Consider the following 70,957-nt stretch of genomic DNA (forward strand, 5'->3'; position numbering starts at 1 on the left):
ATAATATAAATATACTTAAATTATAAAATAGAAATTTATAAACTTAGAAAAAACTTAAGTTATAAATAATTTAAGTTATAATACATATAACTTAAACATATATAAGTATATATACTATACATATAACTTAAACACATATATTTATTTAAGTTATAATACATATAAGTTAAGTTTTTTTGGTTAGTTAAGTTATTTATAAGTTAAGTTTTTTCTAAATTTGTAAATTTCTATTTTATAACTTAAGCATATTTATATTATAAGTATATTCTTAGTATATTTTAGGTACATGTAGTAGAACTTAAGCATATAACTTAATATATATACACATATATGCTGTTAGTTAGTAAATATATAAACTTTAGTTATAAACTTATATAACATTTATAAAGATACCTACAATATACTAAGGAATACTATAATATACGTATACTATACAAAAAACAAAAACAAAAAAAGAGTTTTTTTGCAGTTTGAACCGGCCGGTTCCGGTTTCCAAGATTGGAACTGGTTAACCGGCAACCGGTTGCCAGTTTCGATTTTTTGACCAGAAATCTGCCGGTTTTATAACCGGTTACCGGTTTGGGCCGGTCCCAACCGGTTAACGGGCTTAAGTGATGGATCAAATCATTCTAAAAATCGGCTGTTATATCCCGTACTTTTGCATATTCGGGAAATTTGGAAATAATTGTGACTTGTAAGAATAAGGCAATATTTTGATTTTGGTCAATATGTATGTTGTTGTTCTTGAAAAATATGAATGTGAAATATTGAGGAAGGACAAGGGCAAAATTGAAATTTTAAAAATTAGTTCCGGGAATTGCAAACAAGATTCATAACCAATTGGGCTAAAAAAAAAAAAAAAAAAAAAGGAAAAAAATCAAGGCCCAATAGAGAGGGGTGGCCGGCCATGGTATAATGGCCCAAGCCCATGGGAATTTTCCATGTGCTAAATTAATATAAGGGATCATTACTTGTTATGAAACATTTAGAAGTTTCAAGAATTAAGACAAGGAGAGAAACAAGAACAACAAGAGCTAAAGGAACAAGGCAATCGGCCATGCCCTTCAAATTTTAGCCCTTTGAAATCTTCCTCCAAAAAAATTATTTTCTTGTGGTATTTCCACTAATTCAAGGGTCCTTTACAACTTGGTGTAGTTATTTGGAAGATAGGGAGCTTGTTCCATCAAATTGACAACTTGGTCAAGTGAAGAAGATGGGAGAAAAAGGTAAAAATTAATTCCTTTTTATTATGTTATGAAGGTTTGTTTATGTTGTAGTATGTAGAAATGAGTAGAACTTATGGAAATATGAAAGTTTGCAAAAGTGGGTGTGCATGTAAGTAGGTGGCCGTGTATGTATATTGTTGTATAAATAATATGAGTTGAATTTTATGTTGTATTCCAGTTGTGGTTATGATAGACTTTATATTGGGAATGAAAGTTGAATGAATTTGGTTGAAGTTGGAAATATAAGGTGTTGGTGTGGTATATGGAAGTGGAATGGAAATGGATTTAATTTTGTTTAATGTGTTAGTTGTATTGTTGTGATCCTTATAATGTAAATGAAGGGTAAATGGGTTCATTTGGTATTGAAATTGATTGTAGGAGATTATGTCATTTTAGTACGATTTTATGATATAATGGAAATGAAGTGGTTAAAGTGTGGATTGTTGTTGTTGATCGTGAATTTGAAAGTAGAAGATGTGTTGTGATGGTTTTGTTGCATATGTAGGAACTTTGGGTAGAATATGGAATTGATGGAATTGTTGAATATTGGATATATGGCTTGGAATATTCTTGGCCTATGTTTGAATGATCTTAAATTAGTATAGAAACATGAAAATATTAATATTGATTTGAAAATGCAAGGTCGATTGGGAGTTGTTGCATTATTTGAAAAAGACTATTTATGCTAGAATGCGTTTCTAGCCGATTGTTGATGTTGTTGATATTGTTGTTGGTTTGGTTGCTGCTATTTCGGCCGAGTTTAAATCTCGGAGATGCTATATTTATAGGGGAGATGCTGCCCGAATTTTTGTAGACAAGTAGGGGCTAAGAATGAATTCTTAAAGGCATATAACTTATATTTGGCAATCGTGACAATTTGTAGATTTTGGAGCAAACGGGAATTGAGTTTAAGCGAGCGTAAGACGCACGTAAGGTATGTAAAGCTATCTCTTTCTTCTCTTGGCATGTCCTAGGTGTACTAGGTTTGGATTTGAGCCTCGGGGGTTATTCTACTCATAAAAATCCGAGTCTGATTTTAGGTACTATTCATTCAATGTAATTAAATTATAATTCTTATGTTTTGTTGGAAAACTATCCGAACATCCATAATTTACATAAATGTGATAGAATCGTTTTGAAATTTACATGGATGACTCCATAGAGTCTAATGTTCGTAATTTATATCCGCCACCTCGACTTGACCCGAGGTGAGCCCACTAGTCCCGAGACTTCCTTCGTTTGTCTTACTTGATCCACCTTTGTATGGTATAAAGAGGGGACTTTTGCCTACGCATTTAAGGCTCCGTTTGATTTGCTCCATAGGTTATTTGAGAGCTCAAAAATGTAAACGATACCAAATTTCCAGAAAATGGCTTATGAAGTATTTTTCGAAAGTTTTGTAAATTTAAAGACTCATACCTTTTGTATACTAATTCTGACAGACTCGATACTTATTTTGAATCTTCTGATCTCAATATATATATATATATATGTGTATTTATTTGTCGAGTCTTGGAATTTAATGGTGTATATGCATATGGTTTCCGCACTACTCTGCAAGTGCCTAGTACTATGGTATCGTTCGCGGTTCCCGGCCGGTTTGTGATCGTGCGTACCATGATAAATTCGGTTTTTATGCTGTGTTACGGTTCCCGAGACCTCGCCATAAAAACGGGTTCCGTTTATGGAGTTATGCTGTGATATGGCCTGTGATATGTGTGATGATATGATATGTTGTGTTCGGGGTGTACGGAGATTTGAAACCTTCTGGAGTATGCTGTGTGTGGCACCAGCGTCGGAGTGGTGACCACGTTCCTGAGCCTTATGCATGATTTCTGTTTGCATTATATACATATGTCTTCAGTACAGATTTTGGTATGTTGATCCGGTATTCTCTTTCTATACCTTTCACTTCGTCTTATGGTTTGGATTTCGCACCTTATGCTTTACATACTCGGTATCTTTCACCGACCCCTTTTCTTCGGGCCGCGTTTCGTGCCGCAGGTTTAATAGGTTCGTGGTGAACCAGTGTAGGCTGCACATTCTGCTATTACAGAGTGCTCCTTTTGGTCCGGAGCCCATATGTTGGTACCTATCTTCTGCGATGTTTATGCTTTTGTATATTTGATAATTTGGGGTACGGCGGGGCCCTGTCCCGCCATATGATTCCGTTTTTGTTTTGTAGAGGCCTGTAGTCATACACGTGGGTAATGGTTCATGTGTGTGTTCGTTTGTTTATGATCTGTGTCTTACAGCGGTCCCGTTTGCTACTATGGCCAAAACGGCCCATTTGTCTGTGTGTATGTATCTCATGCGTGTATATTCCGCCAATCTACCCCGTTTGGATACGGCCTAAACGGCTCGTATGTATATGCGTATTTATATCCGAGATGTATTCCGCCGCCTTTTTGGTTTTGATATGATACTTTTGTACGCGCGACCGCTTAAAATGGTATTTATTCCCACTTCTGCTTAAAATGGTGTATGTAATATCTGAACTGGCTAAAATATGATGACTTGATATGAAAGTCTGTTTGGGCGTCCAAGTAGGGCGCGCGCGCCCCTAATTATAACCTGTCGTACATATATATGCTTAACAAATTTTCTTTGAGGAAAGAACATATATGGCACTCGGCCATAAATAATCCCACCCTCTAGCCCAATTTTTTCTAAATCCAAATGTAGCAATTAAACAAATTTCATCCATTAACCAAAACTTAATAAGACAATTTTTAAATAAAAATCCAAACATGAAAATGTTTGAGGCGATTTTTATATATAATATGTGTCATTCGCGTATAAAATATGTATCAGTACCTATTTGTAATGTATAAAAACTGTATAAAATATGAATCACTAAGGTATGTATCATTTTTGTATATAATATGTATCATTTGTGTATATAATGTGTATCAGCCCAGTGCAACTGCGCTGTATAGAATAGAAAATTTATCATTTTTGTATATAATATGTATCATTTTTGTATAGAAAGTGTATATATAATTCCAAAGATGTGTATATAAACTGTATCAGTCTTGTATAGAAAGTGTACCATACGTATAAAAAATGCATTATAGAAACCGTATCATTGTGGTAAAAAATATGTATCACTATTGTATATATATATAAAAAAAAAATATCATATCATTATTGCATAATATGTGTATAATAAATATATAATTAACGTATAATTTATGTATAATAAATGTATGATTAATTCCAGCATATGTATATAAACTGTATCATTCTTGTATATGTAATTTCAACATATGTATATATGTTGTAGCAGCCTGGGCTTTTGGGCCGGCCAGCCTTGACATTATTTTAGGCCGATCGGCCATTTTTTGGCATTATTTTAGGCCGAATGGATTCCTGAGGGTATTAGACCCAAATATTGACTAAATATGACAATACTTTGAGCCATTGGACACACAATGTCCTTTTCTCTTTCCTTTTTGCCTACTCCCAGAAAAGAGCCGATTCAAAATCCCACTGTCAAGAAAAAAGCTAAAAGCACTTATTTAACTTCTAGCTCGTTTGCAATGGAATTCCTAAGACTAAGACCAATAATGCCGTATGTTATTATTATTATTATTTTGCTTGCCAGATAATTTCTTCCCTCAAAATTGAAAAATTTAATACATAATTGCCTACCTCACACAGTGGAGCCCACTTGGGAAAAAGCATTTTTTTTGTGCGGAATGGCCTTCAAAGGCACCGTCTTTAATTTCCCCCCCTCAAAATTTAAAATTTTTAATTTTTAATTTTTAATTTTTGTTCTTCGTCTAAAATTAATGAGTTCTGAGTTCGAACCCTCGTTCAGTTAAATATTAAAAAAATAAATCACAAGATAGAAGTTTGTAGCAAAGTTAGGCCGATTCGGGCAAAAATTAGGCCTTAAAGCACAAATTTGTAAAATTTCAACTAAGTAAAAAAAAAAAAAAAAAAATTGCCTGAAGGCAAAACTCTGCCTTAAGCATAATTCTGCCTGAGGTAGAGTTTTACATGCAAAACTTTATCTTGCAAATTTAAACTCAAACTTGCGATTTTTTTTTTAAATTTTGGCTGAGCGGGAATTCGAACCCGAAATCAATTTTTTTTTTAGCGAAGAATAAAAATTAAAGACCACCAATTTGAGGGATAAAAATTAAAGACGAGTGCTTTTGAAGGACAATCGTGCAAATGACCAGGGAAAAAGTGATCAGTGGGTCGAGGATGCTTGTCTCGGTTCACACCACTTAAGTTCAAAACATCAATAAATTACAAAACCCATTGGCTTAGTATTATTTCGACAAAATACTTGTTTTAATGTGTATATGAATTGAAGTTTATTCTATATTTCTTCCTACATATACATGAGATCTTTGAAAAATTAAAGTAAAAATAGCAACAACTGGCCATTTTCGAGTTTTATCTTTAAAAAATAATCATTATCTTGGAGTTTCAACTTTTACGCTGAAACTTTATGATAGTATCCTCGAATTCAGTCGTAAAAGTTGAAACTTCGTGAAAGTGGGACTGAATTGTAATAATCGGGCTGAAAGTGGTTATTTTGTGAATATCAAGAAGAAAGAAGCTACAGCAGACTTTTTGAAGTTGGCCATTGGGCTCCACTTAGGAAACAGGAAAACAAACTTCAGTTTAGGCCAGACTCCGAAAATGACTAAACCAAATACAGCTGTTCTTCACGGACCAAATGAATTAATGGAGAAAATGAATTATGATATGATGTACATTGGATTGGAAAAAAAAAAAAAAAAGAAGATGGACATTGGGCCCATTTAAAGAGAGTAGTAATAGCGTGGACAAACTACTTCTCAATCTTGTAATTAAAAATAATTTCATCAGGGAGTTTGGAATTTCACAATTAATTTTTCGTGACAATGTCCCGGAATTCACCTATGAAATTTCAAATTCCACAGCAATGGTTATTTTTTCAATTACATGAGTTGAAAAGTGGCTATTTGTGAATTTATTCAAACGGAACATAGAGAGTTACATATAGAAGTAGTAAAAGTGAATAGCCACTTTTTTTTCCAATAACTGAAAAATAGCTGTTGTCGTAGAGTTTTAAATTCCTACATATAAAATTGCATGACAATATTTTTGAGTTTTACATGTAGAAGTTAATGCATCATGACAGTGACTAATTTTCACTTGATGAGTTGAAAGGGGACTTTTGTGAATTTTATACTATATGGAGCCCATAAGCAGGCCCAGCAATACTGATTTGACAGTAACAATTCAATGTTTGGAACAGCAAGAGGCAATTTAATGTTTAAACAGCAAGAGGCACAACTGTCTTCATCATGGGCCATTCTTAATAATGTAACTTTTAATAGTACACAGAAAGAGGTAACCAATGATGTTGGTGTACGTAAAATATCAGGTTTGTCTCTCATCCAAGATCAATTATAGACAATTGACAGAAAAAGAGGCCCACTTTTGCAGTCTCATTGATGAATCCTGATGGACTCATGGGCTCCACTGAATTCATTTTTTATTTGGGCCAATTGAAAATGGATAGCTCAAGGGCCTTAGCCTCCATTCTCTTCATTTTCTATTTGGGCCAAGTGGAAACGGAAAGCCCAAGGGCCTTAGGCTCTATTCTCTTCTTTTTCTATTTGGGCCAAGTGGAAAAGGAAAGCAGGCTCCATTCTATTCATTTTATATTTGGGCCAAGTGGAAAAGGAAAGCCCAAGGGCCTTTGAAATTATTGGTTTAGCCCAAGGGCCTAGTGAAGGTGTATGCATTCCTTTTTTACCTGCTTTGATATTGCTTTATCCTGAGCCGATAGTCTATCGGAAACAGTCTTTACCTCCCAATGTAGGGATAAGGCCTATGTACACTCTACGATCCCCATGCCACACTTGTGGGATTACACTGGGTATGTTGTTGTTGATAATGTAATTGATGGAATGCTACTTGACAATGCGTTCTTCTGTTCCGAGACAAACTGTTCCAAATACTTCGAATGTTCTACATGTTTGTAGGTCCAAGGCTTTTAGGGTAAGTTATTAACACTCTTTCTAGATAACTAACTTATGTTTGTTTAGTGTTTAATTTAGAAGGTAACATGCAATTGGTTTATAAGTGACAAAGTTGCAGCTCGTTTTTATACTTAATAGTAAATAAAGCTTAAACTCATTGATAGGGAAGCCCAATTAGTACCTGTTTGTTTTGGTGACCCAATGTCACAGTTATTTGGAAAAAAAATTCACAAATAGCCACTTTTCAGTCCAAGTAATTGAGAAATAATCACTTGTTCTGGAGTTTCAACTTCTATAAGTGATCTCCATGATACTCTCGTGGAATTTACTAGTAAAAATTGAAACTTTAAATAATGGCTATTTTTATAATTACAGGGCTATTTTGAATTACAATGGCTAATTCGCGCTATTACATGCAAATATTTCCACACATGTTGTAATGGAAGCATTTGGATAACATTCAAAATGAGGACTTCGTCTCTTTCAAACTATGTGATCATATAATTTTTTTCGTCCATTAAAAGAGGAAGTTATTATTCAGTTTGCAAAGAATTTAATTTGAATTTTATGTTTTACCCTTAATCACAAATTCTTATAACCACACAAATATTTCGACATGTTTAAGATTACTAGTTTCAAAAGTCTTATAAGCACACAAATATTTTGATATATTATAAAAAAATTATTTTTTTCTTAATTTATGTGCACAATCAAATAAGTTCACATAAAATGTACCACGAGGTAAATGATAACTTAATTAGAATGAGAGTTATCAGGTTTGTGCTTCTTTTTTTATTTTTCCCAAGCACTTGAATTACTCTACAAAATTTACACATTGAGAGTTAGCCTGATTCATGTTTAGTTCTTCTAACTCAAAATTTTCTCTCATTTTCAAAATAGGATTTGAAGATCTAGACATTTTATCGATCTTGTCATTTGCTATTTCTTTTATATATTTTTGTTTCATTTTCTTCACGTAACACAAATATACTATTTTATTCATTGTTTTTTTTTTCTTAATTTCATTTTATTTTGGGACCACCAAAAGTATTGGTTCAAGCCTCAAGGTCAAGGGATGCCCTTAAGACACCTTTTCTTTTTTATTTTTCTTTATTATTAAGTCAGATATCTATAGATGTGTCATCATATATCGATACTTTTCCTTAAAGAAAATTATTTATATTTTTGTCTTATTTATTTTTCGGTGACCGTTGTCTATTTCTAATATTATTTTCCACTCGATGTTTGATATTTACCATCGATTCATTACTTTACTCGTTTTAGAATCGTAGATGTAATACTTTATGGTAATTTTCGCTTCCAATTAAACCATCGTTAACGTGGAGATTTATAGTCCATAAACGGAAGGATTATTGTAAGTCTCATGACGTACTGTCAAAATTTTGAAGTACTACAAATTAGTTTTTCTTTAGAATCTTTGAACTAATTATCTTGATTTTTGATTAATTAATGATTGATTTGATTCATTAAACTTACTAATCACATGGGAGTGATCTGTATAGCAGCAAAACCAAAGTGGCTTCCGTTTACTAAATGAGGATAAAGAAGAATATAAATTGTTGTCTTTTCTGCCAAAATCAGTGCACATGACTTCCTTTAGTGGCAAGTTGGTGATCTAACCAAAGAAAATAGTTTGTTATTTATATAATCTTTTGTCAGTTTAAATATTACTCTACAAAAACAGACCCCGCAGATATAATATATTATGTATTATATTAAAAGTAATTTTTAATCCATATACTTAGTACATAAACTTTAATATATATAATATAATTTCGTGAATTTAACTGATATCCTTCGATGATAGTTATGATGTATATCAAATTTGAGCATGTGTAAAACCTTATTATTCCTTTAATGAGTAAGTAACTCTGGCTTTAATATTCAATAAACTTATAAGCAGGCTGGGGAAAAAAATCACTTTGGCTAAACTAAAAGCTAAATCGTCACCCTTCATATTATGTGGCAAAAAGTAGGTTAGTTTCGTGGCTAGACATTCAACTTTTTTACTTTATAAAATTAAACAAAAGTTATTAACCTATTATTCGTAATGAAAAAGTCGTCAACTTTATTTATGTATATCACATAAAGTCATTTTTTAATAATAAGAAGTAATTCAACTGTATGTAACGTAAGTATCAAACGTCATTAGGAGATATAGTTGGTTATAATATTATTTGTCTATATGATACATAGATAAAATTGATTGACCCTTTTATTTTATTACAAAAGAGAATTTAAGTATTTAGCAATTTTCTGCGATAGTTAGACAATGTCAGTAATCTTTTCATTGTAAAAGTAGTTTTAGTGACTTTAACACAATTAATAAAATAAATAGTCAGTAACTATCCGTAATATTACCCGAAAAAATAAAAGGAACACAAACTTTAGAAGAATCAGTATATTCGCAGAGAACACGGCAGAATTCTTGGATAAATAATAAAAGGAGAAAGAAAGAGGAGGAAAATGAGGGGTTTGACCTTTTTGGAGAATTTTAATTTAGAGAACATGGAATATGAAAATGAATGAATTAGATTCTTACTCCTTTTTCACAATTTCATGGTTACCATGCAAAAAACATCCTTAAACGTAATCTAGAACTTAAACAACCATGCAATTTTTTGCTAACATATTTTGAGAACCAACAACAACCACACATATCTAGTGTACACAAACCTTATCCCTATCTTTGTGCGGTAAAAAAACTGTTTCCGATAGACTCTCGGCTCTATTTTTAGAACCAATTCTTTAAAAAAGAAGATTGCCCCGTACATGAAGTATTTTGTGTTCATGTAGGGTTCTGAAGAGTGTTATATAGTCAACCTGCCCGACGCAAGTATCAATAGCTAATTTCACCCTTGAACTCGTGATCCATAAATCATACTCTATAAAGGTAATTTTAACATTGCTCCCAATCTTCCTTTTAGAACCAATTCTTTCAGAACTAAATCAAAATCAAATCCGCGAGATTCCTTGTAGCTTTATGAGCCTTAGCTACCAACTCTTTAAGCATCTTGTACACCATATTTTTTCACTCATTTGTTATGGAATTAGTCAATTTCATAAAATGATTATTTATGCTATTTAAATTAGAAACAACAGAAAAATCATGTTATTTATGCTTTGAGAAATTTTTAGATTAACGTATATATATATTTAGTCTTAAATTTACGGCTGTCTTTGTAAAAAGTTAATCTCTTTGGCATGTTCCAATCTAATTTACCATTTCACAGTTTAACCTGAAAAGTTAAACAAAGCTGCAATAACTTTTTGTCACACTATCTTATAAAGTAAATTCGAAATATCTTTGGTTTTATGCTGATGTCATTGAACGTCAAGTAATATATGCAGCCAAAGCATTCAAAGGATTAAAAAATTCATTATACAGAAGAGTATGGGAATCAGCTGGTTCAAATTTTGAGGTCATTCTGTTTTTTTTTTTTCTTTTTATTTCTCACCCGGTGTTAAATTGAGCAGTGACGAAATTAGAAATTTATGCAAGGGAACTCAAAAAAAAAATTAAAATGTCACAATTGTAATTTAAACTTATGACCGAAAGCAATTTTGAACCCCGTTTACCACTAGAATTTTTCTGCATGTCAAGGGATTCAACAACTCACATATAACTCAAAAAGATCTTTTCGACTCTATTTATGCAGTGTAATTTTTCAACGAATGAGGTTCGGCTGAATCCCTTGACACTAGTTAGTTCGCCACTGCAGTTGAGGTTCTACTATATCCAAATTTGCACCAATAAATTTCACATAGGTGGTAAAACACTTCCCAACAAAATAACAGAATCCGATTCGCACAAATAAATTTCACATTAAGGATAAAGCGTTTTTAAGATAATTTAACTTTACAGGCTCGAACCCGAAACATGATTAAGGATAAGATAATACTTCTTTCACTTCACCACAATCCTTATTGATTATTCTGTTTTTGTATCTCCAGCCTCCACTTATTTGCCCCTTAAGTTTCCAAAATTCTCCATCACCTTTTTCCATATTTACTATTCTTCTTTCAAGAAAATAAAACTCCAAAAGAAGCTGCTAAGAGATCTAAAAGCCTCTTCTGTGCAAAGAACCAAAAAAAATCTTGAAAGACTATTCTTTATTGCTTGTTCTTGAAGATTTCTATCTCCATACTGCTTAACAAACAAGCTGTTTTACTACTTTTCTTCAATGGTGATTCCCAAGAGTTAGTTATCTTCTTATTCTTGTTTCTATATATTCTTCAAATTCCAAATTTAAATAAGGGTGCTTTCCAAAAATGGACTCAGAGTTTGAGAAAAACCAGAATAATTCTGGTTTGTTAAGGTTTCGTTCAGCTCCAAGTTCTTTTCTTGAAAATTTCATTGATGGTGTTGGAAATAATGGAAATATGGTCACTGAAGATAAAGGGTTGGTCCCAAAATTCAATCTTGCTGCTTTAAATAACCAATTGGTGTCTCAGAATTCACTTGATAGTAAAGTGTTTGCAAATTTGAGTAGTAGTAGTAGTAATTCACAGTTGCCACCTCAATATCCGAGGCAAAATACTACTACTGCTCATGTGGGGTCTAATATGGATGGTGGTGGGTACAGGGTGATGGGATCATTATTGGGAAGTAATAATCAACAGGGGCAAAACAAATTGGCATCAAATCTTATGAGGCAAAACAGTTCTCCAGCTGGCTTATTCTCTCACCTCAATTCTCAAAATGGTACTGTTTCATATTCTTGTTTTTCTTCTTTAGGAAAGTACTATAGATTTGGGGCTATCCCTTTTGTTTTTTTTAAGTAGGTAAAAGGGTGCATTCATTGATAGTTCAAGTATTGTTATATATATTTTCAGTTCTTTTTAATGTGGAATTAGAGTTTCTAGTAGTTGCTAAAAGATTAAGCAGATGCATAAATATCAAAAGACTATATTTAAAGGAAAGTTCTACAAAGTGGTAGTGAGACCGACTTTGTTGTATGGGGTGGAGTGTTGGACAGTCAAGAACTCCCACGTCCAAAAGATGAAAGTCGCAGAAATGAGAACGTTGCGATGGATGTGTGGGCACACCAGGCGAGATAAGAATGAAGATATCTGGGATAAGGTAGGAGTGGCATTGGTGGATGACAAGATGCGGGAAGCGAGACTGAGATGGTTTGGGTATGTGAAGAGGAGAGACACAGATGACCCAGTGCGGAGATGTGAGAGGTTGGCTATGGATGGTTTCAGAAGCGGTAGAGGTAGGCCGAAGAAGTATTGGGGAGAGGTGCTTAGATAGTACATGGCGCAGTTTCAGCTTACCGAGGACGTGACCTTAGATAAGAGGTTATGGAGGACTCAGATTAGGGTAGAAGGCTACTAGGTAGTCCCGCGTATCACTTCGTACTAGTAGTCGCAGTTTTGATCTATAACTTATTGTCCTTTGATTCTTGCTACTATATGTTGCTCTTATACTTCAATTATCTTATTTATCTGTGGTAGCTACTGCTTTTCTTTTTTTTTTCCAGACTGATTTATCATGCCTTTTTCGCTTTCGTTAGTTTCGTTTTCATATTGCTTTGAACTGCTTGTGCTTATCTGACCTTTTCTCGTCATGTTTTCTTTTGAGCCGAGGGTCTTTCGGAAACAACCTCCCTATCTTCCGAGGTAAGGGTAAGGTCTGCGTACAATTTACCCTCCCCAAACCCGACATTGTGGGATTTCACTGGGTATGTTGTTGTTGTTGTTGTTGTATATTTATGTTGATATTCTGGTTTTTCCCTGATTTAGATCCTGTTCATATATCTGTTCTAAATTGGAGTAGGTGATGGCAGCCTTATTTCTTTTGTATTTTTCTTTCACTGTTTGAGTGAATAAGTTTCATCAGTATGAAATGGGGTCCTTTAATGAGTTACCTTAGAAACTCAGACTTTCAAGATTTAGGTAAGTGTTCAGTGTTCTAAGGTACAAGACCGAAAAAAGCACGAATAACAAATTCATATTTTGTTCATTCCATTGATATGCTCCCAGGTACCTGTAATTGTGATCTGTCTGCCAGAATCAAGGGGACTTTCTATAGAAACCTCCACGAATAATCGTCCTTTTTAATTTTTTTTGGCTTCTCACCTTCTTTTCCTAGTCCTAATTGTGTTGATTGAATGAAAATTTACAGGCTATGCCATGTACTTGTAATTGTGATCTGTTTGCCAGAACCAAGGAGTCTACAATCGTCGTTTTTAATGGCTTTTCCGCTTCTCACCACCTACTTTCGCTAGTCCTAATTGTATTGGTTGAATGGCAATTTACAGGCTATGCCACGTTAAAAGGCGGTGCTGGAGGTTATAGAATGGCAAATGGTGCCAATGTAGATTCATCTCCATCTTCAAGCCGGTTGAAAGATCATTTTATCTTCCCATCCGGGACACCCTCTTCATTAGGAATGTTATCTCGAATCTCAGAGGTCGATAACGAGAGCAGCATAGCAACTGCCCCTGATGACGAGAATATGGGATTTCCTTTTACATCTTGGAGTGATTCCTCACAGTTTCAGGAGACTATAACAGGCCACAAAAGGGAGTTAGATAATGAGGGTAGTAAGCTTTTTGCTAATGCTCAGGTATGATGAGGATAAATGTTAGGGTATAATTTGACATCATTTTTTGTTAAGTTATGTGGATTTTGAATCGAAAATCTTGCGTGCAACCAGATGGAAGAACTTGGAAATCGGCCTCCAATTTTGTCACACCACCTAAGTTTACCAAAGACACCAGCTGATATAGCAGCTATGGAGAAGTTATTGCATTTTCAAGACACTATTCCCTGTAAGATCCGTGCTAAACGTGGCTGTGCTACTCATCCTAGAAGCATTGCAGAAAGGGTAAGACATGCATAAATATGCTTAGTCCCAATCTAACTCTTATGTTCATTGTTGTCAAAATCTTGTAACAATATCTGAAATTTCCTAAGAAGGCAGTCTAAGCTTAAAGTTCAATTTTGAATCAAGAAGTATCTTAGTATAATTCGCGAGATAAAACTCTATGGTGGTATTTCAGGTGAGAAGAACGCGTATAAGCGAAAGAATGAGAAAGCTACAAGAGCTTGTTCCCAATATGGACAAGGTAGATTTCTTTCAATTTCAGTACTCTCTTTTTTTCTTTTAGTGGTCTTACTAAGTGTAAAATTGATGTTGACAGCAAACAAACACTGCAGACATGCTAGACTTGGCTGTCGAGTACATTAAAGGCCTCCAAAAACAGTACAAGGTATAACAAATGGTCAATAATCTGTAGTAATCAATCTTGTCTTTGAAACTTCTCACACATTTATGTTATGATTATAGGTACTCGCTGATTGTCGGGCGAATTGCAAATGCTCAGCAATGCAGAAGCCAGATTGAAATCAAAGGGTCTGATTTGCTTCTGTACAATGGAGAAAGAGTATAAGTGAAGGAGTATACTTGAATGGAGTTTATTTTCAAAAAAGTAGATGCTAGAAACTTTAAGAAAAAAGTTACAAGGAATAACTACAAAGAAGAAAAAAAGCAGATCTTTGGCTGTTATTTTGCAGATGATAGATGCTAGAGACTAACAATGTTTCAAAGTTCAAGCAAACATAATTAGTTGGAAAATGTACATTAGTTGCATAGGACATGCAAGAATAAGATTATGCATTCCTTGTTATATGCATTCCCTTTCTATTTGAGTTTCAATTATATATACTGATCAGTGTGATTTAACTGGTTATAGCAAGTAATTACTCTATATTTAGGTTACGATATAAGGTTTGATATTGAAAGTCATGTGTTGTTATAGGACCCTGATCTAACAGGGGGGAGCTAGGGGGCGCAGGGGATCATCCGAATCCCATTTGCCGAAAAATCATACTGACTATACAAGGTCAAAATTAATCATTTTTGTATAAATAATTGATGTGGAATCCCCTTGGTTCTTCATGTGCTTACTTCTTTATATTCTGAATCCCCTCAATGAAAATTTTGGCTCACCACTGAGGGCACATAGCATAAATCCTTTTTCTTTTGCATAATAAAGTTAGGGTGAATTAGCATAAAAGTCAATGCTTCCTTTTGCCCACTTGATATCATATATGAGCTGTAGATCCCTTCTTTCTATTTATAGACCAACCAAGATGCTGATGGCTGAGGTTTGTTATCGGTGGAAGTCAAACATATCTAAATATTAAAGCCTATATGACTCAAACCTTTAACTGCCTATATGACCTTTTGTTTCTCTTTCTTCTCTGAGGGGAGGGAACCTTATCTGATTCTTTTCTATTTTTTTAAATTTGTTTTATTTAATAATCATGGTATTCGGGCTAGTTTGGCTCACATCGACTAATTTAATGGAATACCTGATACCTCCCATCAACATACGTATTGGGTAACTTTATCCACGACTCCATCGAGGCTTGGACAGATAAAAAAAATCACCTAGTATTTTCTCTGTTGGGGTTTAAATATGAAATTTCATAGTTCTCGGTCCACTTTATTGACCAGTAGGCCGTACTCTTCGGTGCATTGATCCTGTTCTATTATTTGAATGGACACTAAATTTTAAGAAGCATCTCTGCTTACTGCTATGCCTTTTTTGTTGTCCAATTAGAAAAAAGGGCTGATAGTATTCATTGAATTGAAGTGGTTAGTTGGTTGCCTTGGGAATGCTCATACCATATCAGTTTTTGAGGTGGAAATGTGAAAACAAAAGTGCAAAGATACGTGACAGATTTGGCCCCGTGACAGCCCCACAACGCTGACTAGTGTGTAAGGTGCTGTAATAAAAGACTAAAAGGTGCTGTAATAAAAGACTAACACGTGAAGGACAAACAATCGACCTTAAGTAATTTTTGAGACACCTTCACCGTGTTATACCAGAAGCTTCCCTATCTCAAGGAAATTCAACAATTTATACTACTTTAAATATACAAAACAAATATCTTTATACTATTTGTACAATATAATTTCTGACGAAACCATTTGTTTCACTTGACATCCCTTGGACAAGGGCGACCTAGCACTAAGGGTGTGCGGGGAGGGACATGGATGACATTTTACTGTCCACCCCCCTCACCCCACAGACAACACAAAACCACACCCTACTTTTTATGCCCCCTTCTTCTTGTGAAGATCACAAGATTATCTTTCAGAATTTATCAAGAGCGAATCTAAAATAACCAAGAAAGTATTAAATGAGGCATGAGATGGAAACAAGCTTCAATAATGCTCGTGCGTCAGCTCATATTGGATGGACTGAAATGGGATGAAATGAAGCAACATAAACATGAGAATTTCCAATAACTGATCCTAGCTTCCTTTCTTTCATTTTCTGGTAGGCCAGTAAAAATGGGATCAATTTGTCTGAATGCTCCCCATGGTCTCTAAGCTATTTTCGTGGATAAAAGAATAGCCAGCGTGATGAAAAATAAAATAGTCTGCAAAGAAATTGAGTCTCTAAGAAAAGAATGAATGCAGAAAAACAGAAGTATATGTAATATCAGCATAAAAACTCACCAAAACTGGAAGAATATATTTAGGCTGATGGCTGAATATGAAAGATTTCCTGGTGGTATATAAAGTCATCAACTGATACTGTAAAACATTTCCAGAAAAGAACTACAAGGAAACATAACAAACCTTTGATTCAAGGTTCCAGAGTGTCTGCAGGTTCTCAAGATTGCTTCAAGCCTCTTCAAAGTACTCGTTGCATTTGGATCATCACAGTCAACCTGAAAGAATCCATCGATAAGTTTTTTTTTAGTGGAGCACGATCAAATTGAAGTATCAAGTTTTGAAACAAAGGACAACCATAGTCAAACTTCAGCTATAATTTGAACATCAAAGGCTCCACATTTATGAGACGGACTAATTTAGAATTTTACGGTCTAGCTCATCATGGGGCTAACTCTAGAGGGGCGACAACAACAACAAACACGCTTCAGTCCCAAGCAAGTTGGGGTCGGCTATATGAGTTCTCACTGCTTCATTTAAGCTATACTCTTGAGGTATTAGGATGAAAAACTCTAATGATGCAGATGTGAACACGAAAAAGGAAAATTGAGCAATTATAAACTTAGCCAATAACCTCTAGAATGAGTAAGTCAGAACTGTAGACAGTGACGAAATCAGGATCGGAGAGTCAAAATATGAAGCACTAAAAACACAAAGAAGCCACGGGGATTCTACATACAGTATGCATATGTAATTTTTAGTTCATCTAACTACACAGTGTAGTTTTTCAGCAAAGGAGACAAGGGTGGCTCTGCCACTGACTGCAGAGTTAAGGTTGTTTTGAGAATAGACGTGTTATACCTTCGATTCCATTATGCAGCAGAAGTCAAAGAAAGCTCCGTAGATATCCACCATTGTCTTGGTCTGATCAATAATCTTAGCACAGAGGCCTAGAAAGAAGAAACCAAAGAACAAGACATAGTGAGAAATTGTTGTTATTCACAAAATATTATCGGACGCCTTAATATTCCACATCGGGCAATTCTTAGGAGCCAGATCAGTTGTCCAACCAAAACATACGAGCAATTTAGTCGGTAGGAAAAATTTGACATATATACTGAGAATCGTGTATATTACGGATTACCTAGTCTGATTGAAATAATAGACATGCATATTGATAAGTTGTGTATCCTTACCTCGTCTCATTTCAACAACACCTTTGAAAATTTCACCGTTGTTGTAGTACATCGTCAAATTCCCCATATTTATGATCTAGAAGTATATGAAAGTCACAAGGCAGTGAGAGCTCCAAATAGTATAAGTGCAAATTGAGTGATTACTAAAATGTAAAGCTCAAACTGATTTTGTTTGCGCTTTCTAGAACAGATCATGTCACATTCACATACACAGACCAATACGTGGTGCAAAAAATTAGGACATACGGGAAAATAGCGATGAATACCTGAGGAATTGCACAGAACCGAAAGATGGCTGGATCGCGTAAATTAGACATGTAAGCCAGACAATCTTCTGCATGTAACAAAGCATTAGTGACCATTTCGTTCAGACATTGTACTGCCTTGGCTGAGTTTTCCTCATACTTAAAGTCCTGAGGCACATAAAGAAGATGGCAATTACTGAGCAATAAATCAACATATGAACTTCAAAAGAGGAAATATCACTTTTTATGATGAAAACAAACCTCGAGTTTGTTAACATATTTAGTCCAAATTTGACGGGGCCAAAACATTCGACACTTGGGTACTTCATTTATGTCCTCCAGGTAATCTCTAATGATGCTTATTTTCTGAAATACATAACCAAATATGCTTGTGTCATCAGTCAGCATACAAAGCTTTTTAAGAGAGCTGCTAAACATGTTTGGGGCCAATACCTGAAGAAATAAACCCATGGAAATGGAGAGGGATTCTGGTGCTAAATCTTCTCTTCCAGAAGCATAAAAAAGTTTTGACAATCCTAATCCACAAAGTCCAGCTGCATAGTGACAATATTCATTATAATCGTTGATTGTTTCTACCTGCACGAGACCAGATGACATTTAAGTGAAATTTACGAGGATTAAGGGGCCGGTGATCTTAGAAGCATAAGTGAATTCAGGATTTAGAGTCAGCAAGTTCAAAATGTGTCTGATCTTATTATGTATACTTTGAATCCGTCCATTTTAATAAACACGCAATGAAGTTCATCATGAGAATTAGACATGGTCTGTAATTCATAATTTGTTCATATCCTTATTCACCTCCTTGCATAGAAATTTTGCCATTCCTTCACCCATTCTCTTGGTAATATCCTTAATCACCTCCTGATAACTGAAAAATACACAGAATGATTCATATCAAATACTCATATGCGATATAGCATCGTATCGATTTTTGAAGTCAAACTATGATAAGCTTCAAAGTATATTACTACTATAAATGGACTGTTTATTATTATCACTACATGAAGTTGAGAAGATCCATGAAGCACATCTTGTGAACTCGTGTAAATCTCCCTAAATATCTTACAATAAATTTTTCAATCTGCAATAATATGTTAATACCAGAAAAGCAACAATTTTTTATTTTGTAAGAACTCACTTTGTACCAAGCTCCAGGAAAGCAGTGGAAACATGATGGAATTGGTCCATGAGAACCTTGAAGGCCTTTGTACCACCTAAGAATAACAATTGGTATAAGGCTACTACCTAGAAAACTTAAAAGAGTATCACAAAATAAGATCAACTAACATAAAACAGAAATAGGAATCAATAATGAAGAGCCAGTCTACTCTCAAGTCGTATTTTTTCAGAAAAACAACTGTTATGTAAAAAGCCAGTCAACTCTCGAACAGATCCCCCCACTCAGTGGCGTCGGTAAATTTTCACTAGGGGCTCAGCATCTACTATATATACACGTTAAAAAATTGACCTTATATATATATATAGTGGGATTTTCCAACGATGAACCTCCTCCTCCTCTAGCTAAGCCCCTGCCCCATCTAGTGGTGGAGCTAAAGGTAAAGCAGGTCGTTCAATTGAACCTCCTTCGTCCGGAAATAATATTCTGCAGTAGGGTAAAAATTACTTTTTCGTACACGTTAAAAACAACTTTTTCGTACACGTCAATTCCCATCAACATACAGGAAATTTTAAAGTATAGCAACTTTGCTTCTTTGAATCCCCTTATTAGGATTTCTGGTCACTGCCCCCCACCATATAACAAGAAATTACAAAAACCAACTACGCTTTCCAAATCGAGCCTCTTAAATTACAAAAACAAGATTAACCAAGTTGGGAAATATAACAAGACGGAGTGAAGAGCGTAAGTTAAGAGTAATTGACATGTTGGAGAAGAAAGAGAACTTACATGAAAAATGCCATTCAGGATCATAGAAGTGGCAATAAAAGTTTCTCAAGATAGGTACTCTAACCTCAGTGGCTAAGCTGGTATCATCCTCTGTCCATTTGAAGGGGGAAAAACGAAATTAGAGAATACAAAATTTCTGTTGGAAAACTTTATAGAGTCCACACGAGATCGCAAGTAAATCATTATGCAGAGATATAAATCTAGAAGATTAGTAAGGACACTTACCTTGAATCATTGTAAGAATCGGTTGAAGGAAGTCATGATCTTTTTAGTCTTATTACTTTCTTTATGGTACTGTTTAACGAGACAGAGAGTAAAAGAATCGGTAGCAGACATAGAGACCACAAACAATATATTTATTAATAAGACAACCTTTCCGAGGCAAACTTTCAGAAGAGGCGTACTCTTCAGAGGTAATCTTTCAAAAGAGTGGTAACTCTTCGGTTATGAACCCATCCACTATAATTGAAAAGTTAATTAAGTTTCTATACATATAAAATTCATTAGATTTATATATATAGCCCATAAAAATAACACTTTATTAGATCAAAAAAATGAGCTTCTTTAATTGATAGCAATCTATGTACCATCATATTAAATATATGAGTCCACTAAATAGAGAATTTCCAACAATTTCTAATTATAGAGATCAACAAATATAGTAAAGCAAAGACTTCCTACAATATATTCATGAAATTAGACCAATGAGAGATTATGGAATTAAACATACCAACAGTGTCAAGTGCTCGAAGAACCAAATAGTAAACACAAACCTGCAGAGTTGAACAGAAATTTATAAGACTCAAGGATAATTTCACCCATTGATTCAACTTTATTTTATTGCTTCAAATTATTTTTGGAACTCAACTTTAGTACTTAAGTATCAATGAAGTCATCAAAATAAATTTGTAACTAAAAGATGACTCAATTTTATCTAAATACCATGGAAAACATTTCAGTTCTTTCCTCCTAGCGCGTTAACAGTTGAATGAATCCATGCTTACCAAAAATAGTGCAGTTATATTTAGATAAAGTTAAGTAATTTTTCTTTGTAAAAACAATTTAGTGATTTTGGTACCAATAAAATGAAAGTTGAGTGACCATATAAGATTAGCCTACCGAAGAAAATCCATGCATAAAAGATATAGGTGCTACATTTTGTTTCTAGAGATGAATTTAATTAAGGACAAAAACAAAGGAAAGAAAAACAAATGACTTATACATTGATTTAACGGAAAAGGTCCAAAAATACCCCCAACGTATGGGAAATGGGTGAAATCTTCATCCATTAAAACTTATTGGTCCAAAAATACCGTATTTTTTGGGCTCAAAATGCTATTACTAACACCCTAATTTTGATAGTATTTTTTCAATTTTAAAATGCCACGTGGCTTGTTTTGATTGGCCACATATATTTTTTAATTTTAAGGTCCATACTTTTCTATTCTATCTGTTGCATATGATATTCCTGGTTGTAAAAATATCATCCGCTTTTCCTTAAATACTTTGATTGAAAACACATAAATAGAGAAAAACAATAGCCAACAAGAATAACCTCGTCATATTCTGGAAAATAGCATCTGAAATATATGGAACTCTATGAATTGTTTATTGACCAAGAATAGAAGAGATAAAGGTTAACTTTTCAAATAGAAATCTATCTCAAGTTTGTCTTGTAGGTCAACAAACTGTGAGGAATTATGTCATATAATAAGAAAATGAAAGAAAGATAATAGTACCATCTCTGCGTATCCAATTAATGGAAGAAGTTTCACCCACGAATTGTCTCATTTATGTTCTTCGAATGAAATGTGGGTTTTAAAAAATGGCTCAACGGGATTGGATTTCGGGTGGAGTTTAATTTTTAAATTAAATAATATATATGGCCAATCAAAACAAGCCAAGTAGCATTTTAAAATTGAAAAAATACCATCAAAATTAGGGTGAGTTTGAGGGTATTCTTGAGCCAAAAAATAGGTTGAGGGTATTTTTGGACCAAATAGGTGGATGGAGGGGTATTTTTAGACCAATACGTGGATGGAGGGTATTTGTGAGCCATTTCCCATACGTTAGGGGTATTTTTGAACCTTTTCCGTTGATTTAATATTATATTAACATGTTATATAGCATGTAACTTACTTTAAAAAGGAAGCTTTAACTTACTACGTCTCGAAGATCGCTAGGAAGCTGTTGAATGACGAGAGCAAAACTACGAGAGACCTTTCGGAGAGTAATATAGCAGAAGGCCCAGTGTGGCTGCAATGGCGTCTTCTTTTCGATGTGTTTAGCAGATAGCATGAGCTTCATCAATGGGGATAACTCATCTGGATGCCTCATTATCTCCCCCATTCTTAGTAACCTCATTGTCTACGTTTTCTCTCTTAGGCGATGGGCAGTACTATTTCAGAACAAGTGTGACCACAAGAGCCTCAATATTGACAGTATATATAAAGGATATGAGAAAATAGAGAATTTATGAGCAGCAGCAACAACAACATACCCCTGTATCCCACAAGTAGGGTCTGGAAGGATAGGATGTATCCAGACATTAACTCTACCTTTGTAAAGTAGCAGTGGCGAATCCAAAATTTAAGGGTCATAGGTCACTCATTTTAATGTTATCATTAATCAAAACGGAAAAATGCTGAGCAAGGGTTCGAACACAGGTCCCAGCTGCCAGAGGCGGATTTAGAGCATAACACCCTCGATAAAAAATTACAATATATATAGGGTAGATTTTCCATGTTTATGTACATATATTAACTTTTGAACATTCTGAAAAATGCAAAAGATTATCTCAAGCGGTTCAATGCCATCGAACTATCGGAAATGACTCATTTATGCTACTCGTCAATAGTTTGGCTCATTTATGCCATCGTCTGTTATCAAGATGACTCATCAATATTATTTTTTATTAACGCCAGTTTTATAATACCAGATATGACACGTAGCCTCTAATTAGATGTTTATGTCATTTAATTAAACCAGCCCAATTTTAAATCTCAAATTAATAAAAAATCTGACTCGTACACCTTACCCACCAACCATAATCTAGTTGGAGGCCACGTGTCATATCTGGTATTGTAAAATTGACGTTAATGAAAAATAGCATGGATGAGTCATTTTGGTAACGGGCGATGACATAAATGAGTCAAATTATTGATAAGTGGCATAAATGAGCCATTTCCGATAGTTCGATGGCATAAGTGGATCAAACTATTGATGAGTGGCTTAAATGAGCCATTTCCGATAGTTCAATAGCATATTTGAGCCTTTTATGTATTTTCATTACGGAAAAGGGTCAAATATACTACTTGTCTTGTCGAGAAAAGGATTAAATATCTTCGTTATCTTTGAATTCAAATATCTGCCTTCCCGATCTTTGGGTTCAAATATACCCTTCTTTTATACTTTGATTCCAAGTATACCCTTCCTCGTTAAAATTGTCCAAGGTGGATATGACATATGACGTGACATTGACAACTCGATGAGGTGGACACCACATGGCATGCCACCTCACCACCCGAACCCATTTACCCCTTTCTTTCCCTTCTTCCACCACTACCATCTCCTTCCCTCCACAACCTTTGCAACCATTAGCACCCCCTTATAATTTATCAGTTCACAAGTTTGCTGTTCTGCTGATCAAGAATGCGGTTTAATGAATAATATTCAATCCGGTTTACAGTTAAAGAATGCAGTTTTCTATCTGATTTCTCAGTTTTAGCAAAATTTCCTCAGTTTAAGCAGATGAAAAATGATTATTGTAATAGAGTTTACTGTGTTTTACAGCTAAGCAGAAGCGTGTTGTTTTCTAGTGAATTTTTCTTTGTTTAGTAATTTTTTCGCTGTTTTATGGGTGAAGAATGCAATTTTCTATTAATCTTCATCTTTTTCGGCATTTTCCGCTGGTTTATTGGTGAAGAATGTGGTTTTCCAATGGTGGCGTAGTGACACATTAAAGTGTAATTTGAATAAATGCGTGAATGTATCAATAAATATATGATGCCTTGTTATCAATAATCATTGCCTTATCGTTTTACTGAAATTTTGGAATTTCGGATATGGAAGAAATTGGATACTTCTTTTGGTTAGATCCAATCTTCTGTTTCTAAACTCATTGGTGGTTATCAAAATCCCAGAGGAAGTTCATTAGATTACGACCTAAACTTCCCTCTAGAAGTATAATAAAATCATTTCATTGCTAATGATCGTAAAGGTTGTGAATGGGAAGAGATGGTAGTGGTGGAAGAAGAAGGGGAAGAAAGGGTAAATGGATTGGGGTAGTGAGGTGGCATGTCATGTGGTGTCGCACTCGTCGAGTTATCGATGTCGCGTCGTATACTAATATAAAGCGCTGGACAATTTTAACGAGGAAGGGTATATTTAGGCTGAAAGTATAAAAGAAAGGTATATTTGAACCCAAAATATAACGGAAAAGGCATATGTGAACCTAAAGTATAACGAGGGATATATTTAACTCTTTTCTAATAGTATAAGGGTATATTTGACCCTTTTTCATATATAACTATACGTAATTTACGTCGGTCGACACTCCTTGGATGCATGTGGTTCTGCCACTGTGCACATAGGTCCTGCCCTGTGGGGTAGATACATTATGAGGGGACACATAATGCAGAAATGATTTGATGTTTGAACAATTTGTCTCCTTCTTTGTTTTATTCCTGTTTTGAATTCACACAAACGTGAATCCACAGGGAAGGACCGATGTGCATTTTGACTATTGACCTGAGCCGTAGTAATCAAATTCAATAATGTATAATGGCGCATGCGGATTAATATACAGGGTTATCTGCCGACAAGTTAACTATATATTGCCTCTGTCTCAATTCATGTGGCATTATTTAACTTGACATGAGATTTAAAAAAGAAAAAAATACTTTTGAAATTTAGCCTTAGACATTTGTGTGGTTGTAAATATCTCATAAAATTTTGTTTTTAAATGTAGAAATGTGACATTCTTTTTGGGAAAAACTAAAAAGAGAAGTATGCCACATAATTGGGAAGGAGAGAGTAATTAGTAACATAATAGTAGCTAGTAGTTGGGGAGTCTAAAGTTCTATGCAATGTCTCTTAAAAATTATTTTCATAATCAGGTTACTTAAAAAATAATTGTAGATAATTATATTTAATAGTTAATTATTAATCTACAATAAATAAATAGTTAGTTACATAATTATAGCATATCAAATCATACTAATATAATGAAAAATACATTATTTTATCAGTATATATAACTTAAATTCACAGCAGAGAGTATGTCGACTTGACCCAAAAAAAAAAAAAAAAATGGGTACGTGGACTTGACAAAAAAATAAACAAACAAAAGGTATGTCGACTTGTGGAGATTTGAAAGATTCACCTAATGGAATGGGCTCCTCACACGCAGCTACTGTCCACAAACAAATTTCTAATTTATATTTTAATCTATTCATTACGTACGTCTGTGATAAACACTCGACAACGATTGACCAGCTTCAAGAATATTAGTACATCTCTGAATCAATAATTATGATAAGCATTCTAATTCAATTTAATATCTTTTGTTAGGCAATGGTCCATCTGCGTTAGAGAAGTATTTTCACTTAAATTTATATTCCATCGCCATTAAATGACGAAAATGAAGGCAAGTCATTCAGTTTGTGTCGAATATCTTAGGTGATTTGTCAATAATAATTCCAATAAGGGTCCATTATTATTGAATATCGATTTCAACAAATACTAATTGTTGGTGCTAGTTCCTGAAATATGTTCAGTCTCTATTGACAAAATCTTATTGAGAAACAAACATAACTATAATTAAATGGTAGAAATTTTCAGTGGATAGATTGAAAAGGCAGGATTCTACTAAATATATACTAATACTTTTTCAACATTTACTAAATATGTTAGCTATGCCTATGACAATTTTATTTGTATTAAAGTCCAGGAAAAAAAAAAAGTTCAAAAAAGAAAAGAAAAAAAGAATCCTTATATTTTTTTCTTTTCCAGAAAACAGTTGAAGGGACCCACACTAACCGTTGGTATTTTTCCAATTCCTCCATTCTCCTCCAGTCTCCTATGAATGAATGAAGCAAAAGATCTTCCACTTTTAATTTAATTTGATTGAAATCCTAAGCCTAACTCCAATTCAAATGCTGCATTTCATCAAGATTATTATATAAATCCCCCACGTAATTTCAAATTCACGAGAAATTGGCATTGGCATCTTGTTCATTTCCATATATCCTGACTGAGATCTTGCTTTATTTGTATTTTTTTTTCAATACAAATTTTAATTAACACTAATTCTCAATCATATGCTAAAATTTGGAGATTTGGAAGAGAGGCTGATACAAATATTGGGTTAAGGGGAAATTTTTCGGGTTATAATGTCGAATTTGTATGGAGATTATAATCAAAAGATTGATTATGTTTTCAAGATTGTTTTAATTGGAGATTCTGCAGTTGGAAAATCTCAATTACTGGCTAGATTTGCAAGAAATGAATTTAACTTAGATTCAAAGGCTACAATTGGGGTTGAATTTCAAACAAAAACTCTTCAAGTAGATAACAAAACCGTAAAGGCACAGATTTGGGACACTGCAGGACAAGAAAGGTTGGTTCTTTTTTTCAAAATGTTATGCATTGATGCATTGTTTTTCTTTCGTGAATCCATGCAGACTTAGCGAATAATTTGTACAGGTGATACTTATTAGTTAGGAATATGTTATAGGCATGTTAGCAAATTTATATTAGGTCTTGTGTGTTATAGGAGTCATCTAGTTCTGTCTAGATGTATAAAGATATAGAGAACTCCTAGTACCTTTTATTTTGTTACAATATAGGTTTGAGATAGAGCCCAAATGGAACGACATGGTGAGTGAGGATTCGGATGGCTGACTCCAACTTGCTTGAGATTGAGGCGTTTTTGTTGTTGTGATGAATATTTCTAAAGAGTGGTTTATATTGCGATTCAGATTTATTTCGGAGATTCATCCATCATTGTAGAAGCTACTTGTCTTAATTCATAATTTCCTCTTAAAAATGATTAATCCTACTCCTAGCACTAGAATATATATGACATTTCAGTGGTTGGGACTTTGTGGTGCCTGTGCTGTCTGCAGAATTCAGATCTGTCTTATGATCTTGGCTAAAATTTCAGGACCATTCATGTTTCTAGCAAATTTTAACTTGAAAATTAATCATCAGTTCATCGTTATGTCAGTAGTACAGAAGCGAGTACCTTTTCATCTTCATATTGACAAGCCCTTTCTGTTAAGCTATGTTGCTCGGACTCTCCAAAAAATTTACTCTACTTTTGAAGGATTCAACACGCACCCATTGACACTTCTAAATAGTCCGAGCAATATAGCTTTTAAGCACCCCTTGCCCGTCTTAATTTTTCAGTTCTGTTTTTGTACAACTGGTTGTATTCTCTAAATTGAGAGAGGGTGAAATACCAACAAAAATTCTTCTTTTGTCATACTTAAGAATCTCAATAACTTTACCCAATTTGATATTATTGTAACTCAACAAATATCTCCTCTTTCTCAGGTACAGAGCAGTAACAAGTGCATATTATCGAGGTGCAGTTGGCGCGATGCTAGTCTACGACTTAACAAAGCGCCAATCATTTGATCATATGGCGAGATGGCTGGAGGAACTAAGAGGTCATGCAGACAAAAACATAGTTATAATGCTCATCGCGAACAAATGTGATTTAGGAACTCTTCGAGCTGTACCAGTCGAAGATGCTCAAGAATTTGCAGAAAGGGAGAATCTTTTCTTTACGGAAACATCAGCTCTTCAATCCACAAATGTTGAGAGTGCATTTATGACAATTTTGACAGAAATTTATAAAATCATTGGCAAGAATACGCTCACTGCAAATCCAGGAGCGGATTATGGAAAGTCACAATCTCTAAAGGGAACCAGGATCATTGTTCCTGGCCAGGATTCGGATTCTGGTGGGAATAGTGGTGGATGCTGCATGTCGTCGTGACTTTCTATTGAATTCTGGAGGACTTTTTATTTATCCAAAATCCTGGTATATCATGGGAAATGATTTATATTTTATGTAGAATTGAGGATGAAGTTGATTAGATAGTTTGTTTAGCTTAGTATGTATACAGTTCATTAAGTTGCTGAGTGGGCATCAGGGGCGGAGCTACAAGCCTGTCTATGGGTTCTGCCCTCTATGTGTGTTTAAAAATTCACTTAATATGCATAAATATCTTATCCAGAATCCAGTAAGTTGGCTTTTCTAGAACACAGGGCCCATAAATTCAAAATCCTAGCTCCGCCTCTGCTTGGCATGGATAAAACTAACGAGTATCAACTATGTGTTCCTTTTTCACTATTAGAGATTTCAACAAAAGAAGAGTAAAATCCAGAGTAAACTACGATTAACCGTCAAAATAAGAAGGGCAGCAGAGTTTACATTCCAAGATAACACAAACAACAGACACATTACTAAAATCACATAGCAGAAACAAGAACACCAGCCGAAAACAAAAAGGACAAAAAGTTAAGAAACAAAACACACTAAGCCATAACACACAGCCAAAAACAAACACCTACATACTGCAACTTTGCGAAACTTCCCGTCTTGCGGAGGAACTAAGTTGGGTTTACTCAGCTATCCTCACTTCGTTTAAGCGTTGAATTGATAACCTGTCATGGTTTGCCTCATTGTTGCCAGATTCTTTTCCGATAGCACAAACAACATGCAAAGCTTCATCACGCTCCAGACTATAGTATAACATTTTGCCTTTCGGCACCACGTTCTTGGAACAAATGTTGCATTTAATCTTTGCCTTCTCATGTTTGAACGGGAATGAATCGAAGAGCTCGTAAGAGACATTATCCCCCAAGGTCAAGGTCCTGGGAGCTGAAGCACAATGACGATTAATAATGAATTTACATTGGGTGCAATAGTACGCCCTGCCATAGTATTTGAAATCAGCATCGCAGCCTGGGCAATTGATATTCTCATTTTGAAAATCTAAGTAGCAAGTTAACTTGAGAGGGTGTTGGAGATGAGACACATGCTGTATCATGGATGGAATGGAGAAGCAAATCTTGTCGATAAAGTAATTGCAACCACTACAAAAGTACCCTGTCGAAAACTCGATGCCGCACATGCTGCAATTTATGGCCTTGTCCGACTTATATTCCTTGAGAGCATGGCGGTGAGAGAAATGCGTGAAAACTGCATTCGGTTGACCTGCTAGCATAGGAGGGCGATTTGTGGTTGCCAGAGTTTGAAGCCGGATTTGAAGTTTACCCATGGAACCACTCTCCCTTGCATATTCGGTTACAGCAGCACAGTCGAAGTGACAGAGGTAATCATGATCATGGTTGTAAAATACCCAGAAGCCCGAAGTAGGAACTTCTTCAGTACAAATTGAGCAAAAGAGAGTAGCAGCCTCACTTGTTATTGGGAAAGAAACGAACAGATGAAGTGGGTATTTCACTTTTTTGTTCAAGGTTATGGGTATAGAAGCACATTCAACGTGAATACTGAAGTTGCAAGATTCACAGCAATAGTATGATTGGAACAGAGAATGATCCTTAGAATCCTCAAGTCCACAAGCCCTACAAAGAAATTGTTCTGGGCGGGCAGCTTTAAAGGGTCGGAGAATAAGAGAGTGGTTATATCCGGGATGAAAATCATGGCGAATTTCTCTAGGGAAATTACTACACACGTCATGAAGGTAATAATCACAATTATCGCAACCATAACCTAGACCAGAGATTAAGATATCACAAAAATTGCATCGGATTCCTTCTTTGGCTCGAAAGTGCAGTCGAAGCAAAGGATGACGATGGCTGAAGTGATTCAACGCACCGTCACTAGGAGGAGGAAGGTCTGAGCAGGCATCAGCAAAAGCAGTTCGCAGGAACTGAGTTATTCGTCGATTTTTGGGTTCAACTTCATTTATGTTCTGCTCTGTATTCAAATTTTGGGTGGGCAAGGGTTTATTGCCAGCATTATACATTTCTGCTTCTATCTTCCGTTGCACTAGCCTGCCAAGTTGCAGTGTAATGGACGAACGAATCAATGGTACTAGCTAGTATATGTAAGCCTTTGTTGCAGCTACTCTCTCTCTTTTTTGTTTTGGAAGATTTTCGTTTTTTTTTTTTTTTTTTTTTTTGGGTCGGGTGTTATTTACGTTTAAAAAAGCGTAGGCGATTATTAAAATATTAACTTTCTGAAAAATATAATAAAACCTATTTCCGTTATATTTCCGGCTCATAAATTCCAAGAAAGTAAATATTATTTGAAATCTATGGCTTAGTAAAATCATTTATCTTTCTTTTGTTCCTCATGTGATCACTCAAATTCAAACTTAAGGACTATTTTAGACTACCAAATTAAATACCAGTGACATGTTTAGTGGGCCATCAACGCAGCCCTGTAGTTGTGTGAAGCCTCTAGTGTTAATTTCAATTCGCAGTAATGCCTTTATTTTGGGGTGATCTTTAATTTTTGCCCATCAAAATAAAAGTATTTAACTTTTATCTTTCATCTAAAATCTCAGGATTTCGGGTTCGAATCCTTGCTCAACGAAAATTAAAAAAGAAATTTACTGAGCAGAAGTTGCCTACAAACTCTTGATGAGGCAGAGTTCTCTTACAAACTATGCCTTAAGGTAGAGTTTTGCAGGCAAACTATGCCTTAGCAAACTCTACTGATAAGGCATAGTTTGCAGGAAACTTTGCCCCATCAGGCATAATTTGCCTTATGTAAATTCTGCCTTAAGGCAGAATTTAAGTTAAGCATGTTGTAATAAGCTCTGCCCATTTTTGTTCCTCGTTCTGTGAAGACACAGGTTTATTTAAGCATGTTGTAATAAACACAGCAGCCTTTCACATTTGGGCAGGTTGGAATAAAATTTAAGATGCATTAAGGCAGCGAATTCAAACATTTGCTTTGTGATTTTTTTTTTTAATTAAGCTGGTGTCACGACCCGAGCTACGGGCGCGGCAATTGCTCAGGGGCTAACCACTAACACTGACTCACTTACACCTTTATGCGCTATTATTCATCTTATAACTTTCATGTCATTATGCATGGAATTTTACGAAATACGTTTGCTTTTATAAACATAAGCCACTTCGGCCTATCCCAAAATAATATATACATGCGTATACGTAAAGTCATGGGACAGACTACCTGTTGCTGCGTATCTACGAGCCTCTCTTGAATACTAGACATACGGGCGGGACGGGACCCCGTCATGCCCAAAAACATGATTATACGGATATATATATATACCAAAGAGAAATGCAGCCTGGCAACAGGAATATGGAGTGCTCTCGAATCTGGCTTGCTAGCTCCTGATCGGGCCACCCCTCCTTGTCTACGTGGGCATGAGCAGCGAGCGTCAGAAGAAAGGACGTCAGTACAGATATTAGTACTGAGTATGTGAAGCATAAACAATAATGAAGCATCAATAAACTGAGGAGGCATAAAACAAGGAGCAATCTGTAACTGACTGAATCATAAGGATGATCATGCATGCTGACTTACTTTCGTACTCATCATCATATCATATATACATAACTGTAATAACTGCCCGACCATATAGGTGCGGTGTAATAATCAATATCATTAGCATCATCAATAGCCTGCGTCCAGGATATTATCTCATGTCCAGCCCACTAGTGGTGTATGCCTTTACGTACCATTTGGCCATGGTGTGTATAAATGCCCGCCTTGGCATGACTGCCGGCCATATAGGCGCGGTGTGATATCATCATACTTATCATAACATGCTTATCATGGTATGCTTATCATAACTCATCATGGTATGCTTGACATCATATACGTATTACAATACATGCATAGGGACTCTTAGCTATTCATACTTTATCGGGGTGACGTGGGTCGTGGACCCCCGATGTCATTATGAGCATTCTTACGTATTACGCCTCACCTTAAGGAACAAGCATAAGGTGGGTGTGCACAATGATCAATATCATTAAATTACATAAATGTCATCATTAGCTTCTTAGAGGCGTCATATCATAGACTATAGCATTTCTAGACTTTAGCTTGCTATCATCATTTCGTATTCATCTTATATTTCTTATCTCGTATAGCTATTCATGAGAGAGGACTCTTAACTTTCTTGGAGATGGAACATTCATAGTAAAAGAGGAATTCATGCCATAGGACTCATGCCTTAGAAGGAAAGGGATTAGCCTCACATACCTTTGTCGCTTAGCTACTCTATCGCTTGTTCGTTCTCCTTAATGCGCTTGTCTATACCTTCAATGGAATTCATATCGACATTAGCTATGTCATCGTAAAAACATACTTACTAAAGCTATAGAAATTTGGGCGGCGCTTCCCTTGTTTATACTACCTTCCGCCATATTCCATATCAGCTCCCAACATTCATAATAATAATCACAATATGATTAACAACAATCATCATTCATTCATATGATTCGCATTTCATAATTCACCTCAATTTCCCATAATCATGACTAAAAATCCATCATCGTATTCTTTCGTATCCAACACTCATTTCATGTTCTATAGGTCATTTATAACACATTTATATCATCAACATATTCGTTTCCATGACTCGAGCCAACTACTAACCAATAATGACATTATTCATCCATTGATGACCCATTTGTTATGCACTTCTACAATTCATGAGTCTCGACTTATAAATACTTCAAATAGCATGTAAAGGTCATGAAACTTACCTTAAATAATAGAGGAATAAGCTTGGAGTGGTGATTCACCCTTAGCACCAAAACCCTAGTTTATCTCTCTTGGGATTTCTTGATGAGGATGACTTTTAATGGGTTTCCTTTACTTGATCCTCTTGATTTCTTGGATTTCTCATGGATGAAATGTTTGGAACTCTCTAGAGATTTCTTGAAGTGTGGAGGTGAAGTATGGAAATGAAATGAGAATGAAAAAGGGTCCCTTATATTAATCCTGGCTGATTTTTAATAAACAGTCGTCGGCTGTACAGTGGTCGTAAACCACAGTTTACGGACCAAGTATACTGGTTACGGTCCGTCCTCCATGCCGTATTTAAGCTTAAGAAAAACAGAAAGTTGAGATTTTTGACTGCTTGGAGGACGATCACACTATCTGGTCAGTAAATCACTTTACGAGCCGTATTGTTACTATACGACCACTGGCTGGGAAATCTTCGCAACTTTATTATTTCCACAAAATTCATGATTGGCCATTCCCAACTTAACAACACATCATATACTCAAGCTCTTCATCGTTCTACTCGTCACTCAAGTACGGAAAAATTTCGAGGTGTCATTCTTCCCCCCGCTTTGGAACATTCGTCCTCGAATGTTCGACACTCGAGGGATTCTGAAAAATTTTGCCGAGTTTCCTTTGCAATTGGACATTACCTCTTTGTTACAACAACCCACAATATCTTTGCCTCACGGGCCATATCACGATATCAACACATCTATGGCCACACACGACCAAAAACACAAAACTAAAACATACGTACCTCGTAATCTCGATGTCTCATCATAAATTTCTCACCAGGGGCTGAAATAAGTGCGGATATGTGGATCTCATTCTTTCTTCTGCTTCCCACGTCATCTCTTCTCGATTGTTATTTCGCCATAAGACCTTGACTGATGCTATTTCCTTATTTCGAAGCCTTCGTATTTGTCTGTCTACTATGGCAATAGGCACTTCTTCATAGGCTAGCTTTTCTGTAATCTGAACATCATCAACTGGTACAATCTTTGTGGGATCTCCAACACATTTGCGGAGCATTGAGACATGAAATACCGGGTGAACTAATTCAAACTCTGTAGGCAAGTCTAATTCATATGCTACTTGACCCACCTTACGGGTGATTCTATAGGGTCCAATATATCGCAGACTCAACTTTCCCTTTTTGCCAAATCTCATCACTCCTTTCATCGGTGACACTTTCAAGAACACCCAATCATTGACTTGGAATTCTAGATCTCACCGGCGATTGTCCGCATAAGACTTTTGGCGACTTTGGTGTCAACAATCGATCTCGGATCACCTTGACTTTCTCTACCGCTTGTTGGATCAGTTCGGGGCCTATCAACTGCACTTCTCCGACGTCAAACCATCCAATTGGAGATCTACATCTCCTTCCATACAGAGCTTCATACGGAGCCATTTTGATACTGGAATGATAACTGTTGTTATAGGAAAATTCGATTAAGGGTAAGTGGTCATCCCAACTACCACCAAAATCTAAAACACATGCCCTTAACATATCTTCCAAGGTCTGTATAGTGCGCTCGGCTTGTCCGTCAGTCTGCGGGTGAAATGCCGTGCTGAGCCTTACTTGAGTACCTAGACCTTCTTGGAAGGATTTCCAGAACTTAGCTGTAAATTGTGCTCCTCTGTCTGTGATGATAGATATTGGAATACCATGAAGCCTCACAATTTCTTTAATGTACAGTCTTGCATAATCTTCTGCCGAGTAGGTGGTTCTCACTGGAAGAAAATGAGCTGCCTTTGTCAATCTATCCACGATCACCCATACAGAATCATACTTACCTCGGGAACAGGCAATCCTACAATGAAATCCATATTGATCACTTCCCATTTCCATGTAGGAATTTCCATTGCTTGTAATAACCCTCACGGCTTCGATGTTCTATCTTCCTTACTTGCCGACAATTCGGGCATTTGGCCACAAATTACGCTATGTCTCTTTTCATGCCATCCCACCAATACATCGATTTAAGATCATGATACATTTTTGTCGCTCAGGGGGGATGGAATACGCGGGAGCAATGAGCTTCTTCTAAGATTTGGCGGCGAAGTGCCGCACATCCGGACACATAGCCTATTCGGTACTCGAGAACCCCGTACCGTCGAAACTTCAAAACGGTGACCTTTCTTTGGAAATTTCACACCTTTATAATACTCTAATTTGGTATCCTCGTATTGTCGCTCTTTTATTTCTGAATCCAAGGACGAAACTGTGGGATTATTGATTCTAACTCCTGCATCGCCTGAATCGATTATTCTCACTCCAAGGTTAGCTAGCTGATGGAGCTCATGAACCATTTCTTTCTTTTTCGGAGGAGAACTTCATGAACCGCATTGGTCGGTGGCTAAGTGCGTCGACTACTACATTAGCTTTTTCCGGGTGGTACGGAATATCAACATCATAGTCCTTGATAATTCTAACCACGCCTCTGTCGCATTCAACTCCTTACGTTTAAAGATATATTGAAGGCTCTTTATGATCTGTATAGATATCAACACGCACACCGTACAAATAATGTCTCCGCATTTTCAAGGCATGAATAACGCAGCTAATTCTAAATCATGAGTCGGGTAGTTCTTTTCATGCTTTCGCGGTGCCTCGAGGCATAAGCAATGGCTCTTCCGTCTTTGCGTTAACACACATCCTAGCCCGACACCGAAGCATCACAATATATAACATAGCCGTCCGCCCTTGGAGGTTGTTAAACTAGTAGCCGAGGTGATGCGTCTTTTCAACTCTTGGAAGCTACGCCGCGACGTCATTCCACCGAAATTTTGCTTGACTTCTCGGGTTAGCTTTGTCGGGGGCCGAGATAGATGAAAAGCCCTCTACAAATCTTCTATAATAGCCTGATCCCGAAAACTACGAACTTACTCGTAGGCGTCGTAGGCCTTGGCCAAGTCTTACAACTTCTATTTTCGAGTATCGACTCTAACGCCATCATCCGAAATCACATGGCCCAAGAATGTCACGAATTTAGCCAAAACTCGCACTTTGAAAATTTAGCATACAACTCCTGAGTTCGGAGAATTCCAAGAACAATTCGCAAGTGGTCTGCATGTTCTGATTCTGTGCGAGAGTACACCGGAATATCATCAATGAAGACTATCACAAACAGATCCAAGAGGGGCTCGAATACATTATTCATTAAATTCATAAGCAAGTACGGAGCATTAGTCGACGAACGACATCACTCGGAACTCGCATATGGCCATATCTTGTTGCAAGGGTCGTCTTGGGGAATATCTTCTTCTCTGACTCTTACTTGATGATAACCCGACCTCAGATCTATTTTTGAAAATCACTTGGCACCTGAAGCTGATCAAATAAATCATCTATTCTTGGGAGAGGATACCTGTTCTTTATCGTCACTTTATTCAACTTGCCTATAATCAATGCACGTTCGCGAGGAGCCATCTTTCTTTCACTATCAAATAAGGCGGTGCTCCCCACGGTGAAGAAGCTGGGTCTAATGAACCCACTTTTCAATGTCTTTCATTGTGTCTTTAACTCTTTTAGTGCTCCGACGTTCGATAAGGAGGAATAGAGATAGGCTCGGTATGCGGCAACACATCAATGGCGAAAAACAATCTCCTTTACGGAGGAAGGCCTCGGAAGTTCATCCGGAAATACATCCGGAAACTCACTTACTACCGAACAGATTTGGAAAGTGAAGACTGCGCTCGTATCGTGAACTCGAAGTAAATGATAAATATAGCCCTTAGCTATCATCTTCCTTGCCTTGGGAGGTAGAAATAAACCTACCTCTCGGAGTCGCGGTATTACCTTTTCCATTCGAAGCACGGCTCTCGGAAAGCGAACCGATTTCATTCGGCAACCAACATTGGCATAACGGGAGGCCAACCAATCCATACCCATTATAACATCAAAGTCTAGCATCTACTACCAACTAAATCGACTTTGGTCCGACGATCACATACCACAATTATACAATCTTTATGTACTTGCTTAGCTATCACGGGATCACCAACCGAGTGGACACCTCAAAAGGTTTGATCGGCTCGGGTTTCACCCTCAATACGATTTGCAATATATGGAGTAATATATGATAACGTAGATCCGGGATCTGCTCAATGCATACACGTCATAAGAGAACACGATCAATGTACCCGTGACCACATCTCGGGGAGGACTCGAAGATCTTGCCGTCCGTGTAACGCATATGCGGTGCGTGTGGCACGGCACCCGCAGTAGACCCTCCTCCCCTCGGCCTCTACCTCGGCACCTGGCCCGAGAAGTCCGCCCCGGTAGGATGTCTTGAAGAAGATCCCCGCTAATGATCTGCGGGTCGGGCCACCCTCGCCAGTCGTCGACGGGCAATCTCTCATCACGTGCCCTACTTGGCCTGCGGTAACAAGCATCCGAACGACGACACTCTGCCCCGAATGTAATCTACCGCGCCGATCGCATCGCGGTACGGAGGTCTCCTCTCGACCGTGATCACTCCCGAATTGCGAACACCGGGGCCCTTGAACTACCTTTGCCCCCCGTCCCGATCGGAAAGAGCGACCGTCTTCGTCCGCATGGGGAGGCGCACTAGCGTCGGCCCGACTCGAGTGTCCTGACAATGTACGCCTCGATCCCTCGCAATCGACTCCGTGCCCGTAGATCTAGCTCTTTGCTCGGCCCTCTATCAACATCACGTTCGCCTCTTTGTGGAGGTTGTTGCCCTTCGAATTTTGGGTACGAGCTTGAATTCGGGAAATGTCCATCCCGTCTTGTAATGAAGCCGTTAGGCAATCTTTTACGAATAAATGTGGCCCTAAGCCACAAATCTATACACCGGTCGCCCCGTGTCGGCCGCCGTCGTCGGGCATACACTACCAAGGAATTAAATTGAAGGCTATACTCCCCGGCGCTCATATTACCTTGCTTCAAATTCAAAAATCTATACGCTCACTTCTGGCGGACCTCGGGTGGCAAATAATGGCGAATGAAGGCATCAACGAACTCTTGCCACGCGGGAGGAGGCGCGTTTTCGCTCGCCTCGATGCTATCCGTTGTTGTAAAATCGCCACATCTCGGAAGTCTATATAATGCTAACTCACCGACTCGGTCTCGGAAGCATGAATAATCCGCAACGTTCTTAAGCATCTCATCAACGAAGCCTCAGGGATCTTCATCCCGCTTTGACCCAAAGAATTCGGAGGATTTAGGCTCATAAAATCGCTGCCTCTAGTACTAGCCGAACGATCACTCGGGCCGTATTTTGCGGGTGTGCTGACGAGCGCAACCAACCGCGTCACATAAATTAATAGCTTCGGTCACTTGTCGACCCGAAGAAGTGGCAAGGGAAGGAACCGGAATAGAGAGCCCTTCGTACTTCAGGAGGGGAGTAGTGAGGCATTGGATAAGGCCTCGCGACGTGACTCTCCTTCATCAACATTCATAGGCGGCTCTCTTCTCGCCTGCCTTTATTCGTAGTCTTTGCCCGCTTCCGGGGCGCTTTAGCTTTGCCGCATTTACGAAATCACAACATACTCACAGTGGAGGATTAAATCTTATACGCTCTATCGCACGATTTCATACGAAGAAAGATGGTCATTTTTCCTAAATGCCCCGTAGCCTCCCCCGTTTATTAGCGTGGTGTGCAACACACCATAAACAAGACTACACTAGACACGGCTCGTAGACACTGTAGGACCGAACCGCTCCCGATACACCCTACGTCACGACCCGAGCTACGGCCGCGACGGTGTTCGGTGGTTAGCCGGATACCGTCGCGGCCGTGGCTCGGTCGCTTAAATTTATGATCGAACTCACAACCTGGAGGTATTAGGCTAAGTGCAAAGCTTAAAAACCGCCAATTTGAAGGGCAAAAATTAAAGACCACACCAAATGAAGGGCAATCCACGTAAAAAGATGTTTCATGGGTCGTCGCTTGAAAATTTTTATTCTGTGAGAGGCACACCTAACAAGTGGAAGACAAAACTTGTGTGAGACTCTACTCATACTTTCTTAACGGGTCCCACTCTCAGAAAAATGGAGCAAAGTCTTATCTCTCACCTCTTTTCCATGTGTCTACCTCTTCTTTTCCAAAGCTTGCTTTTAACGATAATAACATCTGCCAAAGCTCAGCTTGCTTTTCCTTCTTTTTTTAGTGCAATTGCTTTTTCAAAATTTTCTACTATTTCCTCATCTTAATATTTTTATTCACCGAAAGTGTGGAATTCCATATTTCTCGCCTGACTCGTCCTATTTCTAGTAGTATTAAAATTAATCCGTTCTCTTATTCTTCTCTTAGCAATTCCACAATTTTTCAAAGGCACTCAAATCCATCAAAACTCTCCAAAAATAAAATATAAAGGAAAGAGCACTACTGATCTTACCAAATAATTACGTAAGTTTTGGCACAATTTTCATGAAACAAAAAACGAAAAGCAGACATAAATACCTACATGTTAACATACTCCCTCCGTCAATTTACGTGACACTTTTGTTTCTCGAGATTCGAACTATAACATGAGAAATTGCAATATATAGTACTTTTCGTATAGCTTTTAATCATCAAAATTTTGATTTGAAAATATTGAGTTTATATGATCGAACTTAGCTTCGAAAATCAGTTAAATTAACTTTTCATAAGCGAAAAGTGAACTCCATTACTCAAAAGGTCACTCAACTATCCTAAATTACCTAGTAAAGTCACGTTTCTTTATTTCTAGCAAAAAAGTCACTTAACTATGTTTATAGTACTCATAAGTTCACTAAACCGGCCAATTACATATTTTATTTTATTTCTTTTAAAAAAAAAATTATATCATGAACATTAGTAAAGAAAAATTAAATCTTTATTTATAAATAGAAAGAGTTAGGCAAGAAACATCATATTTAACTATACATTTCGTCTTTCTTCATAAACAAACCTTTTCCATCGATCCAGTGCCTTTTCCACAAGAAATATTTATTTGGAAAATATTGTCGCTTACCGAAAAGGCATTGAATCAGTGGTGCTCATTTTTAGGGGTGGACATTCACTATTCGGTTAGGTATTTTTAAAGTTTGAGTTCGGTAATTCAATAATCGATAGTTGAAAGTAGATACTAAATATCGAATCAAAAAATTTCGGTTCGATAATTAGATAATCGGTAAATTAAACTTCGGTTCGGTTTGGTATTCACTATACTAAAATAAATTTTCACTTTTTCTTATTCATTTTAGCATATTAAGAGACAAAAAATTTCTTGTTTTACTCTTGACATTAGTTCCTTATTTCCAAATCATTTTTCAAGTTTATTGAGACTATACACCATTAATGTGGATATCATTGTAAATATATATACTTCAATTAATAATTTTTAAGAGACATGCAAAATCAAAATTAGACAAGTAAAACTGAACAGAGACAATAATATTGAGTTCCGCGCTGCAATTGCACAAAAATAAATATAAAATAAAAAATTGGAAAAGCAAACTTAACCAAAGAGGCAAAAAATAGGAAAAGGAGAGAGATGGGACTTTGCTCCATTTTTCTGAGAGTGGGACCCGTTAATCCATTTGACAAAGTATGAGTGGAGTCTTCACACAAGTTTTGTCTTCCCACGTATTAAGTGTGCGTCTCACAGAATAAATTTTTTTGTCGTCACACTACTTCATGGCCCGTTTGGCCCTGTTTTCAAATCATAATTTGAAATTATTAATTTGAAGTCGAAATTTTAAATCCTTGCTCAACGAAAATTAAAAAAGAAATTCACTAGGCAGAAGTTGCCTACAAATTCTTGATGGGACAGAGTTTGCCTGCAAATTATAATTTAAGGTAGAGTTTTGCAGGTAAACTATGCCTTAACAAACTTCTTACCGATAATCTATATTTGTAGGAAACTTTCTTTTTTATCAGCAATAGTTTGCCTTATATATAGAAGCTATGCTTTTTAAAAAAATTTAAGTTAAGCATGTTATAAGAAACTCTGCCCATTTCTGTTCCTCCTTGTGTGAAGACACAGGTCTATTTAAGCATGTTGTAATAAACACAGCAGCCTGTTCACATTTGGGCAGGTTGGAAATAAAATTTAAGATCCATTAAGGCAGAATTTGCATGGGTAGAATTTTATAAAATTCTACCCTGTGATTTTTTTCCTTTTTACTGAGTTGGTGTTTTAACCCACAATCTCGGAGTATTAGGCGAAGGGCAAAACTTAAAGACAGCAATTTAAAGAACACCGCAAATGAATGACAACCAGTGGGTTAACGGGTCCGAAAAATGGAGCCGAGTACCATCTGTCACTCCTTTTCCATTTGTCTCTCTCTTCTTTTCCAAAGCTTGCTTTTAACGATTCCTTTTTTTTTTTATTATTTTTTTTTATTTTTTTAGTGCAATTGCTTTTCCAAATTTTTTTACTATTTCCTTATCTTAAGTAATAGTATTTTTGTTCACCGAAAGTGTGGAATCCAATATTTCTCGCCTGACTCATCCTATTTCTAGTATTAACAATCCGTTCTCTTATTCTCCTCTTAGCAATTCCATAATTTTTGAAAGGCACTCAAATCCATCAAAACTCTCCAAAAAGAAAATATAAAGGAAAGAGCACTACTGATCTTACCAAATAATTACGTAAGTTTTAACACCGTTTTCATCAAACAAAACACAAAAAGCAGACATAAATACCTACATGTTAACATACTCCCTCCGTCAATTTACGTGATACTTTTCGTTTCTCGAGATTCGAACTATAACATGAGAAATTGCAACATATAGTATTTTTCGTATAACTTTTTATCATCAAAAATTTGATTTGAAAATATTGAGTTTATATGATCGAATTTAGCTTCGAAAATCAGTTAAATTAACTTTTGATAAGCGAAAAGTGAACTCCATTACTCAAATGGTCACTCAACTATCCGAAATTACCTAGTAAAGTCATGTTTTAACATTTTTGGAAAAGTCACTTAACTTTGTATAGATCATAAGTTCACTAAACCGGCCAATTACATATTTTATTTTATTTCTTTTTTAATGTTATAATTTTAAAAAAAATCTTATATCATGTAAAGAAAAAATAAATCTTTATTTATAAATAGGAAGAGTTAGGCAAGAAACATCGTATTTAACTATACATTTCATCATTCTTCGTAAATATATATTTTAATAATCCTTTTCCATCAATCCAGTGCCTTTTCCACAAGAAATATTTATTTGGAAAATATTGTCACTTACCGAAAAGGCATTGAATCAGTGGTGCTCATTCTTAGGGGTGGACATTCACTATTCGGTTAGGTATTTTTAAAGTTCGGGTTCGGTAATTCAATAATCGGTAGTTGAAAGTAGATACCAAATATCGAATCGAAAAATTTCGGTTCGACAGTTCGGTAATCGGTAAATCAAACTTCGGTTCGATATGGTGTTCGGTAATACTGTATTGAAGTTGGAATCGACTGAATTATAAATTTAATACGGTGCATTCAATTATTTCTGTTTTCGATGTGGAGGCACGATATAATAAAAGATCATCGACTGAGAAGACATCAAGAAAAGCTAATTGACACAATTAAAAGACATCTAGGAAATTAAATTAGAAAATGTTAGAAGATAATCCAGGTGGTGCTACTAGATGAATTATCCAAGAGCTGTAGATAGCAGTAGCACTAGTTACATGCCCCTATTTTGCTACTTTGTTTTGAGTCTCTCAAATACTCAGAGTCATATATGATTGGTCATAGCTCATAGGGACTAAGGATTCCTTGGCTGACTATTGATGGTCCTCTTAGATATTTGGGTTATAACTAAGGGTAAACATTTATTCAATAGATAATTCGGTATTCGGTAAATACCAAATATCGAACGGTATTAATATCTCATACCAAATCCAAACTCGAATACCGTAATTTTGAAATTTTACTCCCGAATATCAATTTACTGAATATCAAATTATCAAAATCTTCGATTCGGTTCGGTAATTCGGGTTTCGGTATTTTATGCCCAGCCCTAATCATTCTTTTATGTTTTTTTGGAGAGTATTTAATGGATTTCGGTGCCTTTGAAAAGTTATGGAATTGCTCAGAGAACTGATTAATTTTGTAGTGTTAATGTTAGAAATAAGGAAGAGTTAGTAAGAAATACTTCTTCTGTTCACTTTTACTTGTCTACTATACTAAAATAAATTTTCATTTTTCCTTGTCCATTTTAGCATATTAAGAGACAAAAAATTCTTGTTTTACCCTTGAAATTAGTTCCTCATTTTCAAATCATTTTTCAAGTTTATTGAGACTATACACTATTAATATGAATATTATAGTAAAAATATATACTTCAATTAATAATTTTTAAGGGGCGTGTAAAGCCAAAATTAGATAAGGAAAAATTAACGGAGGCAATAATATTGAGTTCCGTGCAGCAATTGCACAAAAATAAAATAAAAAATTGGAAAAACAAGCTGAACCAAAGAGGAAAAAAAATTGGAAAAGGAGAGAAAGATGGACTTTGCTCCATTTTTCTGAGAGTGGGACCCATTAATCAATTTGGCAAAGTATGAGTGGAGTCTCACACAAGTTTTGTCTTCCACATATTAAGTAGGCGTTTGGCCATGAATTTTCAAATCATGATTTGAAACCATGGTTTCAAACCAGCGTTTGGACATGAATTTTTAGTCATGGTTTGAAATCATAGTTTTAACTTTTTTAAATATAAAATTTAACCCATAAGTTTATATTTTGTTAAAAAAGATTCATAAGTTGGTAGATATTTTTAACAATTATTAGAAATCAATCATTTCTGCCAATCTCATTAACTTCCACCAATTTTATTTATGTCTACCAACCTTTTAATTTTGTAAAAAAAGACCAATAGTTTAATTTTATTTATTGAACTAAAATTTGATCAATTGATGTTGTATTTTTAGAAAGGTCTTCTAGTATTAATTTTTGAGTAGGTTGTTAGGAATTAGCGTATTAATTTTGTTATGAATTATGAGCTCGCTCATTTGGTAAGATTGTATAAGAATTGAGAATGTTTTGATAGTTTTCATAACTTGTAGTTTTTATGTCGTAAGAGAAAATATTCCTTAAAATATCCAAATTAAATGTCCAAATTGATTTGGTGTGGTTTTAAACCACGTCCCGACAGACCCTAAGTGTGCCTCTCGAAAAGTTTTATGGTGAGTGAGGCATGCCATGTCATAGTTGTGAGAGGATTTCATTAATTAACAAGTGTACATTTTGGATCCCGCTCCATATTACTTCTTCTTCTCTGTTTACCCACCCCCTTCTTCCTATCACCCTATCAATACCCCACCCATAACTTAACACCAAGCATCCTTGATTACTCATCTCCATTTGCCTAAAGCTTAACAAAACATAACTTTTTATGTTTTTTAGTTTGTTAACATGGGTCATTTAATTGCACAAATTTAAAAACAAACTAAGACATTGAAAGAAGTATGAATTTCATGAAAATTGTATTTTTTGCGGTTAATTAATGAGAGTCATTTAAAAGGAAGAAGGATAATGACAAGAATAAAAATATTGAATTACTCTTAAGTATAAGTTATATCTGAGCAAGAATAAACATCCACTAAAGTAACCGTCTAGTCATTATGCTAATGCAGTGCATTGAAATGTCATTGTATGCAGATGCAGATGTAGCCTTCTAATGTTGAGTTCCTTTTAATTCATTATGTTTTACGCAAACTATAAATTTGTATGTAAGAATCAACTAAAAGATTACAACAAATAGTAGATAAAATCGATAATTTTAAATATATAATGAGTTCAATGCTAAGAACCTTAAAAGTGAACGCACAAAACTTAAATCTTATATGCACCTCTGACTATCAAACATCAAACGGAGAAGACAAATATATGCAAGAAAATAAAAAAAATAAAAAATTGGTGAACAGAAAAAATCCATGACCAAAATCGATCTAGATGGAGCATCTTTCACTTATCCGTCTCAATTTAATGCCAAGTTCCATTTATCAAAAGTTAATTTAATTAATTTTCGAAACTAAATTAGATTAGATCAACTCAATACTTCAAGATTAAAATCTAAATATTCAAAAGCTTTACGAAAAATACTGCGATTTTTTTCATCTTAATATTTTGAAAAAATACATTCTAAAATATTATTCAAAGTTCACATAATTTAAATTTTGAAAAACAAAATATCTCACATAAATTGAGGTGAAAGGTGTATGTTTTTTTTTGTTTTTTTTTTATTTTTTTATGTAGGCATTTATGACTTCTTTTCGTTTCAGGATTTCACGGAAATAGTGTCACAACTTACATAATTAGTTGTCAGGATCCCGGAGTGCTCTTTCACTTTTTTTTTTTTTTTTTTTTGGAGACTATTTGATGAATTTAAGTGTCTTTGAAAAATGATGAAATTACTAAGAAGACGAATTAATTTTATAGTGTAAGAATGTTAGAAATAGAAGCGTTAGGCCAGAAATTATAAGGACTTTAAGTGAATAGAAATATTAAGGTAGGAAGAAAAAAGTTTGTTTGAGTAAATAAGTTAAGCATATGAAGCCACACAGAAAAAAAAAATGTAGGAAAGCAAAGCAGCTGGACCGAATGGAAAATGAAAGAAATAGGGACTTTGGACCCCTTTTTTTTTTCGAAACTGGGACCCAAAATTCCACCTGGCAAATTATGAGACGAATCTCACACATGTTTTGTCTGTCACTTAATATTTGCGTCTCACTCGTCATAAAATTTTTCGTACCTCTCACAGAATAAAAATTTTCATCGTCACACTACTTGATGGCCCGTTTAGCCATGATTTCAAATTATAGTTTGAAATTATTGATTTTAAGTTTAAACAAAATTTGAACATATAATTTGAATCTCAAAAGTTGAATTTTTTCTTATAAATATGAAAACTCCACAATTTGTGAAAACTATTAAAATTTTTCCAGCACTTATACAATTTTACCAAATGAGCATACCGTGGTTTATAAACAACGTATAGGAATATCCTAAGGCCTCTTATTAATAAATCACATATTTTCATGTTCCTTTTTTGAAGCTTTTAATTTGTTAGATTTATTCTACATAAAAATGTTAGGGCTCGTTTGGTATGAGGGATAAGACATAAATAATCTCGTGATTAAATTTGAGATGAGTTTATCCCACGTTTGATTGGGATAAAATCGCGATATAACTAATTCCGGGATTGTAGTGTGATTTTATCCCTCTAAGAGGATGGGATAACTAATCCTTAATAAGTAATCTTGGAATAACTTGTTTCCCAATACACCCCTATATATATATATATATATATATATATATATATATATATATATATATATATATATAAACCACAAATTTCAAAATCCTCTTTATTTTTTAAACTCCGTAAAGTACTCGGTCAAACATCGCGTAAATTGAGAGGAGTGAGTAGTACTCCTGCTGGTTAAAAAAAAATGTCCACTTAACTTTTATTTTTTGGTTCAGAAAGAGCGTCCACTCATTAAATCAAGAAAGAATTTACCACTCATTAAATCAAGAAAGAATTAATCTTACTTTTCTAGATTTTCCTTTATTAAAGTGTTAAGTGACCAAATCCCAATACCTATTTAATTAGGGGCATTTTAGTCAAATTACCTATTTTTGCGTAGGAGTTAGTATTTTCTTAACACGTACTCTGTTTGGATGGTCGTTACCCATGGTTTCATACTGTACAATATTGTATTGCATTGTACTGTATTGATGAATACAATGCTTGGATAAAATGTATCATTTGCTATGTTTACTAACGTTTTTATTGTTTGGTTTGACTGTATGGTACTGTATAATAATATGTAAGTTTACTAAAATACCTTTAATCCTTAATTATAAGCCAGTCAATATATATATTAATAAACTAAGATAAATGATAAAATAGTTAAATAATAAGTAGGCCGTGAGTTGGGTGGGTGGAGGGGTGGGTAGTACTGATATGATCCTAAATGGCACAAGGATGCTTAAAAGGACGTGGGACGTTTGGATGATAGCATGGAAAGAGATTGTGGAGGCTTCTACACCGAGTGGCTAAAAGCGCAAAGGGCTAAAAGTGCAAATTATGGCTATAAGCTGCAAATCATGTCCAAGATCCCAAATTCAAGGCTAGGGATGTAATTTGGGCTACAATTGCAAGACAATCAGTGTTTGGAAGATGAAGATCCCATGTTGAGCTATTTTTGCAAAGAGCCACTTCAGAGCATTTGTTGTAAGAGCTTTTAGTATAAATAAGACACTTAGTCTTTCATTTCATTTAGTTAGCTTATGCATTATGATGAGATGAATACTCTTGTTGAGTGATAGATTGTTTAGCAAGGATTAGCTTTAGTTAGTGATAGATAATGGTGGATTCCATTGTTGGTTTTGAACCTCATTTCCGTTGATTTCATGAAGAGTTGTTCACTTGTGGATTCAATTGAATTTCTCTTGCATTGAATTCAAATAGTTTAGGTTCTTTTGATTGAATCCAATTGGAAGGGTCTAGGTTTGATATATCTAGGTTTGTCTATAGATTCATTATCATTAGGGTCTAGCTTCTATCCCTTTTTTCTCGTCCCCTTTTCTTCAATTCTCAGCACAATTTCTTGTTATCCTTTAATTCCGCATTTTAGGTATTGATTTGGTGTTTCCCCTAAATCGATTCTTTATCAGGTACGGTGGGGGTGGGGTGGCGGAGGGTGAGGGTGAGTTGGGTGGGGTGGGGTATAATGGATAAATGAAATACGTAACCACTCAAAAAATCATCAAATCCGTGGTTACCAAAATTGGGCTATTTCATGGTTATATAACCACAAATTTACAATGGGTTTACAACACCATATAACATAACTAACATTTTTTTTGTGTGGATTGCCCTTCAAAGCCATTGGTCTTTAATTTAAATCCCTCAAATTGTTGCCTTTTCGCCTACTACCATGAGATTTGGGGTTTGAACCCCGACTCAATAAAAAAAAAAAATCCCAAAGCAGAGTTTTGTAGTAAAATTAGGCCTATTCGGGTAAAAGTTAGGTTTTAAGGCAGAGTTATGCAAAATTTTAACTGAGTAAAAAAAAAGATTTTTTTTGCCTTAATGCAAATCCTCTACCTTAAGATATTTTTTGCCTTAATGCAAATCCTCTACCTTAAGGTAGAGTTTTGCCTTATGCCTTGCCTTATGCCTAAAGGCAAAATTCTGCCTTAAGGTAGAATTTACATTATGGCTGAAGGCAAAATTCTGCCTTAAGTAGAGTTTGCATTCAAACTCCCTGATCAGGCAGAGTTTGAGTCTCAAAACTCTGCCTTGCGAATCCAGACTCTATCTTGCATTTTTTTATTTTTATTTTTTGACCGAGCGTTCGTTTGAGACCAAGGGTTTTAGCGAAGAATGTAAAAAATTAAAAACCAATTTGAGGGGCAAAAATTGAAGACCACCCCCGAATAAGGCAATCGTGCAAACTGCCCATAACTAATGATATAGCCCGCGCTTTGCGCGGTTGCAAACATCATTAGTAAATTTATAAGTACACAAACATGGTTATTTTTAAGAACAATGGAAACAAACATGATTTATAGAAAAACAATACATAATGAATCAGGGGAAACAACCATCCAAACAGGAGGTAAGGCGTGTGCAAATGGCCAAGTAGATATTCTTTTGAACCAGCGGGAGTAACCTATTTGAGTAAAAGGTTGAATTTAACAAACTTATTGGGTTATTGGTTAAACCGTTAGAGGAAAACTCAAAAAACCATAAACCAAATAGTCAATCAATAGCATAAAATACAAAACAGTTTTCAAATCATTAAACGGATAACACTTTTTTAAGTTTGATTTACAGTTTTACACAACAAAAATGAAAAGAAAAAGAATAGATGCATACTTCAGTCTCGGCGAGAGGTGCTTTTATTGACTAGCTTTTGGAAAATAGAAAATTTTACCAAAGCATGTCTTGGGATTTGCCAAAGCAGGCCTGATCATAAGTTAAATGCAATCAGTCAATATCACAAGTATATCAGTATTAATAGAACTTATCAAGAATTCGTGGATCAAAAACTGTTTAATCTTCCCAAGACAAAAAGAAAAAAGAGAGCGAGCAGTATATACACATATTCATCCGATATAAATTTCACCACTCATCTCTTCTTCCATTTCAAAGCAATTACAACAGAAGATAAAATTTTAGTGATGTATGCTGCTGACAGTAAGCCGGTGGCACACAAGGCAGTTAAATTGGAGCCTACGAGTGAAACAGAGCAAAGAGTAAATAAAGTTAACAGGTCAACTAAAATAAGATTATCATTGGCAAGGACACAGCAAAATTTGCGCATGGTGGCAAAGCATGTGAACCTGTCAATTAAAGTTGCTTTTGCTAAGGCATTATACCCTACTCATAAAGGTCCCTTAAATCACTTCAGCCATCGTCATCCTTTGGTGCGAGTGCACCTTCGAGAAAAAGACGTAACCAAATGCAACTTTTGTGATATCTTCATAAGTCCATGGGCGATTTTAGATTAAAAAAAATGGAGTTTCTCGATAAAATTAAATATTTTATGTATATATTTTGTAAAATTAATATAATACTATCTGCTAGAACCAGTGTCAGACCCAGGATTGTTACTAATGTTGGGAATAAAATAGCCCCGCAAAAATAATATTCACGGTATTAGTGATAAACGCGGAACACTAAGTTATGGTTAAATAAATCGCTAATAATAATGACACCAAGATTTTACGTGAAAAACCCTGAATAAGGGAAAACCGGCGGCCAAGAGGAGCAACCGATATCACTATAGCAAGGAATTTTACTCGTGTAGTAACGAGTATAAATACTCCTAAGACCACTACACCCACAAAAGAAAAACACTCTTTTGATTTTTCCCACCTTACTACAATATCACTCACACTCTATTTTTCTTCATGTACTATTTTCTTACAACATGGAATACCTCACTTTGCCTCACTCGGGTATTGTCCGAGATTTTCTTGTGTCCTTTCCAAATGAAGCTTAGAACTCTATTTATAAGCTTCGTAAAACGCGTGAATAAACCGCGTGAACGGTTGCAAACAAGAAATCTCAAGCGATACGCGTGAACGCACGCGTATTTACTATTCAACTGCGGTGGGCCCCATGTCCGAGGGACCTACTCAACAATTCTCCCTCCCGACGACACGGGGAAGAATGTTCTTGTGAATCACCGAGAGCTCATACAAAGCTTCGGGAACAAACTTCAAGCTTTTGCCTTGAGACCGCCTTTGTCATCATATCGTTCGCATTTCCATCTCGCGTGGATTTTCTTCAACTCGGAATCTTTTTGTCTCGTAGCACGCCTAATCCAAAGATATCATCGACATCAATGTGTTTTGTTCTCGCATGGTACATCGAGTTCTTGCTCAAGTCTATTGCACTCGATCGTCGCAATAGACAATATACTCCATTTTCGCCGGCAATCCAAGTTCTTGAAGGAATCTCTTGAGCCATATCATTTCTTTACGCCGCCCCGCAGCCGCAATATACTCCGCTTCCGTCAGAGACAAGTGCGACACACTTCTCGCAACTTCGACCGCCATGATACGCCCTCCCCCCTCGAAAAGTAAACAAATATCCAAAAGAGTGGATTTTCTTCGTTATCAAGGTCACCGCCATATCGTAATCACAGTATAGCCCTTCAAAATTGGATTCGATCCTCCAAAACACAAGCATTCATCCGAGCTTCCTCTTAGATACCCGAGTATCCACTTCACAAACCTTCCCAATGCTCTTTCCCTGGATTTTCGAGAAATCTGCTAACAATACCGACTGCATGAGCAATATCTAGTCGAGTGCATACCATTGCATACATCAAACTTCCGACGGCAGAGGAATAAGGAATCTTGGCCATTCTCTCTTTTTCCTCCGTTGTTGTAGGACACCATCTCTTGCTCGCCGTATGACCAGGAGAGGTGTGCTAACCCACTTAGCATTCTTCATTGAGCGCTCTAGTACACGTTCTATGTACCTTTCTTGTGACAAATAAAGCTTTCTTTCATCTCTTGAACGAGTAATTCTCATGCCCAAAAATCAGCTAAGCATGACCCAAGTCTTTCATTGCAAAAGACTTACTCAACCGTTTCTTCAACTCGTCAATCCCGGAAGCATTCTTGCCTACAATCAACATATCATCCACATATGAAAGGATGATAAAGTCATCATGAGAAAATCTTTGTACAAACACACGGTGATCCGAAGTCTTCTTGTAGCCTTGCTCCCCCATACCGTACTCAAACTTCTTGTACCACCGTCCCGGGAGCTTGCTTCAATCCATATAGACTCTTCTTAAGTTTGCATACAAAATTTTCTTTACCTTTTCCTCGAAGCCCTCAAAGTTGTTCCATATAAATCTCCTCTTCTAAATCACCATGAAGAAAAGCAAAATACATCCATCGCTCAATCTCCAAATCAAGACTAGCATCAAACCAAGAACCGTCCGAATGGAGGACATTTTCACGACAGGGAGAAAATATTTCGTCAAAGTCAATACCTTTCCTTTGACCAAATCCCTTAACAACCAATCTAGCTTTGTATAAGGCTTCAAGCCGTGTTCTTCGCTTAACTTGAACACCCATTTGTTCTTCAAAGCTCTCATGCCCTTTAGCAATTTCACCAACTCATAAGTATGGTTCTCATGCAGAGATTTCATCTCATCTTGCATGGCTTCAATCCATCGATCCTTGTGCTCATCTTCCATGGCCTCCTCATAATATCTTCAGTGTTCTCCCCCATCAGGAGTAATACATACTATTGTGTGAATAACGGGAAGAAGGAACATCTTTATCTAGTAGACCTTCTAAGTGGAATATCCCCATCGTCTCATCCACGACTTCATGAGTAGGAGCATCTACCTCATCAATAGCAAGATCGTTATCGTCATCAACATGCGATGCGGAACATCATTACGGCATCACCATCGTCATCGAGCCCACCAACTTTATCAATATTTGTATGAGGGACTTGATCAAGATTAACTAAACCTTCAGAACTTGAAGATTTTATCTTCTCCGTTTTGTTAATATCTTTAATGGTTTGATCCTCCATGAAGATAACATCACGACTTACGCAGCTTATTATCAATTGGATCATATACTCGTAACCAAACTCATCAAGGCCATAACCGATGAAGATATGCACTGCCTTGTCTTGTGGGCTAATTTTGACCTCTCATCTTTAGGCACATGTATAAAAGCTTTGCAACCAAACACTTTCAAGTGGTCATAGAAACATCTTGCCATACCAAACTCGTTTGGAACATCACTTTGCAAAGCAACCGCGGGGATAGATTAATAACATATGCGATGGTCAACAATGCCTCACCCCAAAAGGAATTGGCGCAACTTTGCTTCGGTAAGCAAACATCTAACTCTTTCCATCAAGGTCCTACGTTCATCCTCTCTGCTAAACCATTAAGTTCGAGGAGTCTTGGTGAGGAGTCTTCCGGTGTCTCGATACCCCGTTGCTTGCGTATTCGTCAAACGGTCCACAATATTCACCACCGTTATCGCGTACGAATACACTTGACTTCTTTCAGTTTTCTCTTTCAACCGAGGCCCGAAACTGCTTAAAGACACCCAACACTTGGTCTTTAGTCTTTAAGACGTAGACCCAAAGTTTCTGAGCAATCATCAATAAAGGTAGCGAAGTAAGCACCACCCAAAGTCCTTGTCTTCATTGGACCACATAAATCCGAATGCACCAACTCAAGCAACTCTGTCTTTCTTGAAGGAGGATGAGACTTGAAAGAAACTCTATTTTGTTTTCCGGCCAGTTACTCACACTTTTCTAATTTAACACTTTCGAAATTTGACAATAATTTCTTTTTGGCTAGAACATTTAGTCCTTTCTCGCTAATGTGGCTAAGCTCTCTTATGCCATAACGTTGAAGAGCTATTGCTCTCCAACCCGCATTCACCATATCAACACGAGAGGCCGTAGTCCAAGATAGACCACGACGTTTTTCGCCATGAGCCACAATCATGGAACCTTTAGTAAGTTTCCTTTCCAAAGGCACCATTGGTACCGACATATCCCTCATCATCCAAAACACTACCGTAGATCAAGTGCGGACGAACATCGGGTGCATGCTTTACATTGTTTAAAACTAGTTTAGTTCCAATACTAGTTTTCAAACAAATCGTTCCAACACCACCCACCCTAGATACGGTCTCATTACCCATGCTCAAAGTTTCAAAGTCACCCGGAGTATAGGATGAGAAAAATTCTTCCGTGATGTCACATGAGATGCGGCACCAGCGTCCACAACCCACTTGACTCATCACAAGCAATATTTATCGCATCCGCATCAAGGATAGTAACAAGATCTTCTCAGTAGTGACGGCGGCAACACGATTGCCATCTTCTTTCTTTTCCTCTTATCTCTATTCTCCTTTTTTTTCAAAATCTAGGCAGAACTTCTTTGTGTGTCCTTTTTTCCCGCAACGATAGCACTCAATATCTTTAAGTCTCCGTTCGGATTTGCTTCTATGATGTTCTCTTATTTTGAGAACCACGATTCTTGCCTCTCCCCCTAGTGTTAGTCACCAAGACATCGATGAGGAGGAACAGATTTTCTTCATCTCTTCATTTAAAAAAAGATCGCTCTTGGCAAGATCCATAGAGATCACACCATTCGGAGCGAGAATTTGATAATGAAGTTCTAATAATTTCCCAAGAATCGGTAGGGAACCAAGTAGAAACAAGCCTTGCATTTCTTCATCAAAATTAATGCCCATAACGGACAACGGTTCATGATCCCCCCGAAAAATATTCGATGATCTGTCATCTGCGGAACCATCGTGGTATTTTAAACCCGGCATTTGCTTTATCAAAAACATCTTGTTGTTACCCGGTTTTCCGAGCATACAAACTTTCAAGAGATGCTCATAGTCCGAGTACGTGTCTCCCCGTAAATATGGTTCAACACATTATCTCGTCAACCCCACCGTCTAATAAAGCCGCAAACACCTCGCCGATGCAACAAATTCCACACTCTTCATCCGATTTATTATCGGCTTTTTATCTCGCAACGACAGTGTTCATGAAAATTCTTGACATAGAGCAAATCTTCCATTTTGCCCTTCCAAAATGGCATAATTTACGCCACTCAAAGTAATCATTCTACTAGTGTTGGCTTCCATCGTTTATCACAAATACAAATACTATTTTATTCAAGACCAAAGTAATTCTTTTCGATGTGGAAGTTCGACCGCGTCGCAACCACAGAGCATACTCAGACAGAACCTTGGCTCTGATACCACTTGTTGGGGAATAAAAATAGCCCCGCAAAAATAATATTCACAAGACAGTGATAAACGCTTTAACACTAAGTTATGGTTAAATCAAAGGTGAATAATAATGACACCAAGATTTTACGTGGAAACCCTTTCCGAATAAGGGAAAAAACCACGGCCAGGAGCAATCGATATCACTATAGCAAGGAATTTTACACCGTAGTAACGAGTATAAATACTCCTAAGACCACTACACCCACAAAAGAAAAACACTCTTTTGATTTTTCCCACCTTACTACAATATCACTCGTACTTATTTTCTTCGCGTACTATTTTCTTCAGGCCTATGGAATACCTCACTTTGCTCTCACTCGCATGTATTGTCCGAGATTTTCTTGATAATCCCTTTCCAAACGAAGCTTAGAACTCTATTTATAAGCTTCGTAAAAACGCGCAACGTACACCGCGTGAACAAGAAACTCACAGAAAGATGCGCGTGAACAAGTAAACCGCGTGAATGCTTGCAAACGTGGCAACCGCGTTTTATACGCGTGAACAGTACCACGCGTATTTACTATTCAACTCTGGTGGGCCCCACATGTCTGAGGGACCTACTCAACAACTAAGTGGGTTCAATATACAAAAACTAAATACACAAAAAAGTCAATAAAATAAAATTTAATTAATTAAAAATAATTAAAATATATTATTACAATTATATTCTAGAAAAGGGATGGCTATGAAAGTAATGGAACATGAAGTTAGAGCTTTTCATTGAAACTGGAAATGAGAGAGAGGCAATGAGGGGTTCGAAAATTGGGGATTCTTTATACTTTTCAGACTTGCAATTATGTTAAAAATAAAATAAATAAAAAGAAGCTAAAATGATAGTATACAAAATTGTATGCATATAGAAAAACCTTTACTGAGTTACATGACATAGGAAAATAGTTTATTTATTATTATTTTGGAGAGGGAGAATATAGGAAAGAGTAAAAAGGTTTAGTTATTATTACACAGAGAAAAAGCTATAGGATATTATTATACAGACAAAAAGCTTTCAGAAGTTATATAGGAAACGGTAGTGGTCATGTGTTGTTGACCGGTTTCGTACTCAGGGCCTTAGCAAAAGTGAACCCACTTTGCCGTTGGGCTGGATGTTCCTTAGTTTGAAGTGGAGTCAATATTTAATTTATTAGTGTATTGTGTCAAAGACAGAACAAATATCCCTATATACATAGTATAATTTTTTGACGAAGTGGGTTCATATGAATCCACTTGGAACCATGTAGGTCCGCCCCTGGCTGAAACACGTGCTACAAAAAAAAGCTAAATGGTGCACCTGGTTGAAAGTTGAGTTATTTACCTAGAGCTAGGAATCAAGCCCCACTTGATATATTTTTCCTTCTTTTTTTCAATGGTGAATCCATGTTCCAGAAATTTTAGATTCGCCTCTTTATGCTTGCAAAAAGTTTTGTGACTATTACCTACATGAGGCCTGTATTAATTTCCCTAGAGAAATTCGCCATGATTTTCATCCTGGCTATGATCACATTCTTATGCTTAGGCCCTTCCAATCTAGTGGCCTAGAGCAGTTTCATTGTGCTGCTAGTGGCTCTGATGATGATTCTGATCATTCTATGTTCCAGTCATACTATTGCTCTGACTCGTGCAATTTCAATCTTCATGTTGAATGTGCCTCCATACCCATAGCCCAGTGGCGGAGCCACTCATGGCCAAGGGCGGTCACCTGCACACCCTTGGCTGGAAAATGGTACTAGTATATGAATTAGATATGATAGTTAACTGGATATAAATTAAATTTTGAACATCTTTAAATTATAATCGAGATAGATATCTTAGAGGTAAAGGGTGTTCAATTTTACCTAAAAGTCACGGTTTAAAGCTTGCATCAAACGCGGTCATCTTCTTTCTATAAAAGAAAACATACAAACATTGTCTGAAACTACTTGGTTGATTTGTATTTGCACTTATTTTCTTCCATGTTTCGACTAAACTTATTTGTATCTGAGTTATGATTTGCATTTGGCTTATTCCTATGTTGGTTTAGAGTTATGTTGGACTCATTTGTTGAAGCTCCTTTAGTCTTTTTTCTTTCCTTTCTGTTTCCTAGAAAAGAAGAAGACATAGTGCTAAAAAGAAGACAACGAGATCTCATAGCAAGTTAGCAACCACTTATTTTGTTCTCGCTTTGTAACATTCTCGGAATGCCCCTTGTTGTTCTCCACTTAATGGGATTACGTATATTGGGTGTGTTGTTGTTTGTTGTAGCTGTCATTTGATACTGTAATCACCGTAAGAGTTTTCTAAAGAATGAAATTTATCAAAAATGACTTGCGAAATCAAATGGATCATAAATTTTTAGGAGGGTGTGCAGTGATGATGTTAAACAAAAATTCGTTGTACTCATTCATCGGAAAAAAATTATATACTCGTCAACATTTGAATAACCTTACCAAAATTTCTGGCTCCGCCACTGTCATAGCCTTGTACCAAAAAGTGAAATACTCTCTTTATCTGTTCTTTTCCTTTCCAAAAATCAGTGAGGCTGCTACTCCCATTTGTTCATTTTGTAATGAAGTTCCCACTTGGGGTTGTTGGGTATTTTACAACCACGAGCACGATCATCTATGTCATCTCGACTGTGCTGCTACAACTGAATTCACAATGGAGAGTGATTCAATGGCTAAACTTCAGAACCGGCTGCAAACTTTAGCTATAACAAATCGTCGTCCTTCTAGTGCAAGTCAGCCGAGTGAGGAAATCATGCATTTCACTCACCGCCATTCTCTCAAGGAATATAACTCGGCCAAGCCCCTGAGATGCAAATTGTGCAATATTAAGTTTTTGATAGGCTACATTTGCAGAGGTTACAATTACTTTATTGACAAGATTTGTTTCTCCATTCCATCCATGATTCAACATATATCACATCCCCACCACCCTCTCAAGTTAACTTGGTAGTCGGACTTCCAAAACGGGAATCTCAAATGCCCTGCTTGTCAAAACTATACAGAGGATAGCTACGGAAGGGCATACTGTTGCACAGAATGCAACTTTTTGATTGATCGTTTTTGTGCTGGCGCCCCCAAGATCTTGACACTGCCTGATGATTAACATCTCTTACGAGCTCTTTTTTTCATTCCCATTCAAGCATGAGAAGGCGGATATCAAATGCGACATTTGTTCTGAGCTTGTGGTGACCAAAGACGGTGTGTTATACTATAACATGGAGCGTGATGAGGTGCTGCAAGTAGCTTGTGCTCTTATTAAAGAATCTGACAACAATAAGGAGGTGGAAAGCAATTTATCAATTCAGCGCTTAAACGAACTGAGGATAGCAGATTAAACAGTTCTTGCTACCTTAGCAAGGTTTTATTTTGTCCAAGTTGCAGGCTCACTGCTTTAGTGTTTCTTCATTTCGTTCTTTTTTCTTGTTTGTTTCCGAATGTCGTGCTTGTTTTTGGGGTGTTAAACTAAGTGTTTCTTACTTAGCTGTTGTCGGCACCTTAACCCTTTGCTAGTTCTCAAGTCCTTTAACCTTAATCCATTGACTTGTTTCTTTTAATTCCAATTTTCCCTGATTAATTAAGCCTGAGGCACTTTAGGTTTTGCAAACACCAACTCGTCAATCCACAAACATCGTGAGTGCATTTATGACACTTTTAACAAAAAATTATTCAATTTTTAGAAAGGAAATACTCGCAACAAATCCGTGTGCAGATTATGGAGAGTCACAATCTTTAATGGATCTCAGGATCATTGTTTCTTGCCTGGAATCGAATTCTGGTGAGAAAATTGGTGGCTGCTGCATATTCAACTCTGTTTTCCTTTTTCACAGTTAAGAGATTTAAGCAAAAGAAGAGTTGAATCCACAGGTAAAGTAAGCCAAACAGTCAAAACAAAAGGGCAACAGAGTTTTCATTGCAAGACATTATTTTTGGTACAAAAAGGAGTTAAAAAGGGCTTTACAAGCCTAACAAAAAGAGTTCCTGCTTTGTCTGCTTCCAATTTCTTCAAAACAAACAAAGTAGGAATTGCACAGCAGACTTACACAAGTAGCAGACACATTACTAAAATCGCACAACAGAAACAACCACACCAGTTGGATTCTTTTTCGAGGGCACACTTAACATGCAAATCTTTATCACTCTCCAGACTATAGTATAACAATCCATCTTTGGTCACCACTTTCGTGTAACAAATGCCGCACTTGAGCTCTGCCTTCTTATGTTTGAATGGAAAAGAAAAGAAAAGTTCATAAGAGTGGTTGGGGTGATAATCCCGAAGGGTCAAGGTCTTAGGAGCTCCAGCACATTAACCATCAATTAAAAATTTGCAAGTTGAACAATAATATGCCCTGCCACAACCTGCTTTGGATTGGTACGTGCAGCCCGGCCATTCAAGATTCTCATGCATGAAATCCAAGGGGCTAGTCAATTTTAAAGGGTGTTGGGGATGAGACATATGTTGAATCTTGTATGGAATGGAAAAACAAACCTTGTCGATAAAATAATCGCAAGGACTGTAAACATACCCTGACGAGTATTCAAAGCCGCACAAGTTGCACTTCAGGGGCCTGGTTGAGCCACCATATTCCTTGAGCAAATGGCGGTGAGTGAAATGTGTGATCTTATCCCCACTCGGCTCAGCAGGACGATTTGTTATTGCCAAGGTTTGCAGCCGGATCTGAAGTTTACTCATGTAGCAATCTTTTTCTTTATAATTAAAATATTCTGTTATACCAGCACAGTCGAAGTGACAAAGATAATCATGCTCATGATTGTAAAATACCCAGCACCACGATCTTGAAACTTTTTTAACACAACTGGAACGTCGCGGCCTCACTGGTTATTAGTGAGGAAGAGAACAGACGAAGTGGGTATTTCACTTTTTGATTTAGTATTATGGATACAGAAGCACATTCAACATGAAGATTAAAATTGCACGACTCGCAGCAATAGTAAGACTGGAACAGGGGGTCATCTTCAGAATCACCACCAGAATCAGAATCATCATAGCCACAAGCAGAGCAATGAATTCGAAACTGCTCTGAGCCATTTTTTTTAGGAAAGGGCCTAAGAGTAAGAGTGTGGTCATAGCCAGGGTGCAAATCATGGCAAATTTCTTTAGGAAAGTTGCTACATACCTCATGAAGGTGATAATCACAGTTTTTGCAACCAAAAGCAGATTTTTACATTGGAAAAATTGCAATTTTTATGGAGATGTTGGAATCAAAGCAACGGATGACGATGGCTGAAGTGATTCAACGAACCTTCACGAGTAGGAAAAGGAGGATTTGGGGCACTCAGTGACTTAGCCATTCGTAGTTTTTTGTTTTTTGTTTTCGACATTTTCTTTCACTTTCATCTACATTGTTCTTTTGGATTTTTTTACCAGCATTAAACATCTCTAATTCTTAATTCGAACTAGCAGGGTAGTGAAAGAACGGTGAATTGGGTGAAAATTGCTAAGGGATGATTATGTATATATACAACTTTCTGTTTCTTGATTCACCATTATTGTTGGAAAAAAAAAAAAAAAACGTTACTGTACTTGTAATTATTGTGAATCTGGTAGTGAATATTTTTGATTTGATGGTCGAAAGGACTTAGCAAGATTTTTATTACTAGTACAAATTCAGAATGTGAAAGATTTTTTGTAGTATTTTATTCCTTTGGTCTATTTTGCACTTTGAAGCAAAAATCAACTTATCCGGAATGTGTAGGCCGAAACCCATATAACAGGGCCATCAATGTAGCTCGGTAGTTGGTTGAAGTCACTTTTTCTGGTTTAATTACATTCAACTTTCATTTTATTATATCAAAAAATAATACTTAATTTACTTTTAAAATGAAAACGTCACTCAATTTACCTAAATTTTACGAAAGTCAACTTTATTATGTTTGATTTAACTTTAATGAGTATTAATTTTCCTGTGAGATATCTCTATCTTTTATCCAATTTATTATCACTTTTCCACAAATTCATATTCTCAATCAGTGATGGCTGCTTCATGTCTTGATAATTGCGCAAGATCATTTCTTAATCCATGGAAAAAGATAGACAGCAGAGGTAATGAACTAGTTATAATTCCATAATTTTACTCTAGTAAGTTCTTTTGTTTGTCTATACAAACTCTATGAAAAAGTAGAGGGTTAAGGAGAAAAAGTGAAAGTTTTACGGAAAATATATTTAAAAAGACCTATAGAAATTAACCTGGCTAGCTAATGAAAAGTTTTTAGTTATTCTTGTCGAGGCCGTGCCACCCAAAGAGAGCTGAGAGCTCTAAGCCTATGGAAATATTCAGCAATTGCAAGAAAACACCTTGCAGCTTGACGACTCGTCAAGATTTGATGAAGTCGATGAATTGTTTGGTGCCTCAAATTATCAGCCTGTAAATGACAAAAAAACAGTAATTATTGAAGATAAATTTTCAAAACTTGATCCAAAATCTATGGCCAAACGCTAGTTAAGTAAGAAGTCAATTCATGTTTGACTTTGGAGGGAATTTTTATTAGTATTTCATTTAATGTTTTAAATTGCCATCAGGTGGTAGTTATAGAGATGATGGTCGAATGGACTAGAGAGCACGCTCTTAATTAAGATTTTATTACAAATTCAGAATGTGAAAAGACAACTTCTGTTAGCTTTGAAGAGACTGGAGTTCCATGACCTAATGTAGATATGCAAATTAAGCTGGAGTTATCGTACGTGGGTGCATGGTCTTTCAAATTGTGTTCTAATAGTCAAAAGGTTTATGGAGTATATGACTATGACTTCCTACAAATATATGGGCCAAAAATATTTACTTTTCACAATTTGGTAGTGTCAGTTTTACAATATTGTGCTTTTGAACCGAAATCATGCTACAATGACATTTAGAAGATGATGCACACAATTAGATCATTTATTAGGTAAATATAGGCAAATTTCTTGACAAACATTAATTAGTAATTAATTGTAAAAATGTAACTATCATACTATCACAAGTTAAAATTCATCACTAGTGTAAAAAAATCTTCACACTAGCATTTTATATAACTTAAAAAAGGTACTCTACCAAACTAGGGTTTAAGCTCCTATATGGAACCCACAAAATCTTCACTACAGGAACCACATTGAATTTTAGCTAAATCTTGTGCTACTATATATATCTGTGTAACCAAAATATGTATGCATAGAATCTTTCTGTAGCATTAGGATATCCATAGAGTTCAAGGTCATTTTCTTTGTATATATTTGTCGATACTATAAATGTACAGTAGTATTTTTATGGAAATGAGGTGGAGAGAATAGGTCATGGATGGATCGGAGTAGGTTTTCCAACTAAAGTAGGATTGGAGTAGATATGCTTCTTCTATCTTGGCCCTACCAATCTATCAACATCACTGCATTTGACTCTATCTCAACTGCGTGCATGCGCATAATGTGGAGACTTATTTTAGCATTGAATAAATAGTAGTAAAAGTTTACTTCTATGTAATGTAATTTTTACACTATAATTATAGGTAATCATTTAATAAAAAAGGTGGGATAAGTAATCTGAAATATGAGGCAGGTTACTTCTAACAACATGTTAATGTAAACTGGTGAATACATATTTTTTATACTATCAGTGTATAAGTTATATCCAAAAAATAAAAATAAAAAGAATTTAAGTTATATACACCATCAGTTTAAAAATTGTTTTAAACCATCAGGTCATCACCTAAAGGATATCTAGCACGTAAGCCTTTTTAAAATGTGAGATTTATAATCTTAAAAAGAAGACACACATAATGCCTGCTACAACAAGTAAACATGACCTGATAGCATAAAAATACCTTACACTAGTGATGTATATATATTACTTAAACTCGTAAAAATATAACATGAAAAAACCCAACTATACTCTAATTAATGAGTTCATAATTAGATGCAAGGACGACTATAATGTGGCGTACCTGTCTAACAAAGCCTTCAAGAGTGGAGAGTTTGTTAATGGCAAGGGCCATTTGTCCCATGTAATTGGCCATATTTTGAGGACAATTAGCCAATAATGCATCAGAGACGATTGTGTCTGAAACAGACTGATTCAGAGCTTCCAGCCCTTGTGAGAGAGCTTCCTCAGCTTCTTGTGTTGATTGTTGTAATCCACAAATACCCACAAATTGTTGTTCTGTTAATGGCTCAATCTGACTCAGGATAATCTAATCATTCATCATTAGAAACAATAAACCAAAATTAGCTTATCCAAATATATGTAAAAACTCCCAAATATACACCTAATATTCCCCTACAATGTAAGATAGAGACAGAAAGTGAAGAAATTAGACGAAGTAGTACTCCCTCCGACTCAATTTATGTGAAGTTTTTTGACTGAATGCATATCGAGTTTAACAGAAAAAGGAAGACATTCGAAATTTTTTGATCTAAAATAAATCATAGATATTTTTGTGATAATAAATCATCCCATTAAGAGTCAATGGTTAATTTAAAATTAAATTATTTCTAAATATAGGAAATATTATTCTTTGCGGACAAAATTAAAAGAAAAGGATTTCACATAAATTAAGACGGAGGTAAAACTATGTATTATCTTAGGCAACAAGGGTTTTGTATTACAAGGACTAAGGTAAGCTATATGCATTATGTGGAAAAAAAATTACGTTGTAGTTGCATTTTAGCATGTGTACCAAGTAGCTCGCTTTTTTTGAGTTAATAATTTCACTTTATGAATACTTACTTGTAATTATCTTTTAGGTAATCTAATAGTGTATAGCCTTATTTACATTATCAGCAATGTATAAAAGTTAAATTCGTTATCATATAAACGTACCTTGAGAAGCTCAGATGGCCGGAAATCTCCCATCCAAATAAAACAACGTTCCGCCGGAGTTTTCCACATGCCGGAAACAAGATGAAACACGTCGGATTTTGCAAGCATGCTTTTAAGGTTCATGATTTCATCGTAATGTGTCACACAATTTTCCACATACATTCGAAGCTCGTTTTCTGGAAAATGTTCTTGAACTGCATTTCGAAGTTCACACATGAGACGATGATGTTCCTCCAGCCACCTTGAGTACTCCATATCAAAGACTGCAGCATCTAAAATTCATGCAAAATAATAATTCAGAAAAAAAAAGAAGAAAAAAAAAACACTAAAGCTACAAATATTACTTAGTCAATTGTAGTATATCTTAGTTTGATTGAACACCAAGTTTAAGAAAAAATAAAGAAGAATTTTGCTTTTTGAATTTTGTGGTATTAAATAAAACATATGCATAATGTATTAAAATGTCCTTTGAGTCTTGTAACCTTTAACATATGAAATAAAGAGGTACTAAATGTAGATCATACCATTCTTTCTGAAACATTATAAAAGAAGAGTAAGACACATAAATTGAAACAGATGGGCAGCAAATTGAGAGTGTATTTTGCAGGACGGAAATATTCTACGGAAAAGACTTTCTTGGAAGATGTTAATTTCCAAGAAATTATTTTCGTAGATAAAGCGTTTTTGATATATGGTTTGGTGCGAGTAAAATATGCTTCGAAAGCGTATACTCCACATTTTAAAGATTAATAATTTAATAAGCTTTGAAAATAACATAATTATAAAGAATATAACTATTGACCATATATGGAGTAAGTCATTTTCTTCCTTCTAATAAGACAACTTTTTTTTTTTTTTTTTAATAACTAAACACCAAAAAAAGACTTGCTGATGAAAATATTTTTCTGAAAAATATATTTTGTTACGTTGGATCAATTAACACACCCCTGGCTTATGGGATTGAAATTGAAATTTTACCTGAACTTATGCTGCCAATGTTACCAGGAAGGCCTTGGTCTCCTCCTAAAACAGCATTGCCCCCATAATGAAATCCCTACAAATATTTGATGTTTATTAGGGTCATTTTTATATGTATATATTTTTTGTGAACTTACAACAACAACATATAATTCTATGGAAACAGATTTTATAATAGTAGAAATTTATTACTTGTGATCTAGCCCTTTGTAAATCTTGCTCTAACTGAGCAAGCCTGATTCTACTTGACTCTAGTTGTTGAATATAAGCCTGCAATGAAAAAATAAGTAGATAAACAAGTTTCTATAAAATAATTGGTAAAGCATGATGCTCTTGTTTTAACTAGAAAACAAATACAATAACTAAAGAATTAATGGTATATAAGTACCTTTTTCCTAATTCTGCTTTTCCTAGCTGCCTCTCTATTTTGAGCGAGTCTCCTCAATGTCTGCATTTAAAAAAGCAATTAACTAAAATTCTAAAAGAAAAAAAATGCTTAAAAAGTTATACTAATTAATTTCCTCAAATGAGAAAACCATAAATATTACCTTATGATCTGGTGTTTTAGGTGTATTTTGCTCTGAACCTGAATTTGGACCCTTTCTGTTCCACTCTCGCTACCACACCAACCAATGAAAAAATTATAGGGGAAATTTAAATTCAAAAATAGCACAAAATGAAGAACTACCTACCTTCTCACTCGAGAAAAAAAGTACTCATTCATTTTGTTTCAATTTATATGACACTATTATTATTTGAGAAGTCAAAAGAATATTTATTTGACCATTCTGAAATTTTAATCTTTTGAATTATTAGCCATATTTCGATTTTTATATAGTTTCTGAATATGTAAGACAAATATTTGTGTCTGAACTCGTACCAAAATTAAGTAATTTTACCATCATATATACTACAAATCCCGCTAGAAAATTGTAATGGAGGGAGTGGTATTTTGCTAAATAATATATACAAATCATTAGAAAGTTAAAGTAATTAAATAATACCTTAGCGACTTTTGGTTCGGGTCCAGAAGAAGAAGAAAGAACATCATTTTTGGGGTTGGATAACTCCATGGACGGCTGAGATGATTTCTCTGAACCACTTGAAACAATTCCAGTATTTCCCTATCAAAAGCAGAAATTAATAACAAGTCATTAGAACTTAATTAGAAAACAAAGCAAGATTACACTTGTTAAATTTGAGATTTGTTTGCATACCTTTGTGGATGATGGCTCAACATGCATAGGCTGTGATGGAAAAATGTTGAGAGTCGGTGGTCTCATCTCTGAATTATTTTCTGTAACCGAAAAATATATAAAGCTGTCATTACAAAGAGACAAATTAAAGAAAAATAGCTTCTGTATTTCTGGAAAGTCATGCATTTCAGTTAAAAGCTAATTACAGTGCTTTAAAGTTTATTTAAAAGCTACAGATGAAATAGAGGAAATTAACAGAAAATCTTTCATTTGTCCATTTCACTGTACAACCTGCTTTAGGTTATTCTTATATCTGAATACAAAAAGGAATAGAATAAAATCATAAATGGTGGAAACAATATATATCATCCCTCTGAAAAAAGTTGCTTTTTTGATTCTCTGGAGGATCTGGTCAAAGGAAGTTCTATCAGATTTTAATTTTCCAACATGTTTAATTTTCTTATATCTCAAATTAACATCTTAATCCCTATATAACAGAACTACAATTTGATAGAATCAAAAGGTAAGAATGCGAGAGAAGTATAATAAAAAAAAAATTCCGCCGTATCATGGCGTTAAAATTAACATGGTAGGGGTAAAGCCAAACCCCCTACACCTTAGTGCTCAAAACCTAAAGGTGATGGCTTAATAAAAATATATATATATATATATATTACCAAAATATAAACAAGTACTAGTATAGAAAACGCATATATAGCGGCGGATGGGACTCATATTTTTTTTTTTTTGTGTTCTAAGAATTCAATATCTTTTGACACAGTATAAACATATATATGTGCGTATGAGAAAAATAAATTTTAAAACATGAACTCAATTTTTTTTTAAGTCCAACAGGTTCAATTAGTGATGAAAAATATTAAAGGTCGAAATAGTCAAATTTATTTTTGAATCTGCTTGTGAGAAGAAGAAGAAGAAGAAGATTAAAATGGATGGAAAGAGAGCTCACGTGTTTGGCCAAAATCAGAATTTTTACTAAGGAATTCAAAGTACAAAGAAATAAACACATAGAAAAATCAAAGAGATCAATATTTACATATATACATAAAAAATAATTTTGATTCTGTAAGTTTGTATATACAGTATAATTTTCCGATGAAGAAAGGAAATTAGAGAGCTCACGTATTTGGTCATGATTTGAAGAAGGATCTTGGCCATCAAGGTAAAGGAAAAGGGCTTGATCATCTAGTTCACCTAAATCATAAGCTCCACCACTTGTACTCTCTTTGTTTCTGCTCATACATCCACACACAAAAAATATTAATTACCCCATGAAGAATGAAACAAAAAAAAAATGATTGTTTTGGAAAGAAGAATATTTTCTCTCTAATTTGGATTTAGAAAATGAAAATAAATTACATGAAGTTTTCTGGAATGGAAGAAGATGGCTGATGTAACATTCCAAAAGAAATCTGATTACTAGTATTATTTTGCATCAGCTGCTGAGTATTATGGAATAAGTGCTGCTGATGTTGCTGAGGATGTTGATGGAACTGATGATCATCACTTCCAAAAGAAATATGATGATCATGGCTTTCAAGATCCATTTTTTGATATTAGCTACTAAAACAGCTAGCTACTCTTGTACGTGTTGTTCTTTCTTGTGCTATTTATAGAGCTCTTCAACATCAAAATAAATATATAATCTATCACTACATATATATATATATATATATATAGAGAGAGAGAGAGAGAGAGAGAGATAAAAGCTAGCTAAGACAGCTAGCACTAGTCGGTGAGGGTGCAAAAGAAAATTGGCAAATTTCCTTTTTATGGTGAAGAGAGGATAAGGAGATGAAGAATTGAATGCTAATGAAGGAAAAGGACAAATCTATTTTTAAGATGTAGCTAAAGAAGAGGAAGAAGAAGAAGACTTTATTTGAAATTAAAAGTTTTTTTTCTTCTAAAGATAAAGCGGTAGGTTTTGAAAGATATATCCAGAGTTTCTGCACTTGTCTATGGAATAAAACGGACGTTTTTGAGCTTCCTTGTTCGACTATCTAGCTAGATATATTGTGAAATGACTTTATTGCCTCTTCTTGTTCGTAGTTATAACCATTGACATTTTCATGCAGCTTTTTGAACTAACACGTACATTTGTTGAATCAGTTAGGAGTATGACATCAACCGAGCTAGGGGCACAAGGGGTTTATTAAAAAGAAATCGCCAGAATTTTATATATAAGGTAAAAAATATTAGTGCCGGAGTCATTATAATTACTAAAGTCCGGTTTGGACATGATTTGAAATTGAAGTTTTATTTTAACATGTAATTTGGATTTCTTAAGTTGTATCTCTTTTACAAACATAAAACCGCACAAGTTGTGAGAACTATCGAAACTTCCCCAATTCTAATACAATCTTACTAACTGAGTAAAACATGGTTCATAACAAAGTTAATACGCTACTAGAATACATTTCTAAAAGATACAACATCTATTGATCGAACTTTAGTTCAATAAAAAAGAAAATTGAAAATGAGTTGTAGTGTAACTACTCTTTAATATAATCCTCCCACATGGTACGGACAATCTTTTCACGGCGAGCATGCATTTCTGATCAGATGGCTGAGAAAACAAACTAACATTGTTACTTTGAGTCAAGTTTTACATTTTAAAAATATATTAACCAACTTATGGGTCTTTTTTTTTACAAATATCAACATATGGTCAAGTTTTACATTTTAAAAAATTTGAAATCATGATTTGGAATCCCAAATTCAACTTTTTGGAGAACTTGATATTTGAAATCATGATATAAAGTTGAAGTTGAAATTTTGTGCAAATTTCATATACAAACGCTTATTTGAAATCAAAATATGAAATAATGACTCTAAATCGAATGACCAAACGCCTACTAGGAGAACTCAAAATATAAGTAAAGGCGATGAAAAAGTCAATTTGATTAAGGGGAATCGACATCTACTATATATACATAAAAAATAAACTTTGTATATACATTGTAATTTTTTTTACAAAGGAGATTCCGGTGAAATTCTTATGCCTCTAGCTCCGTCATGGTAAAAAAAAAATTATGTATACACAAAATAATAAATTCTCTTGGCTATTTAATTGTGCGTTTGCTTCTATATATATTTGAATCTCCTCGGTGAATGTTTTGGCTCGGCCATTACATCAACTCTGGAATTTCATTTGTAATAACCCAACATCATTGCATAAATCAAGAATACCAAAAATATAAAATTAGATGTATACTTGTCAAGACGTCTTATTCTAACTGAGATTGATTAGGCTATTTTCTCACATTAAAAAAAAAAATTCCGACACTACGGCTCTGGCCTCTCCGTTCAATTCTGGTTAATTTTCTTTTATTTTTGTACGTTTGTGCATTACTATTTCTGGGAAGTGATTTTGATCATACGCCAATAATTTTTGTAATCATCGAGCATATTCAAATCAAAGGTAAGTCTGCAAAGATATACTCATTCAATCAAAAATTAAGACGTACATATAGCTTAGAATTTTAACAATCCATAAATTTGCACACCCAAAAAAATCAGACAGTTGAGTTATCTCTTGTGCATCAACTTGTGCTAATCGTTAGATAGTCACTATATAGGTGAAATTGCTTTGACTTAGATTGTGGGAATAACAATATATTAATTGGTCACTTTAACACAATGAGAGGGACTGAGATCCGCATGCTTGCTCAGTACAAGACAAGTTGATCTTCTTAATTAAAAATAAATTTTAATCATCTAGAAAGTCTGGAAAAAAAATATTTACAGCTATAAATTCTTAAAATGTTTAAATTAATTAACAACTTGAACATAGTAGATGTTTGTATTCACACATTGAATAAAAGAAAAAAACAGACAAGAACTAATTAACTCACAATACATGATACATACAAATAGAAAGATATGCGTCACTTAAAAATTCTTATATGTCCACCCTAATTTTTTATTTGAACGATCATTGTCAAAAAAGTTATTTAAGACTTATATATATGCTTGTGCGTGTACGTATGCACACAAAAGAATAAATATTTCTAATTGTCCTAGAAGAGCGTATTAATTAATCAAATTAATACTAAGTTTTTAACCAATACAATTGGCCAGGTCTAACTCTTCCAACCATAAAATGGTCAACCATTGCATCCAAAGAACAATGAAAATAAAATATTTCTATCTCGCCTTTTTTTTTTTTTTGCTTGTAAATAATACTAATAATAATAATATTGTTAAAACCATTGGATACTGAAGCGTACGTGTTATCTAAAGAGGACGTTCTTTCTGCTAATTCATTTATATAAGTTGTTTTCTTGAATTAATTCACGCATGTTGCTCTTTGAAATTTAGGTCACCAAATCTTGCTTTCATTCCTTTTAATTTAACAATAAGATTATTTTAGAATGTTGAATATATTATCAAAGAGACGTACAAACTGGAACTAAAATATATTAATATTGTAAGTTATTTATAAATGCTAAAGCCTAAAAGACCTACAGTACAAGTCATGTGCCCCTTATTCTCCCCCGTAGCTCCTTCTTAGGGCATGAATAATTACTTAACAGTTGTATATTAATCTAAAATGGATTACTAGTCTTTGTTTTTTTCCTTCTTATTTCCCATTCCAGAGAAAATGAATTTTAATAAGCTTATGAACCATGTGCTACCAATTTTCTCGATCAGTACGTCTTTTAATCATATGTTGCATTAATTACCATAGTGAATTATACAAATTTTACAACATATCACCTGTGTTAGTTTGAAACCTAAAAAGGTGTAAAATATTGGAAGGTATACAAATAAAAAAGAAATTCGCTTGTTTCTGAAGACAACAGATAAACCGTTGACGAAAGAGTAATTTAAAAAATTACAAGAGGACTAAAATTATAGTAATAAGACGGCTTTTAATCTTCATATAAATACACATTGACCTACCTTTTGCACAAAAGCTCTTAATCAATCCAATTAGGTGACATACATTGGCGAGCAATTTTATTTAATTATCCGGTATTTTTTTAACGACCCGGTCAAAGTACCCCCTCCTAAGAGAGTAAAATATTCTTTACTAAAAGTTTCATAATTGTTAGGGCTTGTACTCAAGATTTCCAATATATAAATAGAGGAATCCCAACTATTCTACCGCAATCTATGATGTCAACTCTCCGTCATAGACTACACATAAGTTGAAACTCTAAGTTAAGTTCGTAATTAGATAAATTAATTCATCAGTTTTATAGCGGAAAAGATAGGTGGCATGGTTTGAAAGTAGAAATCTTTTTTTTTTTTTACCCTATCATCCCCTTAGCTTTTTTCCCTTTCCTTTTTGGTTTAATTATCAGGTATTCATTACTCACTGACCTAATTAATTCAAATTTTCATGCCACGTAAAACGATCCATGAAAAGGGGAACGCTTCCTTCCTAAAAGTTCTCAATTCTCATAACTCGAATTTGTGATCTCTTCTTAAGGGCGGAAATCACATCCATAATTGGTAGTCCAGAGCTACGGCGTTGCCAATTGAGACAACCCTTTTGTGATCAATTAGAAAGTATGGATCCTTTTTCTCCAGCTTTGCAACGCACTTCTTCTTAGTGTTATTTTGCAAAATATAGACAAGTATAATCGATACAATCACACCTTTTGTATTAAAATTATTATTCTGTTTCACATTTAATAGACGTTTGAAGGAGAATTGGTACTTCAATTATTTGATTTTCTGAATTATCACCTCGTTGGAGAGGATTGTATTCTCTACCTTGTAATCTTCCTCCTCATTTCCCTCCCCTCCCCCATATGTAACAAAAGAGTTTAAAACAATAAATAAATAGACGATTGAAACTATAAGAACATATTTAGATACAATGTATCACTGATCAATTATTTGTTTCAAAATGTATTCTTCTCATTAGTTTGCACTAGTCTTTGTATCCCAAGGTACGTTTTATTATTATTTTTGTTTGACA

The 70,957-nt window shown here is 35.4% G+C and overlaps 5 protein-coding genes across 6 annotated transcripts; 2 read left to right on the plus strand and 3 right to left on the minus strand.

Annotated features, from left to right (window-relative positions):
* Positions 1-11,193: 11,193 nt before the first annotated feature.
* Positions 11,194-14,874, plus strand: LOC132049140 (transcription factor bHLH130). The gene is made up of 6 exons (XM_059439831.1): positions 11,194-11,942; positions 13,504-13,811; positions 13,902-14,072; positions 14,248-14,313; positions 14,389-14,457; positions 14,535-14,874. The coding sequence occupies exons 1-6, from the start codon at positions 11,510-11,512 to the stop codon at positions 14,589-14,591; spliced, it is 1,104 nt and encodes a 367-aa protein (XP_059295814.1). The 5' UTR covers positions 11,194-11,509; the 3' UTR covers positions 14,592-14,874.
* A 1,230-nt stretch (positions 14,875-16,104) lies between these two features.
* Positions 16,105-22,530, minus strand: LOC132049139 (squalene synthase-like). 2 transcript variants are annotated; one of them, XR_009413055.1, is made up of 14 exons: positions 22,187-22,530; positions 20,754-20,796; positions 20,024-20,113; positions 19,256-19,331; positions 18,916-18,985; positions 18,550-18,693; positions 18,358-18,462; positions 18,118-18,264; positions 17,852-17,927; positions 17,517-17,605; positions 16,842-16,933; positions 16,719-16,767; positions 16,194-16,639; positions 16,105-16,144 (listed from the first exon to the last, which is right to left on the minus strand). XR_009413055.1 is itself a non-coding variant. In XM_059439830.1 (13 exons), the coding sequence occupies exons 1-13, from the start codon at positions 22,385-22,387 to the stop codon at positions 16,586-16,588; spliced, it is 1,236 nt and encodes a 411-aa protein (XP_059295813.1). In that variant the 5' UTR covers positions 22,388-22,530; the 3' UTR covers positions 16,105-16,585. The 2 variants fall into 2 exon arrangements, 1 of the variants encoding a protein (XP_059295813.1); XM_059439830.1 differs by having other exon boundaries at positions 16,105-16,639.
* Positions 22,531-26,056: 3,526 nt separating this feature from the next.
* LOC132049141 (ras-related protein RABA4d-like) lies at positions 26,057-28,260 on the plus strand. The gene is made up of 2 exons (XM_059439832.1): positions 26,057-26,642; positions 27,581-28,260. Exons 1-2 carry the CDS (start codon positions 26,416-26,418, stop codon positions 28,026-28,028), a joined length of 675 nt encoding a protein of 224 aa, XP_059295815.1. The 5' UTR covers positions 26,057-26,415; the 3' UTR covers positions 28,029-28,260.
* Positions 28,261-28,405: 145 nt separating this feature from the next.
* Positions 28,406-30,027, minus strand: LOC132050727 (uncharacterized). Its single transcript, XM_059442097.1, has one exon. The coding sequence runs from the start codon at positions 30,025-30,027 to the stop codon at positions 28,657-28,659; it is 1,371 nt and encodes a 456-aa protein (XP_059298080.1). The 3' UTR covers positions 28,406-28,656.
* A 30,061-nt stretch (positions 30,028-60,088) lies between these two features.
* Positions 60,089-66,973, minus strand: LOC132049142 (bZIP transcription factor TGA10-like). Its single transcript, XM_059439834.1, has 11 exons — positions 66,385-66,973; positions 66,148-66,257; positions 65,029-65,108; positions 64,816-64,935; positions 64,360-64,428; positions 64,200-64,259; positions 64,004-64,081; positions 63,812-63,887; positions 62,834-63,105; positions 61,959-62,204; positions 60,089-60,407 (listed from the first exon to the last, which is right to left on the minus strand). Exons 1-11 carry the CDS (start codon positions 66,570-66,572, stop codon positions 60,258-60,260), a joined length of 1,449 nt encoding a protein of 482 aa, XP_059295817.1. The 5' UTR covers positions 66,573-66,973; the 3' UTR covers positions 60,089-60,257.
* Positions 66,974-70,957: the final 3,984 nt, after the last annotated feature.

This window comes from Lycium ferocissimum, chromosome 3, assembly GCF_029784015.1.
Source record: "Lycium ferocissimum isolate CSIRO_LF1 chromosome 3, AGI_CSIRO_Lferr_CH_V1, whole genome shotgun sequence".
NCBI classification, from domain to species: domain Eukaryota; kingdom Viridiplantae; phylum Streptophyta; class Magnoliopsida; order Solanales; family Solanaceae; genus Lycium; species Lycium ferocissimum.

Bases quoted from the DNA above. Each gene is read 5' to 3' on its own strand.
- LOC132049142 (XM_059439834.1), bottom strand. From the start codon at position 66,572: ATGGATCTTGAAAGCCATGATCATCATATTTCTTTTGGAAGTGATGAT. The intron at 64,429-64,815 runs GTATTATTTAAT...TTGGTGTGGTAG, and splicing joins CCGAACCAAAAGTCGCTAAG to CGAGAGTGGAACAGAAAGGG. The intron at 64,260-64,359 runs GTAATATTTATG...TTTTAAATGCAG, and splicing joins CTAAAACACCAGATCATAAG to ACATTGAGGAGACTCGCTCA.
- LOC132050727 (XM_059442097.1), bottom strand. From the start codon at position 30,027: ATGTATAATGCTGGCAATAAACCCTTGCCCACCCAAAATTTGAATACA.
- LOC132049140 (XM_059439831.1), top strand. From the start codon at position 11,510: ATGGACTCAGAGTTTGAGAAAAACCAGAATAATTCTGGTTTGTTAAGG. The intron at 11,943-13,503 runs GTACTGTTTCAT...GGCAATTTACAG, and splicing joins TCACCTCAATTCTCAAAATG to GCTATGCCACGTTAAAAGGC. The intron at 14,073-14,247 runs GTAAGACATGCA...GTGGTATTTCAG, and splicing joins CTAGAAGCATTGCAGAAAGG to GTGAGAAGAACGCGTATAAG.
- LOC132049139 (XM_059439830.1), bottom strand. From the start codon at position 22,387: ATGAGGTTACTAAGAATGGGGGAGATAATGAGGCATCCAGATGAGTTA. The intron at 20,114-20,753 runs GTATGTTTAATT...TCAAATGGACAG, and splicing joins TCGAGCACTTGACACTGTTG to AGGATGATACCAGCTTAGCC. The intron at 18,694-18,915 runs GTGAATAAGGAT...GGTCTCGTGCAG, and splicing joins CAAAATTTCTATGCAAGGAG to GTAGAAACAATCAACGATTA.
- LOC132049141 (XM_059439832.1), top strand. From the start codon at position 26,416: ATGTCGAATTTGTATGGAGATTATAATCAAAAGATTGATTATGTTTTC. The intron at 26,643-27,580 runs GTTGGTTCTTTT...CCTCTTTCTCAG, and splicing joins GACACTGCAGGACAAGAAAG to GTACAGAGCAGTAACAAGTG.